The sequence below is a fragment of the Orbicella faveolata genome, unplaced genomic scaffold (genome assembly GCF_042242905.1).
Source record: "Orbicella faveolata isolate gen_17 unplaced genomic scaffold, um_ofav_v1 contig_24, whole genome shotgun sequence".
NCBI lineage: Eukaryota > Metazoa > Cnidaria > Anthozoa > Scleractinia > Merulinidae > Orbicella > Orbicella faveolata.
The window spans coordinates 7549661-7621398 of record NW_028301552.1 but is presented as its reverse complement, the minus strand read 5'-3'; the positions used below and the strand labels follow the sequence as shown (position 1 = coordinate 7621398).

General features: G+C 38.7%; 4 protein-coding genes, 1 long non-coding RNA gene and 1 pseudogene across 6 annotated transcripts; 2 read left to right on the top strand and 4 right to left on the bottom strand.

The window, feature by feature from the left end:
- LOC149110193 (uncharacterized) overlaps positions 1–378 on the top strand; it is a 1207-nt pseudogene extending 829 nt beyond the window's left edge.
- A 4489-nt stretch (positions 379–4867) lies between these two features.
- Positions 4868–6994, top strand: LOC149110192 (uncharacterized). Its single transcript, XR_016208194.1, has 2 exons — positions 4868–5484; positions 6807–6994. It is a non-coding gene; the product is annotated as an uncharacterized LOC149110192 (long non-coding RNA).
- A 16715-nt stretch (positions 6995–23709) lies between these two features.
- Positions 23710–29519, bottom strand: LOC149110191 (putative skeletal organic matrix protein 5). 2 transcript variants are annotated; one of them, XM_089292048.1, is made up of 6 exons: positions 29359–29519; positions 28409–28695; positions 28142–28256; positions 27801–27840; positions 25115–25241; positions 23710–24255 (listed from the first exon to the last, which is right to left on the bottom strand). In XM_089292048.1, exons 1-6 carry the CDS (start codon positions 29462–29464, stop codon positions 23737–23739), a joined length of 1194 nt encoding a protein of 397 aa, XP_089148174.1. In that variant the 5' UTR covers positions 29465–29519; the 3' UTR covers positions 23710–23736. The 2 variants fall into 2 exon arrangements, with proteins under 2 accessions (XP_089148174.1, XP_089148175.1); XM_089292049.1 differs by lacking the exons at positions 28409–28695; positions 29359–29519 and having other exon boundaries at positions 28142–28274.
- Positions 29520–42181: 12662 nt separating this feature from the next.
- On the bottom strand, positions 42182–44765 carry LOC149110190 (uncharacterized). The gene is made up of 5 exons (XM_089292153.1): positions 44442–44765; positions 44056–44170; positions 43681–43720; positions 43154–43280; positions 42182–42977 (listed from the first exon to the last, which is right to left on the bottom strand). Exons 1-5 carry the CDS (start codon positions 44646–44648, stop codon positions 42459–42461), a joined length of 1008 nt encoding a protein of 335 aa, XP_089148279.1. The 5' UTR covers positions 44649–44765; the 3' UTR covers positions 42182–42458.
- Positions 44766–54477: 9712 nt separating this feature from the next.
- Positions 54478–55274, bottom strand: LOC149110189 (putative skeletal organic matrix protein 5). Its single transcript, XM_089292247.1, has 2 exons — positions 55173–55274; positions 54478–54996 (listed from the first exon to the last, which is right to left on the bottom strand). The coding sequence occupies exons 1-2, from the start codon at positions 55233–55235 to the stop codon at positions 54478–54480; spliced, it is 582 nt and encodes a 193-aa protein (XP_089148373.1). The 5' UTR covers positions 55236–55274.
- A 4169-nt stretch (positions 55275–59443) lies between these two features.
- Positions 59444–67890, bottom strand: LOC149110188 (uncharacterized). Its single transcript, XM_089292246.1, has 7 exons — positions 67641–67890; positions 67257–67371; positions 66876–66915; positions 65799–65934; positions 65072–65398; positions 59917–59925; positions 59444–59620 (listed from the first exon to the last, which is right to left on the bottom strand). Exons 1-7 carry the CDS (start codon positions 67845–67847, stop codon positions 59444–59446), a joined length of 1011 nt encoding a protein of 336 aa, XP_089148372.1. The 5' UTR covers positions 67848–67890.
- Positions 67891–71738: the final 3848 nt, after the last annotated feature.

Below are 71738 nucleotides of genomic sequence, written 5' to 3'. Positions count from 1 at the left end.
GACCACAGGAATACCACTTAAATCCCTCAGATGATGAGGAAATCCCAGCCGGTGATGTGCCACCTTCATCAGACATAGTGGAAGCTAAAGACCCGCCCTTGTATACAACTCGAAGTGGAAGACTAGTCAAAAAACCAATCAGACTAGACCTGTAACAAGTTGTTCTGGAACAAAGGACAGTTCTTGGAACAATGACAGACACTGATTGATTAATGTTGAGTTGATTGTTCTTTTATTTTATCTTATTTTATTTCATTCTCCTCATTTGTTTCTTTGATTGTAATGTAAAGGAGGGGGATGTTATATATGGGAATACCGCTAACCATTATGCATAGTTGTGCATGTGTTGAGTTAGTTTAACCAATGGCATTAAACAACGTGGTTGGAATGTAGACCCAAAATGGCGTCTGTGTCATGAATATGTAACAGATGTAAAGGTTGATTGCAAATTTATGCTTAAATTGAATCTCTAGTGAAGAACGCATCATCTTTTGGATGATAAATTGAGAGTCTCAGAGAGTTTCAGTAAGTTTCTGCCTTTAATTTGACAGCAGATGTTCTTGTGTTTAAGCTGAATAATTTCATCAGTCTAATGGTTGGTTTTCTAATATTGAGAGTATTGAATAAAGTGGTTGGTTGCTAAGGTGCTTTAGCCGGTGGCAATGAAAATTGGCTAATTATCAACTTAAACAGTTAGCTATAAAAAATTGCGAGAAAAAATTTGTCTTAAGAACATTTAAGAAATTTTTGAAAACGGTTAAAAAATACACGACGTTTCGACGTTCTCTGACGTCATTATCGATGACGGCAACACGATCAGAATAGTTCTTCCCTTCAAAGATCAGATAGCCAGTAATGCAGTCCGTAGGCAATTACGTGATCTCAGCAATAAGATTGCCGTCACTTTACAGCCAAGTTTTGTGAGGAAAAAATTGGAGCAAGATCTTAAGCTGAAAGAAATTAAGCCGAGTATCGTAAGTCACCATTGCGTTGTTTATAAATTTGAATATGATCCGTGTGAGGCAGATTATGTTGGTCATACAGCCCGACACCTTTATCAACGCATTGCTGAACACAAGTATTCGGCTATCGGTAAACACCTTTTAGAAGTGCACGTTGACAAAAAACCTTCTTAATGAGGGCCAATTTCGTGTTCTTAAGAAGTGCCACGGGAAATTTGACAGCCTCGTTCACGAAATGCTATTCATCAAAGAACTGAGGCCTAGCCTTAACACTCAGAGTGACTCCATCAGTGCTAAACTCTTTGTCTAGCTTGTAGCATATTTTTATGTTACCTTTCTTTTTAATGAACTATTGTTTTCCTTGTATTTATAGAGTATTCATACTTTTTTTTAACTTGGTAACGGACGTCCGAGAGCGTCGAAACATCGTGTATTTTTTAACCGTTTTTAAAAATCTTTTAATTGTTTTTAAGAAATTTTTTTTTTGCAATTTTTTATAGCTAAATGTTTTAAAAAGGCGCTTCTATTTATCAACTTAAAGAACAGAAATTTAGAGAGTGGAAATTGACAAATGACTAGCTAAGCACTAACTTCTCTTTAAAAATATAACCAAATTATTTTGGCTGGCTTATTACTGCATACAGGGCCTTAGCCAGAAAAAAAAAATATGACTGAGGCCATGTCCATGGTTTACTCTTCCCAGGTATTAAGAGTGCTTATGATGACTATAAACAACAAAAACGGCACTAGCACAACAGCCGAAATAATAAATTATGCTATTATTATTCAAACCATGGACAATTAACAGGTGTAAAACAGCGATTGTGTAATCACGCTCCTCAATCGATTGAGAACCTTGAAAAGAAGAGTCTTTTTTTTCGAGGTGCCCTTCCTGTAGGCCAATACTCTAGACAAACGAACAAGCAGTGCTTCATGTTTATTTCTGTCCTTCAGATTATCTTTCTCGCCTTTGAACCCCTTTGAAACAAATGCCACATTAGCCATTATCTCTCACAAGGTCTGCATGTAGATATCGCGGTTACAGGCATCAGAAACCACTGTGTGAAATACGACTTCAATTGATATAAATCCTCGTCTTTACCTCTGTGAGCGAGGAAATGCTCGTTTTTGTTGTTTTTAGTCATACTTGACATAATGTTCTCGCGTGAATTTTCTCTTCCGTTGCAAGTCTCCACTAAGACATATTCTTCCAATAATTCTGTCTAATATCAGTTAAGGAAAAGGTCGAATGGTTTTTGCTATCTCTAATTTTCACCCGATTCTGTCAAACCCGTGTGAGAAAATGGTGCCAAAACCGCCTTTTTTCATCTGTTGTTATTTTTCTATTACCATTAAATTGAAAGGGCTTGCTCCAAAAGCATTAACATTCCTTACTGGGTGAGAGCGTTGCATAGGCCAGGTGATGAGCCCGTAAGGGTTGTCATCAGATCAGCTAAATTACAGCCTGCTGGGTAGGGTCAGTACTTGGACGGGTGACGGAGTTAGTAATGGAATGGAAAATAAAAATTGAAATGTACCCACCCCCCTTTCGAGTAGGGGCAAGAGTTGGAATGAAGTAAGAGTAATATATAAGCCCAAGCTGCCGTTTTGTCACTGTTTGACAGCCATTTTGACAATTTATTTATGGTTTTTCTTGTCGCTCATGACAGAAGGACTACGTGAATAAAATTCCGTGATTGCAATAACTTCGCCTCACCAGGGAATGCAGTTATGTTCTTAATTGTTCTCAAAATGGTTTACTTTTTATGCTTAACTATGTTTATCATTGAAAGCTACATCAGACATGCCTTCAAGACAGGTTTTTAAACTCTTTTTTGATTTCCTTGTCACTGCTCCAAGATGTAACCAGTGGCTTTGATGTCTTTGTCTCCATCCATGAGTGCCTAGCGACGTTTCCACACGTGTCCTGTCGCAAAACCTATTGTGGAATCACAAGAATTGCAGTCGTTTTCATTATTTCCAACGATGCCGATTCTTGCCTTACCAATTGCAACGTTAAACCCTTCCTTGTTGCAATTGCGTTGTAAGGAGACCTGCGATCCAATCAGCGTCTTCCACATGTTGCAGCCGAGAAACGTGGCACGCTATTGCCCGTCAGCGATCAGTGAGTACAGAGAGTTGGCCTGCTTGTTGATGACAATGAAGTTAATCAGCTATTGGCCGATCGTCATATCAAGACAGATTTGGTGAAGGATGTGTTCCAGTAGGTCGGTAACTTGGTCTCTTGTAAGTCAAACCCAGTCTACCTTCCGAGAAGGTTGTATACGTTTTTATCGCTCCAGTACCCTTAGGTACCCTTAGTCATAATGAAAGGTGTTCTGAAAAGAAAAATAGCGTAAAATATTCATGTAACATTATGGACCTTACTGGGTTTTAGTTTAATTGATATAGTCATTTATTTATATATGTATTTCTTTATTTATTGACAGGGAACAAACTCTTGCCTAAAATCAAATGACCAGTAGAGGCTCTTTACCATATGACCACTACCATCGCTGCAAAAGACTTGGGAGCAGGGATGATCACTTGCCTCTCACCAATGTGGCCCGGGTCGATTTTTGGCTCAGTGTGTTATGTGGGTTAAGTTTGTTGTTGGCTCTCGCCTTACTCCAAGGTGTTTACACCGGGCTCGCCGGTTTTCCTCCCTCCACCAAAACCAACATCTCTAAGTTGTAATTCGACCAGGATAGAGGACCCGTATGAAAACCAGTTAAGGATGATGTGGCTTCCTCTCTGAATATTGTAATTAAATTAATCAGTCAACCAAGCAAGCAAGCAAGGAAGCAAGGAAGCAAGTAAGCAAGCAACTAACCAACCAATTAATGAATCAATCAATCAATCAATCAATCAGTGAATCAGTTCACTTATTTATTCATTGTTTATTTAAATGTAACTCCAGAAACTCCATTATCATGCTTTGACACAGACCTCACTGCAAACTTCATTTCAGTTTTATCGTTTAATTTGCCTATGTACATATCAGGCGATCTCAACTGTAACCTCCTGAACTGCGAAGGTCAGGACTCACGAGCAGTCATCAATTTCTGCCACTCTTACAACCTCTCGCAGCCGATTAAAAGTCCAACTCGAGTTACGGAGTCCTCAAAGTCGCTCTTGGATGTTATCCTTACCTGTGATGAAAAACAAAAACAAAAGGTCTTTGTCATGCAGAGCTCGATCAGCGGTCATGATTTAGTTTGCGTCACGCTACGACTAAAGAAAGCTCGTCCCGAAGCCTGTGTTTATTACTATAAGGAGCTTTAAACACTATAATCCAAATGTATTTTGTAACGACGTATGCCAAGTACTATGGTCTATCATAGATACCTTCTGCGATGTCGAAGATAAACTGTATGCATTTAACTCATTGTTTAACGAGATATTAGATCAACATGTTCTTCTCAAGACCTTTAAAGTTCGCGGGAAACCAAATCCAGTTGTGACCGAAAATATTCGTGGACTAATGAAGACCAGAGACTATTGGCGCAAGAAGGCTAAGAAGACTAACGATCCCATGGCTTGGTCAGCTTACAAAAACTTCAGGCGTGAGGTGAAACGGGAGATACGAATCGCTGAGCGAGAATTTGTTACCGACCAGATACAGAAAAATCCGAACAACACCAACAGCATCTGGAAGGCCATTCGCCTCTGCCTTCCCAACAAATCAGCTTCCCGGAGAACTTTTAGCAGAGACGAAAAAACTGTTGCCGACGAATTTAACAAATTCTTCGTCTCACTTGGTCAAAATACCGTAAACAAAGTTAAATCGTTGGCCAATGAATGTAACTTCGAACTCAATGAAAATTGGTTTACTCCAAGACAATACCCATTGTCCGAACAGTTTTCATTTTGTGTCACAGATGGTAAACATATAGAAGATACATGAGAAGACACAAGTGATGTCTACTGTAAGTATCTCCTCCCGCGGAGATTTTTGTTTTGCGGTTGTGGCAGGCGTTATAATCTTGTTAAAGCGGTTTCAGCGACTGTCATCTCACGTATCTTCGGCATCTGGAAAGTGCTGTTATTTTAACTAAGCATGGTTTCCCGTGACGGAGAAACAGGTTTTACATTTCACCTCGTGACCTGCAGCCTCGACCTTAAAGCGAGTTCACGGTTGACCTTCGATCGAAGATGGTGCCAAGGAAGGGATTTTATCTTTTCGCTCGCGGCATCAATCCAGATCTTACTTCGAAAAAAACTCGGTGTGTCCTAAACGAAAGTGATTGCATCATAAGTCCGATAAAGATTTTTTTTTTAAGAAAAGAGCGGTGGTAGCAAGTTTTCAGACGAATTTGCACGAGTGGAAATTGGATCCTGCCTTGCCGATTGCTCCAGTTGTCGTGGCAAAGCTTTGGAATTAAAGTGGTGGCTTCTTCATTTGGTTTGCTGGCCATGTTGTCACGCCAACATCTTGCCAAGAGCGCACTTCAAAAGAATTCCCTGAACGACCTGGATTTAATTTGCTCACAGTTCGAAAAGGACATGGTCAAGAACAGGGGTAAGTTTGCGAACAATGTTTTTTGAGTTTAGCTGAAGGGGAAATACCGTAATAACTTCACTTTTAGTGGCGCTTTGATTGGCAAAGGCCGTTACAGCATGACCAACGCTGACCTTGTGTTTTCGAGAGCTCAAATTCAGTTTATTTTCCCGCTTGAGGCACCTAAGTTACTTTTTTGCCAATGGGGGCCCTGGGTTGATTTTGCTGGAGTACGGTCAGAGGTCAGCTTTGGTCAGCTAACATGTATTTTCTTTTGATTGAAAGGACGGGATGGTATCGTGGACCGCAATGACAGTCATTTTAGAAATTGTTATATTGAGTGCAATCAAGGGCAAAATAAATGAAAAATTAAAACCACCACTCCCCCCATTTTAATGATGTAAAAATGCGAATTTATCATTGATTCGGGTGGATAGGTGGTTTTATTTCTCATTTTATTCTGTCCAAGATTTTAGTCTCCTGATGAAAATAATCAATGTGGTTGGTTCCCTAAAATAAATTATGTTGATGAAGACAATGATTATGTTAAGAGGCCACCTTGTTTAATTTGAGGGGCAAACACAGTAAAAATTGCAGTAAATGTATGGGAAAAGTTTAAAGTTTGCTGCCTAATAAGTTGAGAGTCATTGACTTCCTGAATGTTTTATGCGTTACAAGGAACAGATACACAGCAGATCTAAAAGGTTTCCTTAGTCAAATCTGATGAAAATAGATTTCCTGTGACACAAGGATAGGCACTTTTAAATTTTGTATACAAATGTCTCTAAATTTTCTTGCGAATTGCGACTCACACTATTTTTCAGACTATTGAAAAATGAAAAACTTAATTATGGCTTTTCTAGCGAGGCTACTTCCCACTTATCATATGATCTACAAATTGTTTTACCTTCTAACCTTTGTTTTTAATTTACTGAAAAATATTTCAGGTTGTTAGTCTTAAGATTCTCTATTTTCCCCATACATTTACTGCAGTTTTTGCCCTGTTTGCCCTCTGAATTAAAATGCTGTGAAAAAACCGTGAAAATCTCTCTTTCATAATTATGTTTTCTGGGGTTCCTTTGGATTTGATCTCGCCACTTTTTACCAGGTTAAAAACAGACAATATTCTATATTATAATAATGCAGCACTTACTCAAATGTTATAATTGATTTTTATCAGCAGCCCATATTATGATTGGTTTATCACTAACCATAAACTTAATAAGTCTGTTGAGTCAGGCATCAATAATGGACAATAATGGTTATGTGTAATGTATAGTATTATTCACACTATTCAATTTGCTATGTGGTTGCTAACTGGCAGACAACTTAATACATTATAGGTGTCCAGCTGAACAGGAAATTCCCAACAAAATTGAAGGCATTCATGTGAAGCACTTTTCATGGAAAAGCTGTAGAAGACCTTACACAGATTTAAACGCAGCAAAAAATCTGATTTAAAATGGAGTAACCATCTATCAGTCCTGTCTTCATGTACACATGTGCTCTAATAAAAACATTGTAAGTTAAATTAAGATGATGACCAAAAGATAACCAAAAAAAAAACCAAAATAGAAAAAATCAAATAATAATGTTTTTAAGGTGGCAATAACATTATTAGGCTACACTTTAAGGTGGCACACCCAGAAGTGTAGTGTAACTGAGAGATTATAATGTCATGCCCGCAATAACATTAATAGCTACACTTTAGGTGGCACACCCATGAGTATAGTGTAACCAAGAGAGTCTAATGTCATGCCAGCAATAACATTGTTTGGCTACACTTTAGGTGGCACACCCATGAGTGTAGTGTAACCAAGAGATTCTAATGTCATGCCAGCAGTAACATTAATAGGCTACACTTTAGGTGGCACACCCATGAGTGTAGTGTAACTGAGAGATTCTAATGTCATGTCAGTAATAACATTATTAGGCTACACTTTAGGTGGCACACCCATGAGTGTAGTGTAACTGAGAGATTCTAATGTCATGTCAGCAATAACATTATTAGGCTACACTTTAGGTGGCACGCCCATGAGTGTAGTGTAACCAAGAGATTCTAATGTCATGTCAGCAATAACATTAATAGGCTACACTTTAGGTGGCACACCCATGAGTGTAGTGTAACTGAGAGATTCTAATGTCATGCCAGCAATAACATTAATAGGCTACACTTTAGGTGGCACACCTATGAGTGTAGTGTAACCAAGAGATTCTAATGTCATGCGTGCATTAACATTATTAGGCTACACTTTAGGTGACACACCCATGAGTGTAGTGTAACCAAGAGATTCTAATGTCTTGCCAGCAATAACATTGTTCGGCTACACTTTAGGTGGCACACCCATGAGTGCAGTGTAACCAAGAGATTCTAATGTCATGTCAGCAATAACATTAATAGGCTACATTTTAGGTGGCACACCCATGAGTGTAGTGTAACCAAGAGAGTCCAATGTCTTGCCAGCAATACCATTAATAGGCTACACTTTAGGTGGCACACCTAAAGGTGTAGTGTAACCAAGAGATTCTAATGTCATGCGTGCATTAACATTATTCGGCTACACTTTAGGTGGCACACCCATGAATGTAGTGTAACCAAGAGATTCTAATGTCATGTCAGCAATAACATTAATAGGCTACACTTTAGGAGGCACACCCATGAGTGTAGTGTAACCAAGAGAGTCCAATGTCTTGCCAGCAATACCATTAATAGGCTACAGTTTAGGTGGCACACCTAAAGGTGTAGTGTAACCAAGAGATTCTAATGTCATGCCAGCAATAATGTTATTAGGCTACACTTTAGGTGGCACACCCATGAGTGTAGTGTAACCAAGAGATTCTAATGTCATGCCAGCAATAATGTTATTAGGCTACACTTTAGGTGGCACACCCATGAGTGTAGTGTAACCAAGAGAGTCTAATGTCATGTCAGCAATAACATTGTTCGGCTACACTTTAGGTGGCACACCCATGAGTGTAGTGTAACCGAGAGATTCTAATGTCTTGCCAGCAATAACATTAATAGGCTACAGTTTAGGTGGCACACCCATGAGTGTAGTGTAACCAAGAGAGTCTAATGTCTTGCCAGCAATAACATTAATAAGCTACACTTTAAGTGGCCCACCCATGAGTGTAGTGTAACCGAGAGATTCTAATGTCATGTCAGCAATAACATTAATAGGCTACACTTTAGGTGGCACACCCATGAGGGTAGTGTAACTGAGAGATTCTAATGTTATGTCAGTAATAACATTATTAGGCTACACTTTAGGTGGCACACCCATGAGTGTAGTATAACCGAGAGATTCTAATGTCTTGCCAGCAATAGTATTAATAGGCTACACTTAAGGTGGCGCACCCATGAGTGTAGTGTAACTGAGAGATTCTAATGTCATGTCAGTAATAACATTATTAGGCTACACTTTAGGTGGCACACCCATGAGTGTAGTGTAACTGAGAGATTCTAATGTCATGTCAGCAATAACATTATTAGGCTACACTTTAGGTGGCACACCCATGAGTGTAGTGTAACCAAGAGATTCTAATGTCATGTCAGCAATAACATTAATACGCTACACTTTAGGTGGCACACCCATGAGTGTAGTGTAACCAAGAGATTCTAATGTCATGCCAGCAATAACATTAATAGGCTACACTTTAGGTGGCACACCCATGAGTGTAGTGTAACCAAGAGATTCTAATGTCATGCCAGCAATAACATTGTTCGGCTACGCTTTAGGTGGCACACCCATGAGTGTAGTGTAACCAGGAGATTCCAATGTCATGTCAGCAATAACATTAATAGGCTACACTTTAGGTGGCACACCCATGAGTGTAGTGTAACTGAGAGATTCTAATGTCATGCCAGCAATAACATTGTTCGGCTGTTACAATATCAATTTGTCTCACCTAAAGGTAGTAAACTGTAACTGTGAAATATTTATATCAGTGCGTATGACAAGCAAGTATACTGATATTTATTACTCTTATTGAATATTTCATCGTGAAATGTTGACCCCTTCTCTTAAGTTTTTAACAGCCATAACACTGAAGTCACATACTGGAAAAAGTTAACTCAAAGACAACTTATCTGATGAATGCAGAAAATGAGGTCGTATTTTAGTCTATTAAAGCTAATGTAAAGTGGCGAATAAACCATCATCATCATATCGTTACACAACCAATCAAATAAAAAATTTATATGTTTTTTATTACAATGTAATGGCAAATTATAATGGCAAATACTACATGTACAACAATAATAGTAATGATAAATGTTTAAAAAGCCGTAAAAAAGTCATAAGGATGATCATTATACCAGAAAATAGAGGGCCCTGAACAGTCTAGCTTTAAACAAAAGTCGTGTTTAAATAAAAGATTGTTGTTGTTGTTGTCCATTAATGGGTAAATTCTGTCAAATTAAAGGCCTTGAGTAAATTACGCCCAGCAAAGACAAACAAACAATTGAAAAACAAGTGGATCTGTGCGCGTTATTTTAAGGACTGAGGTGCTTTGTTAGAATTTTAACTGTCTCACAAAATTGGCAAGGCAAGGTCTTTGAGCTGCTCTGACTCTGATAAAAACCCACCGTCTTAGGGGCAGCTTTTAGCATTTTTCATAAGAATTACACACCACTCGCGCCACTGTACAGCCGATCCTTCATTGCATCTGAGGCTAAGTAAATTTGAGGCTGTGTTCAAAGGCGATTCCTTTTCTACTTAAGTTAGACGGAACTCGCTGCTACCTTGGGGCTTTTTCCAAAAGGTATGGGAACAGGGCAGCATGTATTTCTCTGAGGCTCTGGGTGTATTAAACTCGTGAAAACAGTTTTTTAAAACATGAGATGAAATTCTTCGTGTTCCAGTTCAAATTTATGTCGCTGTCGTGGTTGCTGCCTTTTGGGTGGGCTCTTCATCAGGTGGACCATTCTTAGGGCCTGTTTACAAGGAGAGAGGGTTACCCTAGCACTCACACATTTTCTCTTGATTTCTTCGTCGTCTTTACAAAGCAGCTAGCTAGGGTTAAACGAGTAGGCGGTTTACCCTATCTGCGTGCTAGGGTTACCCTGGCAGGCGGGCTAACTTTTTCCCTTGTAAACACTCCAGGCAGGGTTAACCCGCCTACCTGGGTTAACTTTCTACTTGTTTCCAGACCCTTTGAGTGTAACCGCGCATTAAGTTGTCCCGCGCTCGAGTTGTAGGGTTACACCAAAATTTTGCTTGTAAACCCGGGCTATCTTTTGCCCTCCAGCTAGGGTTAATCCGTTTGCTAGAGTAGACCTCCCTCCTTGTAAACAGGCCCTTAAATATATCCAGTGTGCTGGTTGAGTTTTCAATTTAAATTTCAAGAAACGTTCCTTTTAACGCCCTCCTTTTAGTAATGTGACGAAGTTGTTGATTGAAGTAATTATAATTTGAAGAAAAGTTTCTGTTAGTTCCTGTTACTTGAGAAAAATTTTACGGGTTTTGTTTTAACACTGCGCAACATGACGTTTCTTAATATTCATAAGCGTTACACTGTACCTTCCCTTGTTGTATCGTCATCAGTTTGCCGCTCTTACTTGATAGGAAGAATAAATTATACTTTTGATCCTTGATTCCACTATTTTCTGGGGATGTGGGAGGGTTTCACCACTCTCGGTCGTTACTTTCGAAATTTTAAGGTCTGTTTTCGCAGCGCTTGCGAACACCTTGAAGTCATTGGTAGCCGTGCGAGGTCACTTAAAGCACTGACAAACTTTGCTTTGTGTACTAAGTGATTCCTCACCCCGGGCCCTAACTTTCCCCGCGGCTATGTAATTGTGTGACATTTCTTCTCAATAGCGGAGGGCAAAAAGACTGTTCGGAGTATTAAGCTTAGATAACTAATTGTGGAGACTCAAATAAACAAAAATTTACAGATAAATAAGAGATTATTTATTTACAGTCAAGATAAAGGTGTTTGTGACTATAAATGAAATTCATCAAGTAGTGCATATACACTCTTTCTTTTCTAAAGAATATATTTTATAAGAATATCGAGACTGAAATTTGCAAAATTTAAAGAACATTTTAAGAATAAACCTGAGGCTGAAATTGTGAAAATAATACAATTTCATGCGATGAAAATTTGTGAAAACAATACAATGATGTTTTTACTTAACTGTGTAAAATTATTCCTTTCTCTAAACGGCAAAACTAGCCAACAAACGAAACACTCTTCACTAGCGATAGCCAAATGTTTAATGATGAGCGGTACAGTAAAAAATATGTACAATGCAAAAGACATGAGCTAAACCGCAAAATGTTTCATGATAAACTCTTTCTTGTCGTATGACATGACATTTTGATCTTACTGATTGCAATGAACAGCAATGGAGCACTTGTAATTGATACCTAAATGTCATAAGTTAAGAATATTACAATAATATTTTCAGCCTAAAATCAGCAGAAAAATAGAAGTATTCAGCCTGGGCCGGAAAAACAGTATTCTTATGAAAAAAAAGAAAGAGTGTGATGCGTTATTTTTTAGAAAATTGTTAAGTGTAGTTCGATCCCAGATCATTTCGGCTTAATTCCAAGATCTGTTTTAGATTGATGAATCAAGCGTCCCTTTACTTCCGGACAAGCATCTCAATGCAAGCTCAGCGTTGATCGTGATGACTTTGATGGAGTAAGCAAGAAATGTTAATCGGCCCTTGCGCGTCTCTTTACTTGAGCATGCGTTTGTAGGCTCCTGGTTATCTTTTAGTTCAGATCGTAAATCTTGGTTTGAGTAGAGAAGGAGAGGATGATTTCGTGTTGTGCATTAAATTCTGGTAATTCGTACATCATTTGCGCGAATACTTGTTTTATCAGGATTTCCGCCCTCGCCGTAGTTTCAACATTCATTGCCTTTCCTCCCTCACGTCTTTTTTCCTTCCATGTTTTTCCCCATTGCTCACGTTCTTTTGGACGTGATCTAATAATGCTTTCATTCCAGAGTGTAGAGCGTCAGGAATGACTCACACAGCACACTGCATTTAATTGCTCGTTGACATATGTAAGCCGGTGTGCGCCGCTGTTCGTCTCTGGTTTACTTTCAAAAATTAATATTTTTCTGACAGACGATCGTCGGCATAACAGATTATAACGCCTCGTTGGTATCATAAGGTGAAGAAACCTGGAGCGCCCTAAGATAATGCTTAACAATTTCTTGTACTAAAAGTATAAGGAATTGTATGGAGCTCTCCGGGATACTTACAGTACAAGCCGTGTGCGTCTTCTCATGAATAACATCTATGCTGTCTAACAAAGCCCCTGGGAATGCGTTATCTGCGTTATCAAAGACTGCCTCGCTCCTATTCTTCCTGGAATCACATCCATTGTTAACACCTCTTTTGTTACTTCAACCTTCCCTTCTGTTTGGAAAGTAGCTGAAGTTACACCTATCCCTAAAGACGGAGATCACGAACAAGCAAACAATGACAGACCCATCTCGTTGTTACCTGTTCTATCAAAAGTCTGTGAAAGGGTTGCCCATAATCAATTCACATAGTATGTTCTCTTAAAGGAAAGGCTAACAAAGAACCAGAGTGGAAATAGAAGATGACACTCAACTGAAACATCCGTAATTCACACCACCGACGCCATATTAGCGCCATGGATAAAAAAGAGGTAACGGCTATGGTACTATTAGATATGAGCAAAGCTTTCGACAGCATCAGTCACGAACACCTAATATCAAAGTTGCTGGACGTCGGTGCCTCTTACCCTTGTCTACAATGGTTCTGCAGCTACCTAAGCGACAGGCAACAAGTTGTACGTATAAATTCTACTTCATCTGAGCCCCTGACCGTGACCAGCGGTGTACCACAAGGAAGTATTCTGGGCCCGCTTCTTTTCAGCATCTATGTAAATGACCTCCCCGCTGTTCCGCGAAAATGCAGTTCACAGTGCTACGTAGACGATACAAAACTCCTGGTCTCCTTTAAGATCGAAGATAAAATAAATGCAATAACCGATGTGAACGAGGATTTACGAAACGTGCGTAACTGGTGTTTTAATAACTGCCTACTGTTGAACCCGGATAAGACTAAACTCATGGTATTTGGTAGCAGACAAATGCTTCCCAAACTACGAGATTTCACGTTATCATTGCTAGGAAAGGACCTTGTACCTGTCCAGGCGGCAAAGGACGTAGGCGTGACACTGGATCCCCGCTTAACTTTCAATGATCACATTGTTAACACTGTTTCCTCCTGCATGGCTCGCCTTGGACAAATTAATCGAGTTAAACATGCTTTTGATAGAGGAACTCTTATCACAGTTATTAATGCCCTAGTTTTTAGTAAACTGTTTTATTGCTCCAACGTGTGGGCAAACTCCTCCAACTGTAACATTGATAAACTGCAATCTGCACAGAACTTCGTATGTAGAACTGTAAGTGGTGCACGGAAATTCGATCACGTCATGCCCATACTAAAAGAATTAGAATGGCTGCCAGTATCAAGCCAGCTTTACTATCGAAGTGCCACTTTAGCCTTCAAGTACATGACGGGCTGTGCTCCCGACTATTCAGGACCTCTAGCCAAAGAACATTTTATTATAGGACAACTACCATCCGGAACTCATTGGACCTTACTTTAAAACTCAGTAGAACTATTTCAATTTTTAAAAAAGCATTGAAACGTAAATTAATTGTAGAGTTTTTAAATTCGTGATTGTCTAAATTAGAATGTAATATTATTAATTTTAACATATTATTATTTAATTGTAGTATTGTACCGTATTGTCTTCGAAAAGTCCCCATGGGGAAAGATAATAAAGGATGTATGTATGTATGAATGTATGTAGTCTACATGACCTGTCCCGCATCTCGCGAGCATGACGTCGAGCCTCCATGTGAGTAAGGAAGAGTTCCCTGGCGACGTGGTCTTCTGAGCAAGCAGCGGGGAGAGAGCACATTTACGGTCCCCGTTAGCGGGAAAACGTCTCGGAATCTGAAACCTGCATCGCAGCTCTTCATTCACGTTTTGAAAACCACCACCAGTATTAACGGGTGCCTCTCTGTTGCTTTGATAAATCTGTACATTTGTGGGTAGGTTTGGTTCGCCGATTTCCGAGCTAACGATCTCTCGAACAATCCGCTGAATTCGCCCCTCTTCCGCCGCCATATTGCTGTTTTGCAAAGTCGTCCACTCACATGTCGGCCTCGACGTCATGCTCGCGAGATGCGGGACAGGTCATGTAGACTTACATGAAATACTGACCGCATGAAATATATATCGAGAAAAGTCCGTGAAATATTTATATCGAAACTGTATTGAAATATGTAAAATCATTTGACTGTTATATATAAAACGAAAACAGATCGCCGAATTTGGATATACATATCGCAGTTTTGGACATATATATTGCACTTTGGATATATATAATGTAATTTGGACATAAATATGGCAACTCCGTACATAAATATCACTCTTCGACATTTTGATCCTGTTTGACAAGCATAGACCTCGGGCTTGAAAATGCTGCCCGAGGCCGCAGCATTTTCAAGACCTCGGTCACAGTTTTTCACCATACGGACCTCCCAGCTGGCAAATAACATATATATATATTACATGGTCGCGCGGAGATACACAATTTTCTCTTCTCGTGTTGAAAAATATTTCACGAGTTAGGGAAGGGGGTTTGTTATATAGAAATCTCACAATATATAATGACGTTTTTGGCGATTTTCCGAAGATTTTCGACCACTTTCCGAAGATTTCCGAAGATTCTCCAAAATTTGTCCGAAGGCCAGACTAACGAATCCGAACATTTCTGAACATTTCCGAAGATGACCAAAGATTACCGAAGACTTCCGAAGAAGATCCGAATATGTTTCGATCATACACCAACAAATTTAAGTGCAGTTAAAAGGGGAAGAAATGTTCTCAAAAATGATATCATCACGTGTTTGGATGAATTTGATATCCTCACCTGTGGTATACCGTAGTTCGTATAGTGTGATCGTCCCGGTGAGGGTAGTTCTGAAAAGAACTGTTGTTGGTGACTGACGTTTCGACAACCTGAGCGGAAGGCATCTTCAGAGTCAAGTGAATAGCCTTCGTCAGTCGATGATGTTATAAGTCTGGTCCGTTCAACATGACTGGTCAGTTTAGCCACAACGGTATTGGCTGAAAGACTCGTGTAAAGTTTGTCATCAGTCATTGGTGCGTTTCGATCCGTCTTATTGTTAGTCAAATTGGTCGGTTTTTGGTCCGTCTATTGTTGGTCAAATCAAGTCGGTCGGTAAGAAGTCCGTTTATGGGTTTCGTTTCCGTCATGGATAAGTCGTTTGTAAGGCGCTGGAAGTTGTTGACATCTGTTGAGTGGCGTTTGTTCTAGGTTAGTGTACCAGCTTTCCAGAGTCAGTCGTTGAAAATAGTTTGTACTTTAGGTTAAGCACTGAGCAGAGTCCCAGTCACTATTGTGGTTTGTCAGTTGATGATGTACAGCAATGTGATTGTTGGCATCACCATTTCTCGTGGCTCGTTTGTGTTCAGTCAGTCTCGTGTTAAGGTTTCTGCCAGTCTCACCAATGTAGGTATACCACTAACTTTAGAGTAGAGGTTAGCTTGGCTCGGCAGAGTTTTTGCCGAAGGCTCATCTCCGTGGAAGGCATTTTTTAATCATCTACTCAAATAATTCGGCGGTATTTTCCTATTTATATCAAAGAATATAATATTAACTCTATATTTCATAAAGAACTCCTTCGGCGGTGGGGAGATTTTAGAACAGAATTTTCGACAAAACCTCTAATATCTGTATGTATTATATGGAAAAATAAAAACATTACGATAGATTGTAAAACCATCAACTATCCACATTATATAGAAGCTGGGTTTTTAATTTGCAAACATATTCTATTAAATATGAACAACTTAGAATCCTATAACATTGCAAAAAGAAAAGGTCTCAGACAGTCAAATTTCTTAGTTTGGGCCGGAATTCGCCAGGCTATTCAACCCGATCTAAAACGTTTAGAGTTTAATGAAAACGCATTGAACTCCTTAGAATATGCAATTTCTTTTTGTTTTTGAACCTCACAAGGTTATAATAAAAAAGTGGAAAAGTAAAGAAAGAAAAAAAAGCTTTTATAGGTCCAATCACTAATTAATCGTAGTTATAAAAAATTTTGGAATTAAAAATATCTTTTGAGAGCTGACAAATAGGCGCACGGAGAACCAATGACGATCGAGAATATTGTTATAGATACGATTACAGACCGAATTGGACGACACGAAGTCTTATTTCCAATTAATCATAAAAATTACAATTTCCGAGAAACGAAGAATAGTCAAGTTAGAAAGATAGGGAAAGTTTGATTTGATTGATTTAAACTACAACTCTGAATGTGATTGGTTGATTTAAACTACAACTTTGAATGTAATTGACTTATTGAACTGCCCGATAACAAACTGTCCGATAACAACTGGGAAAGTGAATTAGTGGAAAATAGGAATTTTTTAAACCAATCACAATCGAGGAAATTGTAGTTTTTAATAATTAATAACGACAGCGTTACAGCATGTTAGGTTTCCTTTACAAAAAAAGTGTGGTTAACATTTTTACCTTATGCAAAATGACGGGCTGACTCAGCTGCGGATCAGGAATGTAATGAAATAATTTTTTTCCACATAATGTCTGTCATTCAATAAAACGCCAGATGAAAAATACTCCAAACAGTAATTGTGAAAAAAAGTATATAAAGAAGTTAAAATAGAGTACTCTTTTAAAGGAGTAGAGTATATTATTTTGGCAACGGCTTTTGGCAACGAGCGTGCGACAAACTTAACACTACTCACGATGAATTCGATAGCGTTGATCCTAGCAGTATGCAGGACACCTGTCATATATGAACTCAGTTAAATGACCTTGCTCTCCATGAGTTCTCGTAGCTCAGTGGATAGAGCGCCCGCCCGGTGTTCGGGAGGTCATGGGTTCGACTTTGTCCCACGCTTGTGTCATGTTGATTAATTCACCTTCACATTTCATTACCGAGCTTAAAATTCACCATTTTTATTAACTTATCAAAACTAAAATTTACTGCAGAAAGTAGCACCCTAGACTTGCAACACTATATTTTGCTGCGAGACAAGTTGGTCACAAACGTGGTAATACGCGCAACAATGTGTTTCAACTTACAATGCAACAATGTTGCGAAACAAGTTGACGAAAAATGTTGACCGTATTACCGGACCTTAAGGAACCTAAAATGACCTTGGAATATTAAGAATTTAACTGTAAATAATTATTTTACAACTGAATTTTTATCGCGGGTTCTAAAGGTCACTGACTGCAAACAGGAGCCCAATGTATTACCTCGATAGCAAGATAGGTGAAAGTTGGTTTATTTTGAAGGAGAGATACAAACTGGTTTTCATCTGTAGCATTGTTCAACTCGCATTTGTGTTTTCCTCCTTCCAATGGTCCTAAATTGATGGACACACAGTTGGGCTCCACATAGCACATCAAGCGACAGCTCTCTTCACTGGGCACTCCGAACTCCTGATCACATGGTTCTTTATTGCCTTGTTTGCAACTGGTTCCTTGAACATGATGTTGCGACATTCGTCGTCTTCAGAGGAAACAAATAAAAACATTTACCACAAGTTTTCAAAAGTAGATTGCAAACAAAAAGGAATGATCTTTGAGGATTTTTCGCGGTACAATCATTTTCTGATAAGAGACTGCATATCAGAATTTCCGTTGACCATTTTGTTTTATAAATTTTTCATTCAATTCACTTTAAAAATAGTTTGAATATACCGGGTGATTTACGTTCTAAATTGTATTTATGCTGACATTCATACTTTGTTTTTCCTCATTTGAATTATTTTGATTATTATCGAATCGAACCTAATTCAATGGACCAATAACATCACGCTAGTTAACAGGCGAAAAAAAGACAAACCTGAGTCTTCTCCGGGGAATGCAGCAATATTTTTCTTTTCTCATAAAATAGCCTATTCCAGAGTCCCTAAGGCGAAAAACCAGTGGCTCAGGTTTGCTCAGTGCGTTTGAATGTTGTCGTCATTAAAAAAATGCTGGCCTTGAAGAGACAACATTGCAGAGAGTTTTACCAGTGCGTATTTGATGTGTTGCACACGATATCAATTTGGCCGCGGAATATGAAAAACCAGGCTAGTCATCGCTTGCTCTGCTAGCATAGACCAAAGAATACTCAAACAGATTACTCAAACTAAGTTAATAAATAACAAACTTGGAGAGCAGGCTTACCATGGCAACCGCAGCATAACGAGGAAATGATTCAAATGATGTCTGTTCAAATTCTCTCCCACGTAATGACCCTGAACAACTGAAAAAATTAAACTCTTTGCAATAAGATTACCACTAGTACAGGATATTGTGACTTGTACCGAATACAGCAAAACACAAACAAACAAGCAAAAAGTTAATTAGGATGGTCAAAAGCAACAGCAGGACTCAGAGAGCGGTCCTTCGGAACATATTGTCTTTGATATCAGAGCCGACCGCCGGGCGGAAACGAATATTACCCAATATTTTAGAGGCCCGCTTACCAACACCCTTACCCTAATTATGACCAAAATCTGCGATTTTCCTTACCCGACCAAACATTCATTTCCCTATTTATGACCTGACCCTTAATTCAATACCCTTTACCAGACCTGCCTAGTCTACGAGTAGTCCCTCTTTCGCTTAGTTCGTCATGTGTGACGCGAAAGAAAACTACGAGAAAAAAATGGCCGCGCGAAATCCTGGGGGCGAGGAGCGCGTGAAAGTCGCGCGGCCATTTTTTTTCTCGCGGTTTTCATTCGCGTCACGCACGACGGACTAAGCGAAAGAGAGACTACTTGTAGTCTAAGACCTGCCTTAAAATTATTTTCTAGTTCAGTTCAATGTTTTAACAATTTAAAAATTGCCGTAAAGATAATTTATGATGGGCTTTTGTTGATGGTCTTATCGATAATGATGATAAAATAGCGTCTAAAAACATACCCAATCCAAGACTAGAGCGCAAAACCATACCCTTTTCATGACCAAACTGGCCAAAATCGATGCCCTATTTATAACCAAAACGGCTGAAAAACCATACCCTTTGGGGCCGCTCATACCGGGCTTATTTGGTTTACTTCGGTAGTCAGTTCTTTACTGAACTGTTGTTATCTGTCGATTGGAATACTAACCCCGCGCGTTAGCTTATTCTGTTTTACTTGAATAGTCAGTTCTTAACTGTGAGCTGTTGTTGTCTGTCGAGTAGTCTGCGAGGAGGCTCACCTTTGAGTCAAACGTGCGAGCGACGAAAACCGAAGCGATGCGGCGGGGCGGAGTGTGGTGATTAACCTAATTTGCACACATTTTTTCCTGGGCAAAGCGTGTCATCTTAAGCGAATTTAAACGTACGTAAACTGCACCATTACAGCTTTGAATGAGACACGGTATCCTTGAAAGACAGATTTACTGATATGATAGGTTTATAATTTCATAAAACTATACTAGTTATTAGTTAGTTTAGCTAGGTAGACTTAGATATTTTATGATTTTAAGTTGTGCTGACTGAATTTTTACCGTGTATGTTATCAATAATCAATCAATCAATCAATCAATCAATCAATATTGTGAAGCGGAAGACCTGGGTGGATGTAAAAAAGAAACTTTGAGAGGGAATTAGAGCCAGAACTCACAATTAGACCTTCCAAGTGATCTCAGGAACCTAATGAAATTAATCAATTTTTCCTTTGATATTCAAACATAAGCGACTAAATGAAAACCGTAACATTTTAGAAGTCATTCGTAAAGGCTTTTCTGCTCCGGGTGACCATGGTCAAGTTTCCTAAACATTTTCCTGAGTCATACCTTTTATTTTTATGTTTATTTTAACATATTTTATAATATTTTTCTTAGCCAACGTATATCGTCGCGAAACGTATTTTTTTAACCTATCGTAAGCACTTTTAATGACAGCTGTTTTAATTGTTGTGACTAATTCATATTTGAACTGCGGTTGTAGATGGAAGGTGAAGAATGAACATCGCGGTAAATTTTCCAATTTAAGCAATTGGCTTCTTCTTTCCAATTGCTTAAATTGGAAAATTTACTGCGATGATCATTCTTCACTTTCATCTACAACCGCAGTTCAAATATGAATTATTTCATGTATACTTCACATCATTTGACTCCTCGCGGGAAGATATGAACTCAATCAGTTGACCTCGGTCCCAATGTGTGGCTTCATAGCTCAGTTGGTTGAGCATCGCACCGGTATCGCGGAGGTCACGGGTTCGAATCCCGTTGAAGCCCTGATTTTTTCAGCTTTCTTCTTTCCAATTGCTTAAATTGAAAAATTTACTGCGATGATCATTCTTCACTTTCAGCTGTTTTAATTGTTGTTATATTGATCTTAGTATATCTATACTTGACTTTTGGCAAATGCAAGATTATGTTCGATTAGTTTGCCCATATTCCGAAAATTCTTAACACGATAATATCTCGGTTAATGATAGAGGAGTTTTTAATGCCTTTGTCATCAACTGGACCATAATTCATGGTTAGGATGGCTGTATCTACCGCAGTTACTAACACATTGCCTATAACGTAGTAGTAGTCAGCATCCTTCGGATTTGGGCGGTCCATGTTTATAAAATTAGCTAGTTTGTTAGTTAAGTTGATTTAAGCTGCTGAACTGGATGCCTTTTTTATGATGAAATGTATGTTAACAAACTATGTCTTATCTTCAAAGGTCTAAAAAGGCAATGCCCTGAATATCTATGCAATAAGTTTATAGTTCTTCTGATGTGTCTCTTAGTAAGAGACACATCAGTAAGATCCTCACGTTATGGTCACATAACACTACGCTGCCCCAACTACAACAGGAAAACAGAAGGGAGTAAAACCTTTTTAACGTCATCAGTTTTATTATGGAATTCCCTACCTGTAAAAATAAGATCCAGCGAAAGCATTAACTCTTTTAAACGTAAAGGAGGGGTACGCTAATGTTATCCCTTTAACAACCTCTTAATATTTTAACGTTTATTCTTTTATTGCGTGTATGTAGTAAGGTTAATTTTAGATATATTAATTATTATAGTAAGGAATTTTTAAATCATTGTAATATACATATTTCTTTACTCCTTATAACTTTTACTTTGTACTATACTTAGTTATTTTATAATTACTCGTAGATTTTGAGCACAGAGGGCCACTAGTTTACCAGTTAATACTGTCATGTGTCACCCTCTTTAAATAAAGTTGATTGATTGATTTAAGTTGAGGAAAGATAATCTCCAAAAGTTTATAAACACTATTAGGAACAGAGCTTTTTAATTATGTATTGTAGTTTTAGTTATGATGGTTATCTTATTGTTCTTATAATGATATATTTAGCTTTTGTAATATACCTTTATACATATATAGACGTTCAAGACGCGCGTAACTTATCATGTAATTGTGTTGGCGCGCGCAGTAGAGTTGCGCGCGTGTTTGTCAAGGTTGTTACTTTTTAAAAGTAGAATGACGCGTGCGGTTGTAACAGCTCATTTACCCTGAGGAAGACTGTTGTAGGCAGTCGAAATATAGGTGTGCTACGAAATTGTGTGGTTTCTTTTCATTTGTGATAGTATATATGAGTTCATGGAGATCGTTTATGTGTGGCTAGTGTTTGTGAAGATTTATATATATATATATATATATATATATATATATATATATATATATATATATATATATATTCTATTTCCTTGTGGTGAATGGTATATTCATTAAATGTAGTTCAGGACTTCAGGAGTGATTCATCGTTTTATTGCTACAGACCTGTTTCGTATGGTCAACAAGTGACCACACTCATCAGGCAACATCAACGAATGACCGGTTAATTTAAATGCTGGCGGTTAAATACAAATTCAAATAGTTGCTATATATATATATATATAGATGTATTAAATTTGTCATTTTGTTATTTTCGATTTTTATCTGCACGTGCGAATTTTGAACGAGCTTTTAGCTCATAAGACGATACGTGGGTAAATAAATGATTGATTGATTGGTTGATTGATTGAAGTTAATTGTTGTAGCTAATTGTTGCATATTATATTCTTTATTCTCTTGAAACGTTCATTAAGTTATCCAAGGCTTTAGGATCAAAGATAAGCTACTATGGAATAAGAAAACTACTGATAGTACTCAGCCCCTTCATGAACTGCTTCCACCTTACAGATCAAGGAGCCTTAGGAAAAGGGGACACCCTTGCATCCTACCACGTGTCACAACTGAGCATCATAAACGCTGTTTTGTGATCAGGATGCCTTTTCAATTTTATTTAATTGCTATTCATACATTTGTAATTAGTTTTTCATAGCCGTTGGTTATATGAAATTGTAAGTCGAGACCTATGACTCTGGGCATGTTTCTTTTGGGATTTGCTATTTATTAATAAAGAATTCTTACTATTCGTCTACGTATTCGATACACTTCCACGCTACGTTTATTTCTAGATCTCTCAAAGAAGACATCAGCAGGTCACGAAGATTTTAGGATCCGCTCCTCTCCCTTGCTGACATCCTGTCACGTTTGTACCTCAGCTTGTATGACAAGACTGCAATTAACCAATTAATGTGACTACAACAGAATATGTTAGGATATATACCTTGAACATTGTGACTTGTTATATCTTAGCCCTGTCTGATCCTCACTCTCTCCGCCTGCCCCCCCCCCCCCCCGCCCCCCGTCCCCCCAAAAAGTGTGCAAAGGTTGTTGCTTATAATGGTCACTGCGCTTAGCTACACTTAGCTAGTTCACAGGCATGCCACTGAAAGAAACACTGAATATACCAACTAGACAGAATAAGCTGAAACATGCATCCCAAATGGCGAGAGACGGACCATTTGGGTATTTACAAGCATGACCGAGGAACTCCAGCTTAGCTTCCAGAGAGGGACTTGAACCCGCGACCTCCGGATTTCAGGTCCGTCGCCCTCATCACTCGACCACGCTGCCTCCTCGACTTGTAATTTTTTCACGCTAATTGGCAAATATACTGCATGAAAACGGAAGCCAATTTATGTAAAATGCAAACGGAGAGCTTTAAAACCATAGGCTATTTGATATTTTTGGCATTTTTAAAGCTCCTGAAAATAAAAAGTGGGTGAAATAAAATGTTTAATGTTGAATAAAAACCTTTATGGGCGTTTCATTACTTTGAGTTTTTCATTATTTTATGAAAAGTCATATCTAGCATAGCTTTATAAATCTAATAAGGCCCGGCTTCGTTCAAAATATTATTACTTTATTATCACTGCACTAAAATGTAACCCATGGCTTTGATGTGTTTGTGGCCATTATCTGGTGAGTGTGTTGCCTCGTTTCCACACGTATTGGAGTCATCATGGGCTCCTCCTGTACCAAACCCGATTCTGGAATCACAGGTGTTGCAGTCGTTTTCCTGGTTACTAATGTAACCAATTCTCGCTTTAGTATATGAAGTCCCAGTACTCCTTGCGTTGAAGCCTTCTGTGTTACAGTTGAGCTGCAAAGATGCCTCTGAACCAATCAGCGTCTTCCACGTGTTACGACTCACTGAGGTGGCGCGGTATTGTCCATCAGCGATCAGTGAGTACAGAGAGTTGGCCTGCTTGTTGATGACAATGAAGTTGATCTGTTGGCCGATCTTCATACCAAGACAGATCTTGGAGAAGGATGTGTTCCAGTAGGTTGGTAACTTGGTCTCTTGTGAGTCAAACCCAGTCTCCCCTCCAGGAAGGTTGTATTCATTCTTATCGCTCCAGTAGCCCGAGTCGTAGTGAAAAGTGTTCTAAAAAGAATGAAAAAACATATTTTCGAAGACTTTTCTAAAATTATCCAGAAGATAATCAATGTATATTTTTGTCAGTACTGACTTTTCATTCCGCCTGATACGTTTTGGTTGAAAAAGGTCTGCATACGAGCCATGTGGCCCATTAGGCCAGCGTTTGTCCCCTGTTGTAGTGACTAGTGCTATTTGTTACTTCCCCTGGATGGGATGCTAGTCCATCACAGGGTTATCCCCCATTTATACACTTGAGTGGAGAAAAGCACCATGACAGTGCAGTGTCTCGCCCAAGAACACAACCCAATGTCCCCGGCCAGGGCTTGAACCCTGACCGCACGATCCCAAAGTCGAATGCAATTACCATGAGGCCACCTTGCCTCTCCATAAGCCTGAGCTATGGTTATATAGTATTTTAATATCAGATTGAGCTAGTGACGTAAAGATACAATACTGACAAATTCGTTGATATGTCCAATGTTTTCAAGATAAAACTAACCAAACACTCAGTGGTTGTGGCCTTGGATTCAGATTTCGCTGAAAAACAGGCGTCTCAATATCGATGTTATTGCTTAGGCCGGTAAAGCTATTTGCTTTCTTAAGCTAACCTCCAGTTAGCGAGGTTGTTCCCAGGCAGCGTTGAGCGGATTACACTTCATCGTCGAAATGTAACTAGTTTTGTATTATTTCGCTGCACTATTGGCTTAAAAAGACCCCGCCCCACTTTGCCATCCAATCAGAAGTAAAAACCCAAAACCAATCGTGACGTTTGACGCCTTTATTTTGATTGAAAACTCAGTGGAAAATCTCAATTTTTGAAACCACCATTCTGCGCTATACAACAGCTGATCAGTAAATACCATACCTTGTTGCCGTCCATCTTCATGACCGGGGTCCATGCTCCATTGCCACATCCAAAGTCTCCCATGTGACACAGAACGGTAACTGCTTTTGAGTTAAACCGGAGCAAAACCAGCTGACTGGCGTTCCTGCTGTTGGATATTAAAAATCTGTGAGAACCGGAGATGGTACTGTTATTGTAATGGATTGTTAGTTTTATAGTGCACATTTCTACGAGGCGTAGATTGCATTCATCTTGACATGATGCCATCATATGCATGTGACCGCGCGACATTGGAGGTGATGAATTGTGGAAGCCATAATTCACGCTTCCAAATGATTTATATAGATTATTAGTATAAATCTATTAGCGTTCTATCAAGAATTCCGTTCTCTGATTGGCTACGCTACTCACCATCTATTCTGTTGTAGATAGTGAGAAGCGTGCTAGTGTGCGCTATTTAACAAAGTCACGGCCGCGTCTTGGCGTTTTCAAAGTGTCTGTGAACAGGATTTATATAAAGTTTTGAACGACTGGTAGATTTATACTAAAACAATTTCTCGATTCCTATGCGTGATAGTTGACGAGGGCGTAACCCTCGTCAACTATCACGCGATAGAAATCTCGAGCTCATAGTCTAATTGTTTAATAGAAACGATAACTACAGCGAAATAACCAGTTGTTTTATGAAATCAATCACACTTAAACCGGCGACAAATCAGCAACCATTTTAAATTTCTTTTGTTGGCTAATTACGCCCAGTCCACACTACGCCAGAGAAATTTGAAAACGAAGATTTATTTCTACGGTTAGGCTAACCGTCTCCTCTAATGCGGAGAAACTGTCCACCGTGAGCGAGGCCGGAGGAATTCAAAAACGACGGCTTTGCGTTTTAGCGTAGACAATAAACATTTTGAAAACGAAGCTTTTCGGAAACGATAACAAAATGCGCCGTTGTGATAAGTTTGAATTTACGTTAATTCCTTTTTTACTACATTTCAAGTGTTTCAGGCCCCGTCCACACTGCGCGCCGGAGAAATTTAAAACGCAGCTTTACTTCTTCCGTTAGGCTTTATGGGCTACCTTTCACACTAATCCGCCACGAAAACGAAGCTTTTCAAAACCGCTCCTCAAACCGGAGCAATTTGAAAACGCCGGCTTTGCGTTTTAGGGTGGACAGAAAACATGTGGAAAATTGAGCCTAACGAAAACGATGGCAACACGATAATCGTGCGATTTGCTTGCCCGCGTCTTCCTCAAACACATATCAAAATGACGGACGAAATGGTGCGTTTTCCATTTTTTTTTTTTTCGGGGTAATATGGACGGAAAACATTTGTTGTGTTTTCCGAGTGAAAACGCCGTTTTTCAATTTCTCCGGCGTAGTGTGGACGGGCTTCAAATACTTCAAGAAAAATTTCATCAAAGCAACTATAAAGCGAAGAAACAAACCAAAAAAAAATCGTAAAAGATTCGATGTGGATTTTAAATTCTGTTCGCGCAGCCGTGTTTATTTTCACAAAGCTTGTTGAGAAATGATGAAGTCATTAAGGCGCTTTCAAAATACAGCATTGCGTGAATTTGGAGATCTGAACGTGCTTCTAATTGATATCATCTGGCGGCTTTTAAAATTTACAGGTTCAACACGGAAACTTCTCCTTCGTGGGTTCACTGACTGAACAATGGCATAATTATAATAAATTATGACGCCGGCAGGTACGCAATTCACAGGCAACTAAACCACTCCGTATCCGAACCACTTCTAGAGATATAGGCTCAAAACTCAAGGAAAAGTTGAAAAGAACCTTTTAGTATGGTTTATTATTATTATTATTATTATTTTTTTTTTTTTTATGTATTATTTGAATTCCGGCCAAGATCGTCTTTAAGATGAACAGGTTTTGCTGTGCACTAATTAAACTGCACTTGTAAACTCTAATTAACTTTCCATCTAAAAGTAGACAAATGAAAGAAACAAAACTTTTAATTATTTAAGACTAATTTCCATTCAAGATTAAATCAACTAACGCATCAAACGCACCACAATTTGAAAACGCAACAATGATTGGTCGTTTTGGATTTGTGTTTAAGGGATATCTTCCCGCGGGGAAATATCATGGTTATCGTAACGTCATCGTTTTCGAAAAGCTCCGCTTTCGAAACGTTTCCAGTCCACACTAAAGCGCAAACCCGACGTTTTCAAATTCCTCCAGTTTGAGGAGCGTTTTCGAAAAGCTCCGTTTTCATGACGGATTAGTGTGCACGGTAGGCCTGACCGTAGTAAACTGTTCACAGCCTCTCTATTTACGCTCTCGAAAGAAAAAGCGAGCGAAGCGAGCGAGAAGCAAGCGGGGGTGGGAGGTATGTGGGGTTTGCGAGCGAAACGAGCTATTTATCTCCGTCCTCACCACCTACCCAGTCATATTCTCCGTTTTGCACTGGCGTCCAGTTCTCTCGCGATTCTATCGGCGCGTTCAATGGTTGAATAAAAAATACGCGAAAATAGAGGGCTGTGAGCAGCCTAAACCGGAGAAATAAAGCTGTGTTTTCAAATTTCCCCGGCTTAGTGTAGACGCTGCCTTAACATGCTGGGGCTCTACTACTGTGTATCATAAATCCATGCTTTCAAAAAGGACTCATCGTAGAAACAAAATAAAATTAAAAAACAGACAACGACAACAAAAAAGACAACAGCGAGGTAATCACTTACTTGCTTAATTCGTACGCTTTATCGCAAGAGCCTGCAACAACTGAAAAAGCGAAAAACATTGCCTCGTCAAGGATGAATATGACAAATTAAAAAATTTAGTCACTTTTACCAGTCTTCCGGGCTAAACTAACTTAAAAATAAATAAAAAAACCGTGAAAATTTTGAAACGCAACATTTCTTGTAATGGCATAGTCAGAATGGAACCAAACTTTTATAGCAAAGTTACGCTGTTCTTCTATGAGGTGACAGTACCGCCTGGTTAGAACACAACTTGGAAAGGCCGCTCAATTGAATAAAAGGGGGATAAGCAAAAACATTATAGTGTTGTTGATTCAATGCACCTTTTTCACAGTATTCTCCGGCGAAGTTGTTTTTGCAATGGCATTTAAACTTGTCGTGTCTGTAGCTCGGCAGACAAGTACCTCCATTTTGACACGGCCAGGACGAACAAGGCGACTGCAGAAAAAAAGACATATTTAGTCTGCCATTGACTGCGAGTTTGTAAATACTGTAGCTGTGTTAATGCTGTCTTATGCTCATTCGCCATCATTATTTCAATCGTGAAGGAAAATCTTCTACATATTAAGGAACTAAAAAAAAAATCTCACCACAATGGAAAAGTGATGTGAACTCTTATTTCCCCCGTAGTCGTTGGGGTTTCTGTATTTATCAGAAGAAAGCAGCTCGCACCAAAGTATTCCGTTAGCTCCTTTGGAGGCGGCCATGTTCACAGAAAAACACAAAGGATTGCTGAGGCATTCAAAGGTGCAATCAAAGATGTCGTACACGGTGAATGTTCCAACTCGAGACACATTCAGATAATGGAACTCCACTTTTATAAACACATGCTGTCGGACAGTTTCTGAAACAGAATAGGCATCCTTGACGAGTAACCCTGCGTTTGAAAAAAAATAGATGTCAAACTGAGAAAGTGAATAGCATTTTTGAACTTTGTTGGTTTACTGGTTTTTAAAATGTAAGACATGATATCTCCCTTGTATGTTTTTAAATAATTTTATCAAGAGCCAAACAATCCGCTTCTAAACCTCTTTCTCGTTGCAGTTATGTTCTCCGACCTATCATTTTTTTTTTTTTTTTAAACGACTTCTGCTTGATGAGTAGGCGAAAAGTTACACTGATGGTGGGCCACTGAACCCAAGACTGTTTGAAGCTTTAAACTTCGAAAATTGGAATACTTAGAATTGGAAATACTTACATCAAGCTAGTTAATCGCCAAAGTAAACCTGTCGTCGCCGAATGCGGCAATGTTTATTTTTTTAGAATAGCGGCATTCTCCATAGTCCCTGACGTGCACAACAAACACACGGTGCACTTGTCAGTCATGATCACTATTATCTGAGATACCGGAGCACGCAGGCGAAAATGCAGTATCAAATATTTACTAAAACATATTTAATGCATTGCGTACGAAATCAATTCTTCACGGATATGAAAGGCCTGCAGCCTTCTACTTTGGTTGCATGGACCAGTGAAGATGACCGAAAGGAAGTCTAAAATCAGTCTAAGAATATAAGGACCAGACAATGTGAGGACTTACCAGAGTAAGCACAACATAACGAGAAAATGATCCCAAGCGAAATATAAAGGATGTAGACCATGATTGCATCTTTCTGCTTGAAGTGAATTGCCGTTAAAGAAGACATCGTCTTCTTGATAGCGGCTGGAGAGTTTTAGCAAGTTTTCCACTCTATTCCGCAGATGTTCTTGTTTCAAGAATAATGTTAATGAAGGTTTTTTAATGGTTCATCACCTTGTGTTGACAGAATTAAACAAAGCAATATTTATATACATAACGCCGCGGTTATGTTTTGGCGAGTAACCGGTGAAAGTCAAATAATTAATAGCCTTAAAATGGCAATTTGGAAAGTTCTCCATAGCGGACGGCTAATGGCTAACTTTTTTTCTCTCCAGGTTGAAATGCTAAAATACCGAAAAAATTATTCTAATTTTACAGATGACATAAAATTTATCTTTAATTTAATATTTTACATTTGAAATTGCAAATGTAATTGCTATGGCAACGTTTGATGCAAAATTTCCCGATACAATGAAAAAGTCAAAACTCACGATCGTAAGTGAAATTTATAACCCATGATATTAAAATGTTGTTAAGTAGTATACTTGTAAAATTGAGAAATACTTTCACTTGCGTTTTGTCAAAATTCAAATAATTTAGAATTTTGTCAAAAAGCGCGTGAAATTATTTCGTAATTTCACTTGTCTTCATTTTCGTATACAACACCCATGAAAATTACATGTAATTACAAAAAATTACATATAATACTCAGGAAACCTACGGATTATTACATACTTTTACCCGACGGTTTTTTGAAAGTTTTAAAGTTACAAATGTTCTAGATCTCTCCTTTTCCTGTAACCATGGTAACCTGTTTAATAACATAACAACATCTAGAAAGAGATTTTCCCTTGATCATAGGTTGCTTTGTTTGTATAAATTGTTTTGACAAAAGTTGTTCTCTGAGTATTTTGGGTACCCGGGTAGTCTTTCGTTCTTCCGTTGCTTTATCGAGAGTAACGTTGTTTCAGTGCGAGGAAAAAAAAAAAACATAGCCGCACGTATTCTTTGTTTGTCCTTGGTAACGCGCCGAAACACTAAACGTGGATCAATTGGCGCTTAATTTAAGCTTAGTCACTAATAAACACTTTTAGCATCACCTGGTGCGCCCAGCTAAGTCGGTTCTATGTTGTTTAATTGTAGAACGAGTTTTCCTCAGAACAGCTGCATCCGTTTTAACAGAATTCCACAAAGAGGTTTGTTGGTTATATATTTTAATGTGGAATAACTTTAAAAAATTCTGAAAAACACATTGATTCCATTTCAAAACTAATGGATCGCTAAGTTTTAAGTTCTGGTCTTATTTACCGCTTCCGCGTAGGATACAGGAGTTTACTATCCGGTGTTAAAATGCTAAACAAAGTGTATGAAAGTTAGACGTTTACATTACTCATGTCAGGTTTCGACATGTTGTCGTTGTGCTATTTCCAGGGAAGATGTTAGGCACTGTGTCGTCAAGTCAAGAAGCCGTAAGGTTTTAACTGATATTACTGTAGAATACCACACAGCGACAAGAGTGAAATCACCAAATAAGCTGGAAATAAATAGAGATTATTTTTTCCTCAAGCATCTGAGCGGGCCTGAATCTTAAATCCTCGAATTTGATTGGCTAATCATACGCAGGTGACCGGTCCAGCTTTTTACGATACGGTCCACGGGCCGGATTTTTTCCCTGGTTCCTTGAATATGATGTTGCGACGTTCATCGTCTAAAAAAGAATGAAAGAAATTAAGAGTGCCTGCCTGTAAAAATCAGACAAGTTCTTAATTTCGCGGCAAGGGTCGAAAATTCGATTTTGCTCATATCCTTATGGTAGATAGACTAGGGCATGGCAAAAACTACTGGATAGTTTTTTTGGCAAAATATCCTTTTATTTCAAAGAAATATGCAAATAACCAAATTCCGTTAAAATCGTCATTTGACGCACCATTTTATTAAGCAAGTTTGAGAGCCTCGCATGCAAAACCACATCATTCTTCCGTCTTTAAAACACTCAAATATTTTTGTGCAATGTTTAAATGTGTACTGGGTTGATTTTAGGGAAAGTTGCGTTGTCGTTTTGGGTGCAAAATAATTAAATTTCGAAGACATGTATTTCATTCACTTAAAAGTACTTCGTGAATATAATTAATTTTCACCATGTGCGAAACCTTCAAATGGATCAAGCTTCTGGTGGTTGAATCGCAGAAGGATGGTCTACAGATTGCTGTAAAAATTTCTTTGGGCAAATGATTGTGAGCGACGCGAGAGCTTTCCAAAGTACGTCAAAAATGCAAACATTTGACCATCCGTCGTCAAATTTCAATTTACGGGTTAGACGTATATTTTAGCATGCGCCACATGACTTGACCTATGTTAAGTTGAAATAGACACAGAGCTGATAATTTCGAAATGTTCTAACCTCATTTGCTGTAAAAGGCAGGTCCAAAGTCGATTTGACGTGTTTTTCTCACCATTCGTCGCACATAAAGCAGAAGTTTGCTTTCGTTTACGTAACGTCCGATGTACATCGCCAACTGTCAACTTATTTAACGGTCGAATATCATAAATCTGTGACCCTCTTCCGACACATATGATCACCACTGCATCTAAGTCAAAAACGGCTAAGTGATTTGTAGATAGTTGCTTGCTTTGCACTACACCAAACTATTACGTTTGATCATCATGGTTTGATGGCTTGAATCCTTGCTTGCAGCGGTTCCTTGGTCGTCACGCAATGCTGTCATCCCATTTTAGGGGGTAGGGGTAGGACAATTTCTATCCTAATACGTAAGGCTTTGTAAGGCTTGGAATCACTGGGAGCATACAATCGTGTTGAGTAGGAAGAGATTGAATTAAGAAATGAAAAGAATGAATAGTTTACCATTGCCCCTGTTGTTATCTTTTACTAGACCACCGCTACCTACATGCCCTGCGTAATACTGTAACGCTAAACTCATACCTGGGTCTTTTCGCGCTATGCAATTATTTTTGTTTATACAGGTAATACAGTGGGCTACTCCCGGGGAAATGGGTGGTGACCGCTTAATGGGACTAGCCGCTCAAATAGAGGTTGGTGCACCTTGAATATTTAATTTTTGACCATCTTTCTGCCCTTATGAACATCACTGCATCTAAGTCTAAAACGGCTGAGTCATTTGTAGAAAGTTGCTTGCTTTACGCCAAAATATTGCGTTTGATCGATTGCTGACCATTGTTGATAAGCGTGTCGGCGCAGCACAATCTTACAGCCGTTATTTAATCTTCACGCAATGCTGTCACGGCATACGCTGCACATTATTATCTATTTTGTATAGAGTACTCTCAGGATAAGTGAAAAAATTTAATCATTGTTCATCTGTTTGTTCATATATATAATAATATGTGTATATTTATATAATCGTGTTCTATAGTGTACGTGGCGTCGGTACAAATCATGTTTGTTGTACGTTCTGAAGTTTCAGACAACAGCTGATAAAGCTAGTGCCTGTACTCACTAGAATTTTAAGAAAATCGCCAAAAACAAATTATAGATCAATGAAGCAAGAACTACCTAAAATAAAAATAGGAAATCACAACGTGTCTAATTCGTGAGAAAAACAGACTAAATTTAATTAGTAATTACGTGAGTAAATAGCCCTGGCCATGCCATTTTATTTGGCCTATTTTGTTTGCTTGGTGGCGAGGCATTGGTATGTAACAGAAAATAGTGGACTGTTGTCAATACAGTCGAAAATTATCGTCAGTAAAATATTGTAAATGAAACACGTATTGACCGGTTACCTCTGCGGCCACCATTTGGTCACTCCTATAAGGGTTTCATTATTGTCCTTACCCCTATTAAGCGGCCACCCAAAATTTAAGAACTTTGTTTTGGAAAGGGCGATGGCAGATAAGAGTCTGAAAGTGAAGTGCATGACGAGTGATAATTCAAACACACGTCTATCATGATTGTCTTGAATTGACTCCATGTTCGCCAAGAAATGTACAGCCCGACAGTGAAAAATTAAATATTCAAGGTACACCAACCTCTATTTAAGCGGCTAGCCCCATTAAGCGGTCACCACCCATTTCCCCGAGGGTAGCCCACTGTATTACATGTATAAACCAAAAATAATTGCATAGCGCGAAAAGACCCAGGTATGAGTTTAGCGTTACAGTATTACGCAGGGCATGTAGGTAGCGGTGGTCTAGTAAAAGATAACAACAGGGGCAATGGTAAACTATTCATTCTTTTCATTTCTTAATTCAATCTCTTCCTACTCAACACGATTGTATGCTCCCAGTGATTCCAAGCCTTACAAAGCCTTACGTATTAGGATAGAAATTGTCCTACCCCTACCCCCTAAAATGGGATGACAGCATTGCGTGACGACCAAGGAACCGTTGCAAGCAAGGATTCAAGCCATCAAACCATGATGATCAAACGTAATAGTTTGGTGTAGTGCAAAGCAAGCAACTATCTACAAATCACTTAGCCGTTTTTGACTTAGATGCAGTGGTGATCATATGTGTCGGAAGAGGGTCACAGATTCATGGTATTCGACCGTTAAATAAGTTGACAGTTGGCGATGTACATCGGACGTTACGTAAACGAAAGCAAACTTCTGCTTTATGTGCGACGAATGGTGAGAAAAACACGTCAAATCGACTTTGGACCTGCCTTTTACAGCAAATGAGGTTAGAACATTTCGAAATTATCAGCTCTGTGTCTATTTCAACTTAACATAGGTCAAGTCATGTGGCGCATGCTAAAATATACGTCTAACCCGTAAATTGAAATTTGACGACGGATGGTCAAATGTTTGCATTTTTGACGTACTTTGGAAAGCTCTCGCGTCGCTCACAATCATTTGCCCAAAGAAATTTTTACAGCAATCTGTAGACCATCCTTCTGCGATTCAACCACCAGAAGCTTGATCCATTTGAAGGTTTCGCACATGGTGAAAATTAATTATATTCACGAAGTACTTTTAAGTGAATGAAATACATGTCTTCGAAATTTAATTATTTTGCACCCAAAACGACAACGCAACTTTCCCTAAAATCAACCCAGTACACATTTAAACATTGCACAAAAATATTTGAGTGTTTTAAAGACGGAAGAATGATGTGGTTTTGCATGCGAGGCTCTCAAACTTGCTTAATAAAATGGTGCGTCAAATGACGATTTTAACGGAATTTGGTTATTTGCATATTTCTTTGAAATAAAAGGATATTTTGCCAAAAAAACTATCCAGTAGTTTTTGTCATGCCCTAGCCTATCTACCATGAAAATATGAGCGAAATCGAATTTTCGACCCTTGCCGAGTTATTTTCCATTTTTATGGACAGGGACTCTTAATAATTAAGTTTTAAAAATTAGTTGCAAACAAAACAGGATAGTCTTTCTGAGTACAATATTGTTCTTCGTTTGAATTATTTGAAATATTGAAACGATTTATTTGAAACGCTGGAAGAGGCGACAATGTAGAAAGTTTCACTAGAGCATATTTCATGTTTTGCCTACGAAATCAATTTAGCAGGAAAAGCCCAGTCGACCCTGTGCTTGAATAGACCAGAAAAATTCAGGCTCTGTAAGACCATCTACTTGAAGACTCACTATAATAAGACAATAAAAAACAAGCTAGGAGAGCATGCTTACCAGAGCAACCACAACATAACGAGAAAATGATTCCAAGTGAAATATAAAGGATTTAAGTGTAGATTGCAAATTTGCGCTTAAACTGAATCGCCTGAAAAGAACCCATCATCTTCTGGAAGATAACTCAAGAGTCTCAGTCCGTTTCAGCAAGTTTCCGCTTTTAATTTGACCGCAGTTGTCCTTGGTTTAAAGATTAGTAAGTGTCATAATTCTAAAGGCTGGTTGGCCAATTTTGCCAGTATTGAATAAAGCGATTGGTTGCTAAGATGCTGCAGCGGGTGTTGACTAAAATTGCTAACTATCAACAGCAATTTGGAACGTTGATATTGACAAACTGGTAAGCACTTCATTGCCTTGTTTGCAACTGGTTCCTTGAACACAATGTCGGGACATTCGTCGTCTTTGAACTACACAAATTAAAACTTTCTATTTAAAAAATGCAAAAAGCCATAGTCTATGTGGATTTCTCTTCTCTGAGTACATTTTTTCTGATAGAGGACTGCATATCAGAATTTTTGTTTATAACTTTATTCTCCAATTTTTACTTTCGTTTCTCCCGCAGCGGGTGGCAATGAAAATTGCTAACTATTAACAGAAATTTGGAATGTTGATATTGACAAATGGGTAAGCACTTGATTGCCTTGTTTGCAACTGGTTCCTTGAACACAATGTCGCCACATTTGTCGTCTTTGAAATACATGAAATACATTAATTAAAACTTATAATTTAAAAAAATGCAAAAAGTATAGACTATGTGGATTTCTCTTCTCTAAGTACATTTTTTTCTGATAGAGTACTGCATATCAGAATTTCTGTTTATAATTTTATTCGCCAATTTTTACTTTCGTTTCTCCCCCAAAATTGTTTGGATTTCAAGGCCTTTACAAGCTGCACGGTGTTCTTCCCGTGTTGTGTTTATGCCAGCATTAAAACTGTAGTTTTCGTCGTTGAATTATTGACTATCTATTAGTCCCACATAACTCAATGGACACATAACATCGAATAGGTTAATATTCAAAGTAAACCTGTCTTCACGGAATGTGGCTATATATATACTTTTTCAGAATAACGGCATACTCCATAGTTCCTGACGTGCACAACACTCGGCGCTCTTGTCGGTCACTATCATCTGAGATATGGGAGCATGCAGATGGCAATGCAGAATCAAACATTTACTAGAGCACATTTAATGCATTGCATACGAAATCATTTCTTCAGGGATATGAAAGGCCTACAGCCTTCTACTTTAGTTGCGTGGACCAGTGAAGATGACCGAAATTCGGGTCGTGTAAAACCATGGAAGACTCAATCAAGACAATAAGTAACAGACAAGGTAAGGACTTACCAGAGCAAGCACAACATAACGAGAAAATGATCGCAAGTGGAATGTAAAGGATGTAGACCGTGACTGCAGATTTAGGTTTGAAGTGAATTTTCGCCGAAGAAGACATCATCTTCTGCAGCTTGAGAGTCTCAGCTAATTTCTGCTTTATTCCGCAGATGTTCTTGTTTCAAAGAATGTTAATGAAAGCTTTTAATGATTCTATACCTTGTATTGACTGAATTAAGCAAAGCAATTGGTATATAAATAACTGTGCTGTAGTCTTTGACGAGCGAGAGGTGAAAATCAACTAATAGATAGCTCTAGAAAAAACCGCAATTTGGAAAGTTGACCTTGACGGACGTTTCACGGTTAACTTTTTTCTCTGCAGGGTGAAATACCAAAAATACAGACCAAATTATTTTAATATGGCTGGTGACATAGAATTAATCCTTAATTTAAAAGTTTACATGTGAAATTACAAAATATAATTTCCATGGCAACGTTTGATGCGAAATTTCTCGATACAATAAACATTCAAAAATCCACGATCTTAAGTGTAATTTATCACCCATGATATTAAAAAAGATTATTAAGTAGTATACTCGTAAAAATTAAGAAATAATTTCACTAGCGCTTTCTCAAAATTACCTCGACTTTAGGTGAGAAAAATTATAAGAATTTTGATAAACGCGCGTCACTCACGTTCATTTCACTCGTCACCAGCCGTAAAATTATGACACTCAGGAATCCTCAATTTTCCGTAACCATGGTTACCTGTACATTCAGAAGGCTGTCTTAATACTCTCAAGTATTGTGACAATCAACAACATCTAGAAAGAAATTTCTCCTCGATCTTCGTTTTCTTTAATTGTTTGCATGAAATGTTTCGACAAAAGTTGTCTGCTAGGTATTTTGGGTACTCCGGTTGTCCTTCGTTGTTTTAACGAGGTTAACGTTATTCAGTGTAAGGGGAGGAAAAAACATGGCCGCACGTATTCTTTATTTGTTCTTCGAATCTCGCCGAAACACTAAGCGGTAAATTGACTCTTAACCACTAATAACCACTTTTAGCATCGTCTGGTACACCCTAAATGGGTTTTACGCTGTTTGTAGGACACGTTTTCCTCTAAACAGCTACATCTGTTTCAACCGAATTCCACAGGGGTTTTAATCTGAGCGGTAGAATAATAAGTGGGATAACTTGAAAAGAATTCTGAAAAACATACCGATTTCATTGCAATACTAAAGACGGATAGCCATTTCATAAATCTGAGGCCCCGTCCACACTTATCCGGATATTTTTGAATCCGCAACTTTTTCTTTCCGGATACAGCTTCCGTCCACACGCATCCGGCGAATTCGGCAGCGAATCAGGATATTTGTGAGTGCACAGTTCGACCCTAAACGAGTGTCAGCTTATAACAGACCTAGATCAATTTCAGTTTATCAGGTTCGGCCGGTAGTCGGCCTCAACATCAGGATTCTGCGACTACTAATCGTTTAGGTACAGGCCAAAAATAATGCACGCGCAAGAAGTGGCGCAAGAAGTTCTTGCGCCGCAAGAAGTAAAAATGTCGTGTTTTTGCGGTTTACCCACAATAACATTCGAAACGCAAGAAGTTGAAAGACTAACCGCAAGAAGCCGCAAGAAGTTGAAAATCTAACCGCAAGAAGCCGCAAGAACTTATGAATCTTACCGCAAGCCGCAAGAAGGCGCAAGAAGTTGTTGCAGATCAAACAGTCTGTTTGTTTATAAGTGCCCCATGTTGGTGGTAGAAATGCTCAGCGTTTGCTCGCAATGTTTTCCATAAGATATGTCACTGCAGTGGGAAGAGATATATTTCCAACAGCTAAGACCAGATCTGGATTTATGTCTGCTTATACTGTGAAAATAATATCGAACGCACTCGCGTGTTCATGACACCTACGGGAAAAAAGCCCTTCGATCACTTGAACAGTCTGCTGGCAGATTATGCGATAATCACAAAACGTCTCCAAATAATGAAGCTCATGAAGAAACAGTCCACGTAGAAAAATCGAACTACGATGTAGTCAGTCTGGGTTCCAACGCTTTTTGCTTCTGAATGCAAAATTCATTATCATTCAGAAGGGTTGACTTCTTCTTGCGGATATGTGAGCGAAGACAACTTTCGTTCAAATCGCACACTGAACCGCAAAGACTGCGTGTGCACTACGATGTTGTAAATTTCTTTAAGAACTTTTCGCAGAGTTAGTATTACAGGCGAAAAGCCCTTGCAGAAAATATATTTTGTGTTTCTAAACAAACGGTAATCAGGGAAACTTGAAAGTCGCCTATGGAAGCGAACTTCGTAAATTCTACCCTGTTTGCAATGCGGTAAAACATTACCTGTATAACTATGGTTGTGATAAACGCATAAATGATCTTCTAAACAGCGAAATCTCATGAGTTTGCCTTATGCATTCCTCTTATTTCGAAGAGAATCCCATTGAACGAAGTCTTTCAAGACAGCATACACTGATAACAATCATGTTGTTTTGACGCCTTGAATTTGCATAAATTCTTCAAACATTAGTGATGCATGAAAAGTCACGCTTTTGTCATGCATATATGTAGTCCTGTGCTGGGAAACTTGCTTGTTTCAAAATCTGGGTTACACTTGGAAGCTACTTCCCAGTAAATATGTGATTTTTTAACCTTTGTCCCGGACAGAAAAAGCCATTTCAAATGAGCTCATTTCGCGCCGCTATCACACCGTGGGTCCGGGACTCCGGGACACATCGTAATAATAATTGTAAACAGTAAAATTTCCTTCATGTCGCCGAAAAGCAAAACAAAGTGAAACCAGTATCTAATTCAGAAACAACCGATAAAAAATGTACTGTTACTAAACTGATGAAAATAATTATGAACCAACAAAAAACCAAAGCCCTTATCTCTGTCTCAATCTGTAAAGTTATTTCGAGACACTCTCGATTCACAGGTTGCTCAGCATGTGACCAAAATCTTCCCACTGTCAGTGATAAAATCTACCGACTGATTTATTCGCGAACGAAAACTCTCTCCAAGGACGATCTCAACAGCGTTTAGACTTTATATGGCTTACACTTTAGAACTTATATTAGTCACATCATTAAGAAGCTTCCCAAGATCTCTTGTGTAACGGTAGCCGTATACGTACTAAGGTCGACGATTTGTTCAGTCGGTACGACTGAGAATCAACTTCTTCTTCTGTTATGTTTGTTTACGTTTTGATGGATTGAAATACAGCTTTATAGAACATGTAAACTGCAGCTCACGCCGATCAAAGAATTCGAAGTTTCATCAAAGGCGCATCCGTTCATTACTTTTTCTTTGGCCGTTCCCGGGGATCGGTCCAAATTCGAATTAAGTTAGACTCATGAAAAGTTCGTTGCCTGAACTGAACTTTAGAGTTTAAATCGTCAAGAGTTAAGAATTTGTCGTTTTAATGTTTCTTACGGTAAGAGCGGCGCTAGTTCTGTTTTTTTTTTTTCGTTGTGTCTGTTAGTTGTGTTTTTTAGAACCCGTCGCCAAGACGGTACTGTCTTGATACGGATTTTCGCGTGCTAAGATGTTAGCGCAAAGAAGTTCTTGCGGGTTGAAAATCCTACCGCAAAGAAGTTCTTGCGTATCGAAAATCCAACCGCAAAGAAGTTCTTGCGGTTTTAACTCCTAACCGCAAAGAAGTTCTTGTGTCTTGCAGGATCCAAGCGCAAGCGACCCGCAAGAAGCCGCAAGGTCAGCAAGAAGTTGACGGCTTGCGGACCCAAACAGAAGTTCTTGCGCGTGCATTATTTTTGGGTTGTACTGTAGTAACTCACATAGCTGCTCGAATTTTTTGTCGTTCGGATTCACCGGACTGCACAAGTCACGAAGAACGCTGCAAGTCTTCTTGTCGATCACAGAAATTGTTACGGCCACCTCATTCTTTTCTGCTGCACCGATAACTGCTTCCGATGCACTGGTTGGATAACTTCTAACGTTGTTTGCAACAAAGAACTGATCAAGTCGCTGCGAATAAACTGTAACTCACTCGGTCGTAGGATCAAATTTTCCAATGGCACCTAATTAGCGGCGAAGCCACGCCGGCGACTACCCTGGGTGCCAGAGGTTTTTCTTGCGAGGTTTCCGGTGTCGGTTATGTCTCATGATCAGCAAAGTATTTCCATCTGCCGCGTGCGCCGAAAAACCTGTGGAACCCGGGGTAGGCGGCGACAACCAAAAGCGTGAAAACACGAAACAGCGATGTTAACAATGTTAGAAGGAATCATGCGTTATACAAGTAATCCAGGAAGTACACAAAGTAACATCCATCCCATCCTCGTCACCAAATATTACAAACAGGGAAACGGAACCGTTCGAATAAACGAACGAGAATAAGCAACACACGCAAAACAACACTCTTTTAATCCACGTGTCGGGCCAAGCACATGCGCATTACAAACTCAAGAGGTCCTATGACGTAACAAGAATCTATGACGTAACAGTACCCTTAGAAGACCTTGGCCAATCGCACGTTTAATGTTATAATTGCCCTTCAAAACTCTGATAATCTCTTCTATAGATTCTGTCGCTACGGCATCAGACTTCATATGAAATACGACTTTCTAAAATGCTTCAATAAGACTCCTTTGTCATCTTTGCCTCTGCAAGCCTGTAAGATGTTACACGTCAGTCTTTATTTACCTTGGGTCACGCCAGAGATACGCCATCTCATGACTCTGAGATACAAAATTTTCTTAAAAGCCAAACAAACAGACAACCATGGTCTCTGGTCTACACTAGCCTACATAGATTTTTTTGGTGAGATAAAAGATTGCAAGTACACTGGATGATAGTTAAGGCCGCTGCTTATAGTCGAGCGTCACAACCAACCAATACTGGGAATCAGGAGACCAGATGGGAAATTAGAAACTTCTGATCATGGGATAGCGCAAGTTCTTCATTTACATTTCTCCACTGTAAAGAAAGAGTTGTCAAGTGACCTCCTGCTTGTAGCCAAGAGCACCGTTGTACCCACGTCACTCGTGTAATGTCTCACGTGGGTATTACTGACAGTCTGAAACAGCTGAAGTCTGCTAAGGCCTGTGGTCGTTTCGCACCAAAACTACTTAAACACGGAAGCAAAACGCTGCTTCCATCATTGCAAGAGAAGATCATTGTTATCTCTTTATTCCAAAAGTGCTGTCTGCAATTCTGTTCCCGTTTCGTAGAAGTCTACCATAAATTTTACCTATGTTTCTCGGGGGTAGGAACGTAACATATTGGAAGCAGAGGTGGTATCAGATCTGTCAAGTTTAAGCTGGTTGGCCAGCTGTTGGGTAGGTTTAGGGGTATGGGTAGGGGAAAGGATTATGAGTAAAAGTTTACTTTTTTTCAGATATATATTTTTTATTTTTTTATTTTATTCCTCTAATTCCTCCAATTCCTCCAATGGTAAGATATTCTTACCATTCTTTATTGGTATGACTATTTTTGAATCCGGAGTTTTGTAGGTTTGTTTCATCATAAGTTCGAAGATGATGGATTGAACATACATCAGTACGAAAACACTTATGGAGGTGCTATATATGCTTATATAATAATTTACGTTTTATCGTCACAGTGTTAGTGCTCTGAAAGTTACAACGTGTTCGAAAGCCTTAAAATTCCCACCACGGTCTCAAAGAACGCTAAAAAAAACAAGTTTGGGGAGGGATAATTAAAACTTAAAATAGTAAGGTTTAAAAACTGCTGAAAGTTTTTGATGGCATTGGGTTTGAACTATATGCAATGAAAACTCTAACAATGGCAAAGGATGATTATTTTGTTGTAGGGTCAGAGTGAATTAGGACCCTTTGAGTGCATATTTAATTTATTATTTTGCTTATCAATGTACCAAGTTTCCATGCCACTTTCTTCTCACTGCACCAGGATGTAACCCATGCCTTTGATGTGTTTTCTCCATTGTCAGGGCATGTAATAGCAGTGTTTCCACTGTTATTGGTGTCATCAGAATACCCTCCTGTGCTAAACCCGAAACAATTTGTCGAAATCATTTTAGTTTCTAGTTTGCACTTTTCTGTTTTTCTATCTTCTACAGGTCAGTCTAAAGTTTCTATGTCAGATTCTTCTCACTGCACCAAGATGTATCCCATGGCTTTGATGTTTTTGTCTCCATTGTCAGGACTTAAAGAGGCAGTGTTTCCACAGGTGTTGGAGTCATCAGGACGCCCTCCTGTACCAAACCCGATTCTTGAGTTGCAACTGGCACAATCATTTTGCTGGTTGCCAAGAATACCAATTCGTGCTTTGGAATAAGAGGCTCTGGAACCAACAGCATTGAACCCTTCTTTGTTACAGCGGAGCTGCAAGGAGGCCTGTGAGCCAATCAGCGTCTTCCACGTTTTACGACCCAGTGAGGTTTTGTGGTATTGCCCTTCAGCTATCAGTGAGTACAGAGAGTTGGCCTGCTTGTTGATGACGATGAAGTTAATATGATTGCCGACCTTTATACCAAGACAGATCTTGGAGAAGGATGTGTTCCAGTAGGTCGGTAACTTGGTCTCTTGTGAGTCGAACCCAGTCTCCCCTCCAGGAAGGTTGTATTCAGTTTTGTTACTCCAGTGCTTTGAGTCATAATGAAATGTGCTCTGAGGAGAAATAGAAGAAAATAAACTTCCCAAAACCTGTTTCTATTTAATGGAATTTACCAGACTAGAGATAACGTAAACAGTTTTCACATGTGATGCATGGCTTAAAAGGGGTTGACGAAACAACTGAATTGTGGATTGAGCTTTGAAAGCCTTGGTTTACAGTTATAATATACCTTGCTGCCGTCAATCTTCATGACAGGTGTCCATCCTCCATCTCCACATCCAAAATCTCCCATGTGACAGAGAACAGAAATTGGTTCTGAATCAACGGGGAGCGTAACCAGCTGACTCACCCTCGAGCTGTCAAGTACAAAAATGTCTTTCAACAGGCTGCCTTTAAATCGGCAATCTTCTGTGATTAGGCTTAAGAAACTTCCACTTTTGATTTTTACAGTGTAGAGGTCACAGGAAATAAAATAGTTACTCAAATACTATTGGCACTAAGATCCAAGAGTGTGCCCTTTTGTTTCAGCCTACACCTTTTTTAAAGCGAGAAAATGTATTCTACTTATTAAGTAATTAACTATGTAGTTTATCTGCTAGAGTCCCAGCCCTCATTGCTCAAGTTTTTTTCGTTTTGTCTAGAGTGGACTCCATTTCCAGCCGTTTTCGTAGTCCGGTTGTGAGCCTCCCTCCATGGTGTGGGTGCGGCCTTCCTTGCGTGCTTTGAACACTTTTCCCGAAAAGTTTAATGACTTACTTGTGTAGTTCATAGAGTTCCTTGCATGTTTTTGGGGGACCTATAGTAGAGGAATTAGAAAAAAAAAAACAACTCACTGAAAAGTATTTTGATTAACAAACAGGTTTGTTTGCCGGTTTTTCTTCGTCCCTCCTTAACTAGCTAACCATGGGTCTTCTAGGATACACGCATAGTGGCCACTGCATCGTTTTAACTTTTCAAGCAAATTAATAAGATAAGAAGGAGCTGGAGTTTGTGCAAGTGGTGTTCACATCACAAGCATAATTCGATGGGAAAGGACAATATATTTTGGAAAACTGAAAACTCCTTCCCCTGTGTGTTAAATAGATTAATTAATTTATCTATTGCATTATTTAATTAAGTATTTTAATTCACCTTTACGACAGTTTGTTCCTGTGAATCCAGGGCGACAGATACAGCGATATCCTTTGCTAGTAAATCCAGCTTGACAGGTTCCATTGTTTAAACATGGGCTACTACTACAGGAATTCTGTTAGGAGAAAAAGTCGAGATATCTTCTATTAGACTGATTTTCAAAGTGCATGAGAGGGTTCTCGTCTCTGAAGCAGGTTGGAAAAAGTTTTAAATATACAATGAACGTCTATCACGCACAGCAAACAACAAATTGGAAGGAGTTCAAAGAAGTAAGGTAACCTTAGCATAATGGAATTTTAACTGTAAAACTTTTATTTTACAAATTTACATTGTGGGCTTTCTTTCAGTTGACTGTAATTAATCGGGAGTCTTTTGTATGACAGTACCTCGATAGCAAGATAGGTAAAAGCCGGTTTATTTACAAGAGAATTTGCAAACTGTTTTTCATCTGTAGCGTTGTTCAGCTCGCATTTGTGTTTTCCTCCCTTCAATGGTCCTAAATTGATGGACACACAATTGGGCTCCATATAGCACATTAAGCGACAGCTCCCTTCACTGGGCACTGCCTCACTTTTGATCACGTGGTTCTTCATTGCCTTGTTTGCAACTGGTTCCTTGAATATGATGTTGCGACATTCATCGTCTAAAAAAGAATTAAAGAAATTAAAAATTAAGTTTTAAACGTTAATTGCAAACAAAACAGGATGGTCTTTCTAAATGCAATATTTTCTGTTTAAAGACTGCGTATCTAAATTTCCGTTGAGCTTTTTATTATTATTTTTTTAATTACATTTTTGCCTTTATTTCGCCATATATATTGCTTACATATACTGCATGATTTACTTTCTAAATTTTTATTATGCCGATATTCATATACAATATTGCTCTTCGTTTGAATTATTTCACGCATAACATAAAGGGTGGTAATCGATTTTTGACCGTTGTCATCATTTGAGATTCTGGAAGAGGCGATAATGTAGAAAGTTTCACTAGAGCATATTTATATTTTGCCTACAAAAACAATTCGACAGGAAAAGCCCAGTCAACGCTGCACTTTCATAGAGACAAATTCAGGCTCCGTAAAACTATCTATTCCGAAAATCCAACTAAGACAATAAAAAAACAAACTGGGAGAGTATGCTTACCAAAGCAACCACAACACATCAAGGAAATGATTGCAAGTGAAATACAAATGATGTAAAGGTTGATTACAAATTTATAGTTAAACTGAATCTCCAGTGAAGAGGCCATCATGTTCTGGATGATAAATTAAGAGTCTGAGGGAGTTTCAGCAAGCTTCTGCCTTTAATTTGACAGCAGATGTTCTTGTGAGTAATTTCGTAAGTCTAATGGTTGGTTTTCCAATATTGACAGTTTTGTATAAAGTGGTTGGTTGATAAGATGCTGTAGCGGGTGGCAATGAAAATTAGCTAATTATCAACTTAGACAGTTAGCTATAAAAAATTGCCAAAAAAACTTTTCCTAAAAACATTTAAGAAATTTTTAAAAACGGTTAAAAAATACACGACGTTTCGACGTTCTCGGACGTCATTATCGATGACGGCAACACGATCAGAATAGTTCTTCCCTTCAAAGATCAGATAGCCGGTAATGCAGTCCGTAGGCAATTACGTGATCTCAGCAATAAGATTGCCGTCACTTTACAGCCAAGTTTTGTGAGGAAAAAATTGGAGCAAGATCATAAGCCGAAAGAAATTAAGCCGAGTATCGTAAGTCACCATTGCGTTGTTTATAAATTTGAATATGATCCGTGTGAGGCAGATTATGTTGTTATACAGCCCGACACCTTCATCAACGCATTGCTGAACACAAGTATTCGGCTATCGGTAAACAGCTTTTAGAAGTGCACGGTGACAAAACCTTCTTAATGAGGGCCAATTTCGTGTTCTCAAGAAGTGCCACGGGAAATTTGACAGCCTCGTTTACGACATGCTATTCATCAAAGAACTGAGGCCTAGCCTTAACACTCAGAGTGACTCCATCAGTGCTAAACGCTTTGTTTAGCTTGTAGCATATTTTTATGTTACCTCTTTTTTTAAATGAACTATTGTTTTCCTTGTATTTATAGAATATTGATACTGTTTTTTTCACTTAATAATGACGTCGGAAAACGTCGAAACGTCGTGTATTTTTTAACCGTTTTTAAAATTTTCTTACATGTTTTTAAGAAAAGTTTTTTTCGCAATTTTTTATAGCTAACAGAAATTTGGAATGTTGATATTGACAAATGGGGAAGCACTTGATTGCCTTGTTTGCAACTGGTTCCTTGAACACAATGTCGCGACATTTGTCGTCTTTGAAATACATCAATTAAAACTTAATGTTAAAAAAATGCAAAACGGTATAGTCTATGTGGATGTCTCTTCTCTGAGAACATTTTTTTCTGATAGAGGACTGCATATCAGAATTTCTGTTTATAATTTCAATCTCCAATTTTTACTGTCGTTTCTCTCCCAAAATTATTTGGATTTCAAGGCTTTTACATGCTTCACGGTGTTCTTCCCGTGTTGTGTTCATGCCAGCATTAAAACTATAGTTTTCTTCGTTCAATTATTGACTATCGATTAGTCTCACCCAATTCAATGGACACATAACATCCAGCTGGTTAATATCTGTCTTCGCGAAATGTGGCAATATTTTTTTTTTCAGAATAACGGCATACTCCATAGTCCCTGACGCGCGCAACACTCGGCGCACTTGTCGGTCACTATCATCTGAGATACCAGAGCACGTAGCTAGGTGATAATGCAGTATCAAAGATTTACTAGCGCATATTTCATGCATTGCGTGCGAAATCATTTCTTCAGGGATAGAAAGGCCTGCAGCCTTCTACTTTAGTTGCATGGACGAGTGAAGATGACCGAAATTCGGGTCGTGTAAAATCATGAAAGACTCAATCAAGACAATAAGTAACAGACAAGGTAAGGACTTACCAGAGCAAGCGCAACATAACGAGAAAATGATCGCAAGTGAAATGTAAAGGATGTAGACCGTGATTGCAGATTTAGGCTTGAAGTGAATTTCCGTCGAAGAAGACATTGTCTTCTTGATGGCAGCTTGAAAGTCTCAGCTAGTTTCCGCTTTATTCCGCAGATGTCCTTGTTTCAAAGAATGTTAATGAAAGTTTTTAATGGTTCAATACCTTGTGTTGACTTAATTGAGCAAAGCAATTGGTATATAAATAACGCCGCTGTAGTCTCTGGCGAGCGACAGGTGAAAATCAACTAATTGATAGCTATAAAAAACGGCAATTTGGAAAGTTGACCTTAACGGACGTTTCATGGTTAACTTTTTTCTCTCCAGGGTGAAATACCAAAAATACAGACCAAATTATTTTAATATGGCTGGTGACATAGAATTAATCCTTAATTTAGAATTTTACATGTGAAATTACAAAATATAATTTCCATGGCAACGTTTGATGCGAAATTTCTCGATACAATAAGCATTCAAAAATCCACCATTGTAAGTGTAATTTATCACCTATGATATTAAAAAAAATTATTAAGTAGTATACTCGTAAAAATCAAGAACTAATTCCACTAGCGCTTTGTCAAAATTCAAATAGTTTCCCTCGCCTTTAGGTGAGAGAAATTATAAGAATTTTGATAAACGCGCGTCACTCACCGTCATTTCACTCGTCACCAGCCTTAAAAATGTGACACTCAGGAATCCTCAATTTCCCGTAACCATGGTAACCTGTACATTCAGATGGCTGTCTTAATACACTCAAGTATTGTGACAATCAACAACATCTAGAAAGAAATTTCTCCTCCATCTTCGCTTTCTTTAATTGTTTGCATGAAATGTTTCGACAAAAGTTGTCTTCTAGGTATTTTGGGTATTCGGGTTGTCCTTCGTAGTTTTAACGAGGTTAACGTTATTCAGTGTAAGGGAAGGGAAAAACATGGCCGTACGTATTCTTTATTTGTTCTTCGTATCGCGCCGAAACACTAAGCGGTAAATTGACTATTAACCACTAATAACCACTTTTAGCATCGTCTGGTACACCCTAAATGGCTTTTACGCTGTTTGTAGGACACGTTTTCCTCAAAACAGCTACATCTGTTTCAAGCGAATTCCACAGGGGTTTTAATCTGAGCGGTAGAATAATAAGTGGAATAACTTAAAAAGAATTCTGAAAAACATATCAATTTCATGACAAGACTAACGACGGATAGCCATTTCATAAATCTGAGGCCCCGTCCACACTTATCCGGATATTTTTGAATCCGCAACTTTTTCTTTCCGGATACAGCTTCCGTCCACACGCATCCGGCGAATTCGGCAGCGAATCAGGATATTTGTGAGTGCACAGTTCGACCCTAAACGAGTGTCAGCTTATAACAGACCTAGATCAATTTCAGTTTATCAGGTTCGGCCGGTAGTCGGCCTCAACATCAGGATTCTGCGACTACTAATCGTTTAGGTACAGGCCAAAAATAATGCACGCGCAAGAAGTGGCGCAAGAAGTTCTTGCGCCGCAAGAAGTAAAAATGTCGTGTTTTTGCGGTTTACCCACAATAACATTCGAAACGCAAGAAGTTGAAAGACTAACCGCAAGAAGCCGCAAGAAGTTGAAAATCTAACCGCAAGAAGCCGCAAGAACTTATGAATCTTACCGCAAGCCGCAAGAAGGCGCAAGAAGTTGTTGCAGATCAAACAGTCTGTTTGTTTATAAGTGCCCCATGTTGGTGGTAGAAATGCTCAGCGTTTGCTCGCAATGTTTTCCATAAGATATGTCACTGCAGTGGGAAGAGATATATTTCCAACAGCTAAGACCAGATCTGGATTTATGTCTGCTTATACTGTGAAAATAATATCGAACGCACTCGCGTGTTCATGACACCTACGGGAAAAAAGCGAGTCTGGGTTTTTGTCGAGGGTCGAGGGTCGAGGGTACTATGTCGAGGGTCGAGGGTACCATGTCGAGGGTATTAAAACATGAAATAAGATAAATAAAAAATAAAAGAAATAAAATAAAATAATAATTAAAAATAATAATTAATTCGGAAATCTTCGGGAATCTCCGGAACATTTTAGAAAATGTTCAGAAAGTTTCGTATGCCCTTCGGACAACACTCTGAAAAACTTCTATAGGCGGTCAGAATTCATCGGAAAATCGAGTTCGTGTTTTCTTTTGAAGCTGACCGCTGACCAAGTTACTTTTTACCGTTGTATCGCGGAAATTTTTTTCGTGTTTCGAGTTCAATTAGAAATTAATTTGCACTTGGGAGTTTTTTTTTCAAAGCGGCTCGCGCAATTTTCAGCTTTTTGAAAAACTCACTCGTGCAAATAACTCTATACGGTATGATTACCTATGCAAACAATATTATACATGATGCATGAATTTTTCTCCTCGTGTTAAACAAATAGCTCAAATAGCGAGTGGTAGCAAATGGTATCCCACGGATCTTCCTCGGCAATCTTCGGATATTTTCGAACGTTTTCGGAAATTTTCTCAGAATTCGGAGAGTGTTCGGAAACATTCGTACAATCTTCGGATAATTAGTAAACTGTAAACTGTAAACTGGAGTAGTGGAGTAGTGGAGTAGTGGAGCGCTCGTCATCAAGTGTTGAACTCGTCATCAAGTGCTTGCGTTCGCAGCTAAGCTTGCTAAGCTCGCGTAACCCCACTCGGGAGCCTGTTCGCAGGCTAAACTCCATATCTCACGAGTGCGATTAGCGAACTCTTGAGATATCGAGTTGAACACGAGGAGAAAAATTCTTGCATCGTGTATAATTTTGTTCGTTTTATAAACATACCAAGAACGAAGTTTTTGACGATTTTCCGATGAATTCCGACCACCTATAGAAGATTTTCAGAGTGTTGTCCGTCCGAAGGGCATACGAAACTTTCTGAACATTTTCTAAAATGTTCCGAAGATTCCCGAAGACTTCCGAAGATCTTTCGATCAAACATAATATCAAACATAATTAACGTCAACGATATCACCACAAAGTGTTCAATTGTTTTTTATTCTATTTTTAGAAACATATTATTATTTTTTATCTAATTATTATTTTATTTTATTATTAATTATTATTTTATATTTGAGTTAACCATTATTTTATTTTTTATTTATCTTATTTCATGTTTTAATACCCTCGACATGGTACCCTCGACCCTCGACATAGTACCCTCGACCCTCGACCCTCGACAAAAACCCAGACTCGAAAAAAGCCCTTCGATCACTTGAATAGTCTGCTGGCAGATTATGCGATAATCACAAAACGTCTCCAAATAATGAAGCTCATGAAGAAACAGTCCACGTAGAAAAATCGAACTACGATGTAGTCAGTCTGGGTTCCAACGCTTTTTGCTTCTGAATGCAAAATTCATTATCATTCAGAAGGGTTGACTTCTTCTTGCGGATATGTGAGCGAAGACAACTTTCGTTCAAATCGCACACTGAACCGCAAAGACTGCGTGTGCACTACGATGTTGTAAATTTCTTTAAGAACTTTTCGCAGAGTTAGTATTACAGGCGAAAAGCCCTTGCAGAAAATATATTTTGTGTTTCTAAACAAACGGTAATCAAGGAAACTTGAAAGTCGCCTATGGAAGCGAACTTCGTAACTTTTACCCTGTTTGCAATGCGGTAAAACATTACCGGTATAACTATGGTTGTGATAAACACATAAATGATCTTCTAAACAGCGAAATCTCATGAGTTCGCCTTATGCATTCCTCTTATTTCGAAGAGAATCCCATTGAAAGAAATCTTTCAGGACAGCATGCACTGATAACAATCATGTTGTTTTGACGCCTTGAATTTGCATAAACTCTTCAAACATTACTGATGCGTGAAAAGTCACGCTTTTGTCATGCATATATGTAGTCCTGTGCTGGGAAACTTGCTTGTTTCAAAATCTGGGTTACACTTGGAAGCTACTTCCCAGTAAATATGTGTTTTTTTAGCCTTTGTCCCGGACAGAAAAAGCCATTTCAAATGAGCTCTTTTCGCGCCGCTATCACACCGTGGGTCCGGGACTCCGGGACACATCGTAATAATAATTGTAAACAGTAAAATTTCCTCCATGTCGCCGAAAAGCAAAACAAAGTGAAACCAGTATCTAATTCAGAACCAACCGATAAAAAATGTACTGTTACTAAACTGATGAAAATAATTATGAACCAACAAAAAGCCAAAGGCCTTATCTCTGTCTCAATCTGTAAAGTTATTTCGAGACACTCGATTCACAGGTTGCTTAGCACGTGACCAAAATCTTCCCACTGTGAGTGATAAAATTTACCGAGTGATTTATTCGCGAACGAAAACTCTCTCCAAGGACGATCTCAACAGCGTTTAGACTTTATATGGCTTACACTATAGAACTTATATTAGTCACATCATTAAGAAGCTTCCCAAGATCTCTTGTGTAACGGTAGCCGTATACGTAGTAAGGTCGACGATTTGTTCAGTCGGTACGACTGAGAATCAACTTCTTCTTCTGTTATATTTGTTTACGTTTTGATGGATTGAAATACAGCTTTATAGAACATGTAAACTCCAGCTCGCGCCGATAAACGAATTCGAAGTTTCATCAAAGGCGCATCCGTCCAATCATTACTTTTTCTGTGGCCGTTCGCGGGGATCGGTCCAAATTCGAATTAAGTTAGACTCATGAAAAGTTCGTTGTCTGAACTGAACTTTGAGTTTAAATCGTCAAGAGTTAAGAATTTGTCGTTTTAATGTTTCTTACGGTAAGTGCGGCGCTAGTTCTGTTTTTTTCCGTTGTGTCTGTTAGTTGTGTTTTTTAGAACCCGTCGCCAAGACGGTACTGTCTTGATACGGATTTTCGCGTGCTAAGATGTTAGCGCAAAGAAGTTCTTGCGGGTTGAAAATCCTACCGCAAAGAAGTTCTTGCGTATCGAAAATCCAACCGCAAAGAAGTTCTTGCGGTTTTAACTCCTAACCGCAAAGAAGTTCTTGTGTCTTGCAGGATCCAAGCGCAAGCGACCCGCAAGAAGCCGCAAGGTCAGCAAGAAGTTGACGGCTTGCGGACGCAAACAGAAGTTCTTGTGCGTGCATTATTTTGGGTTGTACTGTAGTAACTCACATAGCTGCTCGAATTTTTTGTCGTTCGGATTCACCGGACTGCACGAGTCACGAAGAACACTGCAAGTCTTCTTGTCGATCACAGAAATTGTTACGGCCACCTCATTCTTTTCTGCTGCACCGATAACTGCTTCCGATGCACTGGTTCGATAACTTCTAATGTTGTTTGCAACAAAGAACTGATCAAGTCGCTGCGAATAATCTGTAACTCACTCGGTCGTAGGATCAAATTTTCCAATGGCACCTAATTAGCGGCGAAGCCACGCCGGCGACTACCCTGGGTGCCAGAGGTTTTTCTTGCGAGGTTTCCGGTGTCGGTCATGTCTCATGATCAGCAAAGTATTTCCATCTGCCGCGTGCGCCGAAAAACCTGTGGAACCCAGGGTAGGCGGCGACAACCAAAAGCGTGAAAACACGAAACAGCGATGTTAACAATGTTAGAAGGAATCATGCGTTATACAAGTAATCCAGGAAGTAAACAAAGTAACATCCATCCCATCCTCGTCACCAAATATTACAAACAGGGAAACGGAACCGTTCGAATAAACGAACGAGAGTAAGCAACACACGCAAAACAACACTCTTTTAATCCACGTGTCGGGCCAAGCACATGCGCATTACAAACTCAAGAGGTCCTATGACGTAACAAGAATCTATGACGTAACAGTACCCTTAGAAGACCTTGGCCAATCGCACGTTTAATGTTATAATTGCCCTTCAAAACTCTGATAATCTCTTCTATAGATTCTGTCGCTACGGCATCAGACTTCATGTGAAATACGACTTTTTAAAATGCTTCAATAAGACTCCTTTGTCATCTTTGCCTCTGCAAGCCTGTAAGATGTTACACGTCAGTCTTTATTTACCTTGGGTCACGCCAGAGATACGCCATATTATGACTCTGAGATACAAAATTTTCTTAAAAGCCAAACAAACAAACAACCATGGTCTCTGGTCTAATTATCACACGCTAAGGAAGAAGGTCACCCATGAAATCCGGTTTGCTAAGAGAGTATACTACATAGATTTTTTTGGTGAGATAAAAGGTTGCAAGTCATACTGGATGATAGTTAAGGCCGCTGCTTATAGTCAAGCGTCACAACCAACCAATACTGGGAATCAGGAGACCAGATGGAAATAAGAAACTTCTGATCATGGGATAGCGCAAGTTCTTCATTTACATTTCTCCACTGTAGAGGAAAAGCTGTCTAGTGACCTCCTGCTTGCAGCCAAGAGCACCGTTGTGCCCACGTCACCCGTGTAATGTCTCACGTGGGTATTACTGACAGTCTGAAACAGCTGAAGTCTGCTAAGGCCTGTGGTCGTTTCGCACCAAAACTACTTAAACACGCAAGCAAAACGCTGCTTCCATCATTGCAAGAGAAGATCATTGTTATCTCTTTATTCTAAAAGTGCTGTCTGCAATTCTGTTCCCGTTTCGTAGAAGTCTACCATAAATTTTACCTATTTTTCTCGGGGGTAGGAACGTAACATATTGGAAGCAGAGGTCAGATCTGTCAAGTTTAAGCTGGTTGGCCAGCTGTTGGGTAGGTTTAGGGGTATGGGTAGGGGAAAGGATTATGAGTAAAAGTTTAGTTTTTTTCAGATATATATTTTTTATTTTTTAATTTTATTCCTCTAATTCCTCCAATTCCTCCAAGGTAAGATATTCTTACCATTCTTTATTGGTATGACTATTTTTGAATCCGGAGTTTGGTAGGTTTGTTTCATCATAAGTTCGAAGATGATGGATTGAACATACATCAGTACGAAAACACTTATGGAGGTGCTATATATGCTTATATAATAATTTACGTTTTATCGTCACAGTGTTAATGCTCTGAAAGTTACAACGTGTTCGAAAGCCTTAAAATTCCCATCACGGCCTCAAAGAACTCTAAAAAAAACAAGTTTGGGGAGAAATAATTAAAACTTAAAATAGTAAGGTTTAAAAACTGCTGAAAGTTTTTGATGGCATTGGGTTTGAACTATATGCGATGAAAACTCTAACAATGGCAAAGGATGATTATTTTGTTGTAGGGTCAGAGTGAATTAGGAACCTTTGAGTGCATATTTAATTTATTATTTTGCTTATCAATGTACCAAGTTTCCATGCCACTTTCTTCTCACTGCACCAGGATGTAACCCATGGCTTTGATGTGTTTTCTCCATTGTCAGGGCATGCAATAGCAGTGTTTCCACTGTTATTGGTGTCATCAGGATACCCTCCTGTGCTAAACCCGAAACAATTTGTCGAAATCATTTTAGTTTCTAGTTTGCACTTTTCTGTTTTTCTATCTTCTACAGGTCAGTCTAAAGTTTCTATGTCAAATTCTTCTCACTGCACCAAGATGTATCCCATGGTTTTGATGTTTTTGCCTCCATTATCAGGACTTAAAGAGGTAGTGTTTCCACAGGTGTTGGAGTCATCAGGACGCCCTCCTGTACCAAACCCGATTTTTGAGTTGCAACTTGCACAATCATTTTGCTGGTTGCCAAGAATACCAATTCGTGCTTTGGAATAAGAGGCTCTGGAACCAACAGCATTGAACCCTTCTTTGTTACAGCGGAGCTGCAAGGAGGCCTGTGAGCCAATCAGCGTCTTCCACGTTTTACGACCCAGTGAGGTTTTGTGGTATTGCCCTTCAGCTATCAGTGAGTACAGAGAGTTGGCCTGCTTGTTGATGACGATGAAGTTAATATGATTGCCGACCTTTATACCAAGACAGATCTTGGAGAAGGATGTGTTCCAGTAGGTCGGTAACCTGGTCTCTTGTGAGTCGAACCCAGTCTCCCCTCCAGGAAGGTTGTATTCAGTTTTGTCACTCCAGTACTCTGAGTCATAATGAAATGTGCTCTGAGGAGAAATAGAAGAAAATAAACTTCCCAAAACCTGTTTCTATTTAATGGAATTTACCAGACTAGAGATAACGTAAACAGTTTTCACATGTGATGCATGGCTTAAAAGGGGTTGACGAAACAACTGAATTGTGGATTGAGCTTTGAAAGCCTTGGTTTACAGTTATAATATACCTTGCTGCTGTCAATCTTCATGACCGGTGTCCATCCTCCATCTCCACATCCAAAATCTCCCATGTGACAGAGAACAGAAATTGGTTTTGAATCAACGGGGAGCGTAACCAGCTGACTCACCCTCGAGCTGTCAAGTACAAAAATGTTTTTCAACAGGGTGCCTTTAAATCGGCAATCTTCTGTGATTAGGCTTAAGAAACTTGCGCTTTTGATTTTTACACTGTAAAGGTCACAGGAAATAAAATAGTTACTCAAATACTATTGGCTCTAAGATCCAAGAGTGTGCCCTTTTGTTTCAGCTTACATCTTCTTTAAAGCGAGAAAATTTATTCTACTTATTAAGTAATTAACTATGTAGTTTATCTGTTAGAGTCCCAGCCCTCATTGCTCAAGGTTTTTTCGTTTTGTCTAGAGTGGACTCCATTTCCAGCCGTTTTCGTAGTCCGGTTTTGAGCCTCCCTCCATGGTGTGGGTGCGGTCTTCCTTGCGTGCTTTAAACACTTTTCCCGAAAAGTTTAATGACTTACTTGTGTAGTTCATAGAGTTCCTTGCACGTTTTGGGGGGACCTACAGTAGAGGAATTAGAAAAAGAAAAACAACTCTCTGAAAAGTATTTTGATTAACAAACAGGTTTGTTTGCCGGTTTTTCTTCGTCCTTCCTTAATTAACTAACCATGGGTCTTTTAGGATACACGCATAGTGACCACTGCATCGTTTTAACTTTTCAAGCAAATGAATAAGATAAGAAGGAGCTGGAGTTTCTGCAAGCGTCGTTCACATCAGAAGCATAATTCCATGGGAAAGGACAATATATTTTGGAAAACTGAAAATTCACAAGATCTTCCCCTGTGTGTTAAATAGATTAATTAATTCATCTATTGTATTATTTAATTAATTATTTTAATTTACCTTTACGACAGTTTGTTCCTGTGAATCCAGGGCGACAGATACAGCGATATATCCTTTGCTAGTAAATCCAGCTTGACAGGTTCCATTGTTTAAACATGGGCTGCTACTACAGGAATTCTGTTAGGAGAAAAAGTCGAGATATCTTCTATTAGACTGATTTTCAAAGTGCATGAGAGGGTTCTCGTCTCTGAAGCAGGTTGGAAAAAGTTTTAAATATACAATGAACGTCTACCACGCACAGCAAATAACAAATTGGAAGGAGTTCAAAGAAGTAAGGTAACCTTAGCATAATGGAATTTTAACTGTAAAACTTTTATTTTACAAATTTACATTGTGGGCTTTCTTTCAGTTGACTGTAATTAATCGGGAGTCTTTTGTATGACAGTACCTCGATAGCAAGATAGGTAAAAGCCGGTTTATTTACAAGAGAATTTGCAAACTGTTTTTCATCTGTAGCGTTGTTCAGCTCGCATTTGTGTTTTCCTCCCTTCAATGGTCCTAAATTGATGGACACACAATTGGGCTCCATATAGCACATTAAGCGACAGCTCCCTTCACTGGGCACTGCCTCACTTTTGATCACGTGGTTCTTCATTGCCTTGTTTGCAACTGGTTCCTTGAATATGATGTTGCGACATTCATCGTCTAAAAAAGAATTAAAGAAATTAAAAATTAAGTTTTAAACGTTAATTGCAAACAAAACAGGATGGTCTTTCTACGTGCAATATTTTCTGTTTAACGACTGCGTATCTGAATTTCCGTTGAGCATTTTATTGTTCTTTTTTTTTTTATTACATTTTTGCCTTTATTTCGCCATATATATTGCTTACATATACTGCATGATTTACTTTCTAAATTTTTATTATGCCGATATTCATATACAATATTGCTCTTCGTTTGAATTATTTCACGTGTAACATAAAGGGTGGTAATCGATTTTTGACCGTTGTCATCATTTTAGATTCTGGAAGAGGCGATAATGTAGAAAGTTTCACTAGAGCATATTTATATTTTGCCTACAAAACTAATTCGACAGGAAAAGCCCAGTCAACGCTGCACTTTCATAGAGACAAATTCAGGCTCCGTAAAACTATCTATTCCGAAAATCCAACTAAGACAATAAAAAAACAAACTGGGAGAGTATGCTTACCAAAGCAACCACAACACATCAAGGAAATGATTGCAAGTGAAATACAAATGATGTAAAGGTTGATTACAAATTTATAGTTAAACTGAATCTCCAGTGAAGAGGCCATCATGTTCTGGATGATAAATTAAGAGTCTGAGGGAGTTTCAGCAAGCTTCTGCCTTTAATTTGACAGCAGATGTTCTTGTGAGTAATTTCGTAAGTCTAATGGTTGGTTTTCCAATATTGACAGCTTTGTATAAAGTGGTTGGTTGCTAAGATGCTGTAGCGGGTGGCAATGAAAATTAGCTAATTATCAACTTAAAGAGTTAGCTATAAAATATTGCCAAAGAAGCCGAAAGAAATTAAGCCGAGTATCGTAAGTCACCATTGCGCTGTTTATAAATTTGAATATGATCCGTGTGAGGCAGATTATGTTGGTTATACAGCCCGACACCTTCATCAACGCATTGCTGAACACAAGTATTCGGCTATCGGTAAACAACTTTTAGAAGTGCACGGTGACAAAAACCTTCTTAATGAGGGCCAATTTCGTGTTCTCAAGAAGTGCCACGGGAAATTTGACAGCCTCGTTTACGACATGCTATTCATCAAAGAACTGAGGCCTAGCCTTAACACTCAGAGCGACTCCATCAGTGCTAAACTCTTTGTTTAGCTTGTAGCATGTTTTTATGTTACTTCTTTTTTTTTAATGAACTATTGTTTTCCTTGTATTTATAGAATATTCATACTGTTTTTGTCACTTAATAATGACGTCGGAGAACGTCGAAACGTCGTGTATTTTTTAACCGTTTTTAGAAGTCTCTTAAATGTTTTTAAGAAAAGTTTTGCGCAATTTTTTATAGCTAAATGTTTTAAAAAGGCACTTCTTTTTATCAAATTAAAGAACAGAAATTTAAAGAGTGGAAATTGACAAATGACTAAGCACTAATTTCTCTTTAAAAATATAACCAAATTATTTTCGCCGGCTTATTACTGCATACTGGGCCCTAGCCAGAAAAAATAAATAAATAAATAAATAAATATGACTGAGGCCATGTCCATGGTTTACTCTTCCTAGGTATTAAGAGTGCTCATGATGACTATAAACAACAAAAACGGCACTGGCACAACAGCCGAAAAAGTAAATTATGCTGTAATTATGCAAACCATGGACAATTAACAAGTGTAAAACAGCGACTTTGTCATCACGCTCCTCAATTCATTGAGAACCTTGAAAGAAGAGTCTTTGTTTTCGGGGCGCCCTTCCTGTAGGCCAACATTCTTGAAAAAACGAACAAGCAGCGCTTTATGTTTATTTCCATCCTTCAAATTATCTTTCTTACCTTTGAACCCCTTTGAAACAAATCCTACATTAGCTATTAACTCTCACAAGCTCTGCATGCAGATATCGCGGTTACATGGATCAGACACCACTATGTGAAAGAGACTTCAGTTGATATAAATCCTCCTCGTCTTTACCTCTGTAAGCGAGGAAATGCTCGTTTGTTGCTTGTAGTCATAACTGACATAATGTTCTCGCGTGAATTTTCTCTTCCTTTGCAAGTCTCCACTACGACATATACCTTCCAATAATTCTGTCTAATATCAGTCAAGAACAAAGTCGAATGGTTTCTGCTATCTCTAATTTCACCAGATCCTGTCAGACCCGTATGAGAAAATGGTGCCAAAAACGCTTATTTTAATCTAATTTTTTTTTATTTTCCTATTACCATTAAATTGAAAGGATTTGCTTCAAAAACATTAACATTCCTTACTGGGTGGGAGCATAGCATAGGCGAGGTGATGAGCCCGTACGAGTTGTCATCAAATCAGCTAAATTACGACCTCCTGGGTTGTGTGAGTACTTGGACGGGTGACGGAGTTAGTAATGAAATGGAAAATAAAAATTAAAATGCACGCACCCGCCTTTAGAGTAGGGGCAAGAGTTGGGATGAAGTAAGAGTAATACATAAACTCAAGCTGCCGTTTTGTCACTGTTTGACAGCCATTTTGACAATTTATTTATAGTTTTCTTCTCGCTCATGACAGAAGGGCTACGTGAATAAAATGCCGTGATTGCAATAACTTCGCCTCACCAGGGAATGCAGTTATGTTCTAAGTAGTAAATATTTGTCAATCTTAAAATAGTTTAATTTTTATGCTCTGAACTATGTGAAAGCTACATCCGACATGTCTTCAAAACAGGTTTTTAAACTCTTTTTTGCTTTCCTTGTCAATGTACCAGGATGTAACCAATAGCTTTGATGTGTTTATGTCCATTATCTGCTGAGTGCCTAGCGACGTTTCCACACGTGTTGGTATCATCAGGATACCCTCCTGTTCCAAATCCGATTCTGGAATCACAAGAATTGCAGTCGTTTTCATTATTTCCAACCATGCCGATTCTTGCCTTACCAATTGCAACGTTAAACCCTTCCTTGTTGCAACTGCGTTGTAAGGACGCCTGCGATATAATCAGCGGCTTCCACATGTTGCGGCCGAGAGACGTGACACGCTATTGCCCGTCAGCGATCAGTGAGTAACGAGAGTTGTCCTGCTTGTTGATGACAATGAATTTAATCTGTTGGCCGATCTTCATACCAAGGCAGATCTTGGTGAAGGATGTGTTCCAGTAGGTCGGTAACTTGGTCTCGTGTGCATCAAACCCAGTCTCCCCTCCGGGAAGGTTGTATTTGCTTTTAACACTCCAGTACCCTGAGTCATAATGAAAGGTGTTCTGAAAAGAAAAATAGCGTAAAATATTCATGTAACATTATGGACCTTACTGAGGTTTAGTTCAGTCGACATAGGTATTTATTTACATATGTATTTGTTTATTTATTGACAGGAAAAAAACTCTTGTCGGAAAGCAAATGACCAGTACAGGCTCTTTACCATAAGATCACTACCAGGGATGATCACTCGCCTCCCACCAATGTGGCCCATTTCGATTCTGGCCCAGTGTCTTATGTGGGTTGAGGTCGTTGTTTGTTCTGGCCTCACATCAAGGGTTTTTCGCCGGGTTTTCCGGTTTTCCTCCCTCCACAAAAAAACAAACATTTCCAAATTATAATTCCAACAGGATAGAGCACCCGCATGAAAACCACTTAGGGATGATGTGGCATCCCATCTAAATATTATATTTAATCAATCAATCAATCAATCAATCAATCAATCAATCAATTTATCTATTCATTCATTCATTCATTCATTCATCTATTCTTTCGTTTATTTATCTATTTATTTACGATATTGTTGGTACGAAAAGAATAACAAAACCAAGCAACAATCAATAACAAAAACAACAAAACGTATTATTGATTAGTTCATATTCATACAATGTTCCCCACCTTATTGGAAAAGTGATGTGAACTCTTGTTTCCTTCATACTCTGTGGAGTTTCTGTATTTAGGAGAAGACAGCAGCTCCCACCAAAGTTCTCCGTTAGCTCCTTTGAAGGCGGCCATGTTCACAGAAAGGCACGAAGGACTTCTGAGGCATTCAAAGGTGCAATCGAATATGTCGTACACGGTGAATGTTCCAACTTGAGACACATTCAGATAATGGAACTCGTCTTTTACAAATGTATGTTATTGGACATTTTGTAAAGTTGAATAAGCTTTCTCGGGATGGGGCAAAATGTTTGACTTTGTGTAGGAAGAATGGAATGTCAGAATCCAAGACTAATTGGCAAATTTATCGACTGCAGTATTCGCTATTTTAAATTGACAAAATACCTCGGAGCTCATCAGTTGTTTGTTCGATATGAAAGAACGAAACAATACTTGCTGGCGTTTGTGTTTTTACATTAAACCAAAACCTAGCCCTTTTCAGTTTGGGAGCAATTCTCCAACGACAAATAAGTTTCTTTCGATCTTGGCTATTATGAGCAATTTGATGCTCTTCATCCCTAAAACAAAGAAACAAAAACACTTGTGCAATCCTGAAAGTAAAAAATTAAAGCATATTCCACTTAATGCCACCAGCAGGAATTTGTATTAACAAAAGTTTAAAGGCGCAAACAGCCTAAATATCACGAATGATTTTTATGATTTTGGCTTCACGCTAAACCGGGATTTAGTGTTGGAGCAAGATGTCTCATCCTTCGTCGTTACTGAAGCAACGTTAAGACTGTTAACGCGATGCATCACGCTAGACACGAAATGACTAAAAACGTTTACTGCGCCTTTCAATAACATGCGGACTCTAAAATTCAAAACTCAACCGCAAGCGCGTTTTTCGCTACCGTCAATCAAATGTTCGGTGGCTCCTCCCAGCTTTCGATTATTGCCGAGCGCGCGGTAATCAGATCAAATCGTTGAAAACAGTTCAGACAACATAGTCGGAAGCTGGGAGGAGCCGCCGAACATTTGAATGACGGTAACAAAAAAAAAAACATTTGTCGGTTGAGCTTTGAATTTAGAGTGCGCATGTTATTGAAAGGCGCAGTAAAGAGCGCTTGTGAAAGTTAGTAATTCGTAAACGTTTTGGCTCTGTGGGTGTGATATTTGAGGAGAAATTGGCTTTCAAAAATGGCAAAAGTACTTGTTGGCAAAAGCGTTAATGAGCTCATGCATTCTTTGTAAAATTTTAAGTTTTTAACTCCATGTCGCACAAAAAGAATTCGATTCATCGGGGCTCAAATTCTTTGTGACGGTTAATCGTGCTGTGATGTTTCATTATTCCGAACCTATGTTTTTGTATCTCCATGAGAAACAGCATCGCTTATGCTACAGCTATTTAGCAAATTTTGTAAACAAAGATTCTCCTATTCCCTTCTCTGCGAAAAGTCCTATGTTGACGAAGAAAAAATGAAAACAGCGACATCAGCAAAGATTCGCCTATACAAATATAATTTGCTGAAATTAACCCCATACACGTTAATTTGGTTCATTTTGCCATTGAGTATAAGTAATTTTTTGAATGCGAGTGCAATTAACATTTTAAATTGCAGGTGAATTTTAGAATTCTCTCGAAATTGCACGCACCTTTATCCGGGGACAACTTAAAAGGATTTTCAAATACCACGAGGAGTGTAAATCCCTAATTGCGTCAGCGGTCACTCAATTACTCTTTTATTATATGAAAGAGAATTTTTACTATATAAAAGAGAAAATTACGAACGCAGGAGTATTGATTTTTCCCGCAGTGCGATAACGATAAATTGTCCATCTCCCCTACGATCACAGTGAAGTTATCATTTTTTTTTTTTTTTTTTTTTTTTTTTTTTGTGCATGGCTTTTAGGATCGGAGAAGAAAATTTCTTAGATGAAATACCATTGAGCTATAAATCAAGCGAACCAACAAAAATACGTTCCTAAACAGCCTTGATAGTGAACTTCTTCGATCAAAGTTAGACTCTTGCGAGAAAAAAAAGCAGGAAATAATGATAAGCATGCATTTTATACATTGGAAAATGAGTCAGAAAATAACAAGACTGAGCTCACCATTAGCACAGGTTGCCTCTTGCACGAGAACAGACGAAACCAACAGAACGGCGAAGATCAAAACATAAAGCATAGTGACGGGTATCGAAGGCTAAATAAGTTATAGTAAATCCTAATGCGACGCTCACGGCTTTTCTCTTTCCTCACAAAAAAAAACTGAAAGCTTTGAAATCAATATTTGGCTTGTTGGGAACCCATGGTTTTATATTTCCGTTTTGTGTTTGTAGCCAATCAGATAAGCTCTTATAAATGGGCTGGCTTGATTCTCCGTTAAACTGCAGCGCCAGCATTATTCTCTGTTACTGACAGTAAACAGAAAGTTGTCTTTCGGAAAATGGGTAACGAATGTTTTCTCTTTTTTTTGGAAAAAGCTAAAATTCCTGCTAGCGCCTTTGTTTGTTTGTTTTTTTCCGAGAAATATATTAAACACAGTCATAACTTATTATGAAAATAAACTGGAAATAATAACGGTTCAAATACCATGCTTAAGGCAGCAAACCAGAAAAGGGACAAGAGAGAAATTCAAAATCCCTGCTGGCGTCCTTTTTCGAGAAATTTTCCATTCAGTCATTATTTTTTTGATGAAAATAAACTAGAGAGAACAAATTCCTCCAACCAGTGCCATGGTTAAGGTAAGGAGAGTTTGTGTTTTGATATTGGGGTTTGAATCTTCAGTTCATATTTTCACGAGTCTTTTTTCTCGTTTTGCTGTTTATATGATTTTTAGTTAAGATCTTTAGCAAACGTTTCACTTAAATATAACGTACGTAGCAAGTGCGTTAGTGGTTAACCACTACGAATTAAATTATTAAATAATTTATTGGGATATTGATGTCTTGATTGTAGTCCTACAGCTTATTATGGCAACATATCTAAATATGGAAAATTAGTGTTCGTGTTGATTAAGGTATTTGAAATTAACACAACTTAAAGCGAATTGAATAAAAGCGAACTTTTAAGATTCCCGTTAATTTTCTAAAGCGTTAATTTCTTGTAGGGTTTTTTTTTCTTTTAATCAGGAGATGGTGCTTTAAATAAGCCTTATTCACGATAACCGCCATGTTTTTACATTATAATCCAAATTATGCACGTCATTTCTTAGGGGGCAAACAAGCTAATATCGGCAAATTTTAACTGGTTTCTTATCATGTCCGATAATTTTTTTCATGCCCATGCTTTGGTTTCAGTATTGGGGTGAAAATATTCCAAGTTTTACAGAGTTTCGGCTCTTTTATAAAAAGAAAACGGCTCGCGTAGTAAATAAGTCAAGTTCTCAAGAAACGTTTTTTTTCAACTTAAATTAATAATAAAATCATTATTCCGTAACTTGGCTCCAAAATGTGATTTTTGTGCAGATACTTGATCATTTAGACGAGCCGATTTTCAAAGAAATGGGAACCATTTAAATGTTTGCCCCTCGGCAGACAACGTGGCTAATTTGCATTGTAATAAGAAAACCGTCATGGCGGCTATCGTCAATATGGGCTATTAATCATGTGCACAATTATTAGACTTCATTTGATATGGAACACTTGGTTGTAATATTCAACTTAATGTTGACGCCAACGCAGCACAACACTTCCACTAATAACCTTGCTGGTTCTTTTCATTTTATATTAAATAACAATTTCGCTAATTAACCAAAGAAACAGAAAAAGAGAAGGATTCTGGGAGTTGTACAGTAGTCAAATGACGCCATCATGCAAATCGCCTATTGTTAGAATATGAACCATCAGTACTCACAACATTGAACTCTTCTTTGTAACAGTTGATCTGTAAGGAGGCCGGGACGATTTTAATGAGGGTAAAAACTAGTTGATGTTCTAAACTACATTTACAGTATATGTTTTTAAATCTCATTCCATGCGACTTCAAAACGTTTATTATATATCTTACTAAATGTTTTGGTGTGTGGTATCGCTACACTTTTATGACTTGTGGCGTATTTTGACTCGCCCTACGGGTTAGTCAAAATGCAAACAACGAGTAAAAATATAAAGCGATACTACAAACCAAAACATCTGATAAGGGATTTATTATCCAACTGCTGTAGTAAATAAGTTTATCAATGAAAGAGGAAGAGCGTGACAGTTTTTTTGTGCGCGCGCCAACCTCACCGGCAAACAGGTTTTCTACCGTACAAATAACTGTACAATATCGCTGTATATTTGTGGTATTATTTGGACGGTATTCGCTGCAGTTGGACAATAAATTCGCTATCATTGCACCAAGACGAATCCCATGGCTTTGATGTGTGTCTGTCCATTATCTGGCTGGTGTTTTGAAGCTTCGTTTCCACATGTGTTGAAATCTTGAGGATACCCTCCTGTGCCAAACCCGATTCTGGAGCCACATGTAAAGCAGCCATTGTCGTTGTCACTAATGATACCAATTCTTGCTTTGGAAAAAGTTACGTCGTCACACAGAGCATTGAATCCTTCCCTGTTACAGTTGTTTTGCAAAGAGGCCTGTGAACCAATCAGCGTCTTCCACGTGTTACGACCCAGTGAGGTGGCGTGGTATTTCTCTTCAGCGATCAGTGAGTACAGAGAGTTGATTTCCTTGTTGATAATGGTAAATTTCATTTGTGGACCAATCTTCATATCAAGACAGATCTTGGTGAAGGATGTGTTCCAGTAGGTCGGCAACTTGGTCTCTTTTGAGTCAAACCCTGTCTCCCCTCCAGGAAGGTTGTATTCAATTTTATTACTCCAGTACGCTGAGTCATAATGAAAGGTGTTCTAAACAAAAGAAAATGACAATACATGTATATTCATATAACATTATGGACCTTACTAAGTTCTTGTTTGAAATAGATATTTATTTATACATTTATTTGTATATTTATTGACAGGGAACAAAACAGTTGTTTTGAAAGCAACTGGTCAGTATAGGCTTTTACCATATGATCACCACGATCGTTGTAAGAGACTGAGGAGCAGGGAAGGCGCAGTGGTACGAAAGAAACGTTTCTGGCCAACATTAGAAATATTTTATCGGGCACTGAGGTTCATTTTACGAGCTTAACTTCCTTAAAAGCGTTTTTTCTTAAATTCGAGTTCTTGATGGGGGAGCTGTAATCTAATCAATTATCAGTTCAACTTTGGCGATCTGTCAGCCCATCTTCCAGAAGTATTTGACCTTTGCAGCTCTCAGTTTTCTAAGAATTAAGACCGGTGTCCATCCTCCATCTCCACATCCAAAATCTCTTATGTGACAGAGAACAGAAATTGGTTTTGAGTCAACATGGAGTGTAACCAACTGACTCACCCTCGACCTGTTAAATATAAAAATATCTTTAAACAATCTGCTCTTAAATCAGGAACTTTCTCTGATCAGTTTTAAGTAATTTGCGTAGAAAATACAATAATTGCTCAAATGCTACTGGCTCCAAAGAAACCACAGCTCTGCCCGTTTGTATCAGCTTGGCACCTTTTTTTAAAGCCAGAAAATATATTCTAGTTTTTAAATAGTTAACTATTTAGTTTATCTGTTAGAGTCTCATCCCTCATTAATAAAGTGTATTATCGTTTGTCTCACGATGTGGTCACTTGAGATGTAGATCGCGAGTATATACGACTCGCCCGTACCCAGACCTCCGCCGTTTCTGAACACACCCACGAGACCGGCCACTATCCTATCTGGAATGAGGTCAAGTTTATTGATCGAGATCCTCACTGGTACACACGTAGGGTCAAGGAAGCTATTCACATAAGACTTCACCCTAACAACATCAACAGGGATAGTGGAATTGAAATTCCTGAAGCATGGATACCCACGATCAAGAAACACAACAACAGGAGAACGGTACAACAGCGGACCACTGAGGGAACAGCTACTTGCCGGAACAATGGAACAATAGGAGGATCGAAATGCACCAATCACAGCCGACCTTTGTGATATAAATGATACCGTGCAATCAGTCGACCTTATCGCCTGAAGAAGACTAGCAGTAAGCAGTCGAAACGTCGCGATCTACATCTCAAGTGACCACATCGTGAGACAAACGATAATACACTTTATTATTGCATCTACCACGATGAATAACAACAACCTTTTCCTCGACATCATCCCTCCTTGTCCAAGTTTTTTCGTTTTGTCTGGAGTGGACTGCGATTGCTTGCGTTTTCAGAGTCCGGTTGAGAGCCTCCTCCCATGGTGTAGGTACGGTCTCCGTGCGTGCTTTGAACACTTTTCCCGAAAATTTTAATAACCTACTTGTGTATTTCATAGAGTTCCTTGCATGTTTTTGCGGCACCTGCAGTAGAAGAACTGGAAAACAAAAGGAGTTTAATTTACAAACAGGTTTGTTTGCGGGTTTACTTCGTCCCTCCCCAATTAACTACCCCTGGGTATTCGAGTATACACGTATCGTCAACATTACATCATTGTAACGTTTCAAAAAAAAAATTAATGAGATGAGGAGGAGTTTAAATTTGTGCAATCGATGTTCACATTACGAACATAACTGGATGGGAAAAAACAATACGTATCGGAATACTGAAACCCCATAAGATTTTCCCCCGTGTGTTAACTGGTTAATTATTTAGTTACTAGTTAAGTCATTAATTTATTATTTAATTAATTATTTTAATTTACCTTTACGACAGTTTGTTCCTGTGAATCCAGGGCGACAGATACAACGATATCCTTTGTTAGTGAATCCAGCATGACAGGTTCCATTGTTCAAACATGGGCTGCTACTACAGGGATTCTGTTAGGAGAAAAAGTCGAGATAACTTCTATTAGACTGATTTTCAAAGTGCATGAGAGGGTTCTGGTCTCTGAAAAAGGTTGTAAAAAGTTTCAAATTTACATTGAACGTCCACCTCACGCAGCAAATAACAAATTGGAAGGAGTTCAAAGAACTATTGTAACGTCTGAATACTAGGTTTTTAACTATAAAACTGTTATGGTACAAATTTTCATTGTGGGCTTTCTTTATTCACTGTAATTGATCGGGCGTCTTTTGAATGACATTACCTCCATAACAAGATAGGTAAAAGCCGGCTTATTTACAAGATAATTTGCAAACTTGTTTTCATCTGTAGCGCTCTTTAACTCGCATTTGTGTTTTTCTCCATCCAATGGTCCTAAATTGATGGACACACAATTGGGCTCCATATAGCACTTCAAGCGACAGCTCCCTTCACTGGGCACTGCCTCACGTTTGATCACGTGGTTCGTCATTGCCTTGTTTGCAACTGGTTCCTTGAATATGATGTCGCGACATTCATCGTCTTTGAAATACACAAATTAAAACTTAATATTAAAAAAATGCAGAAAGCAATAGTCTATATATGTGGATTTCTCTTCTCTGAGTACATTTTTTCTGACAGAGGACTGCATATCAGAAGTTTTGTCGATAATTGTATTCTCCAATTTTTACTTTCGTTTCTCCCGCAGCGGGTTGCAATGGAAATTGCTAACTATCAACAGAAATTTGGAATGTTGATATTGACAAATGGGTAAGCACTTGATTGCCTTGTTTGCAACTGGTTCCTTGAACACAATGTCGCGACATTTGTCGTCTTTGAAATACATCAATTAAAACTTAATGTTAAAAAAAAATGCAAAACGGTATAGTCTATGTGGATTTCCCTTCTCTGAGTACATTTTTTTCTGATAGAGGACTGCATATCAGAAGTTCTGTTTATAATTGCAATCTCCAATTTTTACTGTCGTTTCTCTCCCAAAATTATTTGGATTTCAAGGCTTTTACATGCTACACGGTGTTCTTCCCGTGTTGTGTTTATGCCAGTATTAAAACTATAGTTTTCTTCGTTCAATTATTGACTATCGATTAGTCTCACCCAATTCAATGGACACATAACATCCAGCTGGTTAATATCTGTCTTCGCGAAATGTGGCAATATTTTTTTATTCAGAATAACGGCATACTCCATAGTCCCTGACGCGCGCAACACTCGGCGCACTTGTCGGTCACTATCATCTGAGATACCAGGGCACGTAGCTAGACGATAATGCAGCATCAAAGATTTACTAGCGCATATTTCATGCATTGCGTGCGAAATCATTTCTTCAGGGATAGAAAGGCCTTCAGCCTTCTACTTTAGTTGCATGGACGAGTGAAGATGACCGAAATTCGGGTCGTGTAAAATCATGAAAGACTCAATCAAGACAATAAGTAACAGACAAGGTAAGGACTTACCAGAGCAAGCACAACAAAACGAGAAAATGATCGCAAGTGAAATGTAAAGGAGGTAGACCGTGATTGCAGATTTAGGCTTGAAGTGAATTTCCGTCGAAGAAGACATTGTCTTCTTGATGGCAGCTTGAGAGTCTCAGCTAGTTTCCGCTTTATTCCGCAGATGTTCTTGTTTCAAAGAATGTTAATGAAAGTTTTTACTGGTTCGATACATTGTTGTGAGTGAATTGAGCAAAGCAATTGGTATATAAATAACTCCGCTGTAGTGTTTGACGAGCGACAGATGAAAATCAACTAATTCATAGCTCTAAAAAACCGGCAATTTGGAAAGTTGACCTTAACGGACGTTTCATGGTTAACTTTTTTCTCTCCAGAGTGAAATACCAAAAATACAGACCAAATTATTTTAATATGGCTGGTGACATAGAATTAATCCTTAATTTAAAAGTTTACATGTGAAATTACAAAATATAATTTCCATGGCAACGTTTGATGCGAAATTTCTCGATACAATAAACATTCAAAAACCCACGATCGTAAGTGTAATTTATCACCCGTATACTCGTAAAAATTAAGAAATAATTTCACTAGCGCTTTCTCAAAATTCAAATAGTTTCCCTCGCCTTTAGGTGAGAGAAATTATAAGAATTTTGATAAACGCACGTCGCTCACGGTCATTTCACTCGTCACCAGCCGTAAAATTATGACACACAGGAATCCTCAATTTCCCGTAACCATGGTAACCTGTACATTCAGATGGCTGTCTTAATACTCTCAAGTATTGCTACAATCAACAACATCTAGAAAGAAATTTCTCCTCGATCTTCGCTTTCTTTAATTGTTTGCATGAAATGTTTCGACAAAAGTTGTCTTCTCTATTTTGGGTACTCGGTTTGTCCTTCGTTGTTTCAACGAGGTCAACGTTATTCTGTGTATTTGGAGGAAAAAACATGGTCGCACGTATTCTTTATTTGTCCTTTGTATCGCGCCGAAACACTAAGCGGTAAATTGACTCTTAACCACTAATAACCACTTTTAGCATCGTCTGGAACACCCTAAATGGCTTTTACGCTGTTTGTAGGACACGTTTTCCTCAAAACAGCTACAGCTGTTTCAACCGAATTCCACAGGGGTTTTAATCTGAACGGTAGAATAATAAGTGGGATAACTTGAAAAGAATTCTGAAAAACGTATCAGTTTCGTCGCAATACTAACGACGGATGGCCATTTAATAGATCTGGGGCCCCGTCCACATTTATCCGGATATTTTTGAATCCGCAACTTTTTCTTTCCGGATACGGCTTCCGTCCACACGCATCCGGCGAATTCGGCAGCAAATCCAGATATTTTGTATTCCCTCTCCAGAGATGAAAAAAAAAAGAAAAATTAAATAAATAAATAAATAAATAAATAAATAAAATAAACCCGCAAAGAATCCGACAACGTGTGGACGGTGAATCCGGATATTTTGGAGTCCGATGACGTAGCAAAATGTCCAGTCTGTTATCGAACAATAAGCCAATATGGTGGCACAACGTGTGGGCCTAGCTTCGGAATCGACAGATGAGCACGACGAAACAGAAGAATTCTTGGAAATAGATTTTACAGATTGGGCCAGTTGCTGCTGAACTTGTACGTTCTCCTTCACCGCGATTTCATCCGCTATAGTCACCTCCAAGGCTTGTTGAAATGTGTGATCTTTACTTAGGAGCTTTTTAAGGGTCGCTGGATTTCGAATGCCGCAGACGAAAAAAAAAATTGCAAGTCAACGCCAGACGTCTCAAACGGGCGTTGTAAACAGAGACGGTTTCGTTTCCTTCTTGAATGCAACGATGGAATCTATAGGATTCTGCGAGTACTAATCGTTTAGGTTTAAAATGCTACCGTAGTAACTCACATAGCTGCTCGAATTTTTTGTCTTTCGGATTCACCGGACTGCACAAGTCACGAAGAACGCTTCAAGTCTTCTTGTCGATCACAGAAATCGTTACGGCCACCTCTTTCTTTTCTGCTGCACCGATAACTGCTTCCGATGTACTGGTTGGATAACTTCCAATGTTGTTTGCAACAAAGAACTGATCAAGTCGTGCCGAATAAGCTGTAACTCTCTCGGTCGTAGGATCAAATTCTCCAATGGCACCTAATTAGCGGCAAAGCCATGGCGGCGACTACCCTGGGTGCCAGAGGTTTTTCTTGCGCGGTTTCCGGTGTCGGTCATGTCTTATGATCAGCGAAGTATTTCCGTCTGCTGCGCGCGAGAAAAAACCTCTGGGACCCAGGGTAGGCGGCGACAACCACAAGCGTGAAAACATGAAACGGCGATGTTAACAATGTTAAAAGGAATCACGCGTTATACAAGTAATCCAGGAAGTAAACGAAGTAACATCTATCCCATCCTCTCCGCCAAGTATTATAACCAGGGAAACGGAACCGTTCGAATAAACGAATGAGAATAAGCAACACACGCAAAACAACACTCTTTTAATCCACGTGTTGGGCGAAGCGCATGCGTTTTACAAACTCCAGAAGTCCTATGACGTAACAAGAATCTATGATATAACAGTACCCTTAGGAGACCATGGCCAATCGCACGTTTAATGTTATAATTGCCTTCCAAAACTCTGATAATCTCTTCTATAGATTCTGTCGCTACAGCATCAGACTTCATGTGAAGTACGACTTTTTGGATGTGATAAAAGATTGCAAGTCATACCGGATGATAGTTAAGGCCGCTGCTTATAGTCAAGCGTCACAACCAATACTGGGAATCAGGAGACAAGATGGGAAATTAGGAACTTCTGATCATAGGATAGCGCAAGTTCTTAATGAAGATTTCTCTACTGTAGGGGAAAAGTTGTCTAATGAGCTTCATGCTTGCAGCCATGAGCACCGTTATACCCACGTCACCCGTG

Coding starts and splice junctions, on each gene's coding strand:
- LOC149110191 (XM_089292048.1), bottom strand. CDS start 29,464: ATGTCTTCTTTAACGGCAATTCACTTCAAGCAGAAAGATGCAATCATG. Junction 28,257..28,408: donor CACATCACTTTTCCATTGTG/GTGAGATTTTTT, acceptor TTTTTTCTGCAG/TCGCCTTGTTCGTCCTGGCC. Junction 25,242..27,800: donor AAAGCGTACGAATTAAGCAA/GTAAGTGATTAC, acceptor AATATCCAACAG/CAGGAACGCCAGTCAGCTGG.
- LOC149110190 (XM_089292153.1), bottom strand. CDS start 44,648: ATGAAGAACCACGTGATCAAAAGTGAGGCAGTGCCCAGTGAAGGGAGC. Junction 43,281..43,680: donor GAACTCTATGAACTACACAA/GTAAGTCATTAA, acceptor TGTACTTGACAG/CTCGAGGGTGAGTCAGCTGG. Junction 42,978..43,153: donor TGAAGATTGACGGCAGCAAG/GTATATTATAAC, acceptor ATTTCTCCTCAG/AGCACATTTCATTATGACTC.
- LOC149110189 (XM_089292247.1), bottom strand. CDS start 55,235: ATGGGAGATTTTGGATGTGGAGATGGAGGATGGACACCGGTCATGAAG. Junction 54,997..55,172: donor TGAAGATTGACAGCAGCAAG/GTATATTATAAC, acceptor ATTTCTCCTCAG/AGCACATTTCATTATGACTC.
- LOC149110188 (XM_089292246.1), bottom strand. CDS start 67,847: ATGACGAACCACGTGATCAAACGTGAGGCAGTGCCCAGTGAAGGGAGC. Junction 67,372..67,640: donor TTACCTATCTTGTTATGGAG/GTAATGTCATTC, acceptor TTCTCCTAACAG/AATCCCTGTAGTAGCAGCCC. Junction 66,916..67,256: donor AGGAACAAACTGTCGTAAAG/GTAAATTAAAAT, acceptor CTTCTACTGCAG/GTGCCGCAAAAACATGCAAG.